This window comes from Malus domestica, chromosome 13 (genome assembly GCF_042453785.1).
Source record: "Malus domestica chromosome 13, GDT2T_hap1".
NCBI lineage: Eukaryota > Viridiplantae > Streptophyta > Magnoliopsida > Rosales > Rosaceae > Malus > Malus domestica.
The window spans coordinates 29,385,775-29,457,863 of NC_091673.1; the positions used below are offsets into that span (position 1 = coordinate 29,385,775).

At 39.9% G+C, this 72,089-nt stretch overlaps 1 protein-coding gene across 2 annotated transcripts; it reads left to right on the plus strand.

Moving 5' to 3' along the window:
- Nucleotides 1-17,064: 17,064 nt before the first annotated feature.
- Nucleotides 17,065-41,877, plus strand: LOC139190714 (uncharacterized). 2 transcript variants are annotated; one of them, XM_070811162.1, is made up of 2 exons: nucleotides 17,065-17,289; nucleotides 40,059-41,367. In XM_070811162.1, exon 2 carries the CDS (start codon nucleotides 40,069-40,071, stop codon nucleotides 41,239-41,241), a length of 1,173 nt encoding a protein of 390 aa, XP_070667263.1. In that variant the 5' UTR covers nucleotides 17,065-17,289; nucleotides 40,059-40,068; the 3' UTR covers nucleotides 41,242-41,367. The 2 variants fall into 2 exon arrangements, with proteins under 2 accessions (XP_070667263.1, XP_070667262.1); XM_070811161.1 differs by lacking the exon at nucleotides 17,065-17,289 and adding an exon at nucleotides 38,549-38,833 and having other exon boundaries at nucleotides 40,059-41,877.
- Nucleotides 41,878-72,089: the final 30,212 nt, after the last annotated feature.

Genomic DNA, 72,089 nt, shown 5'->3' on the forward strand with positions numbered 1-72,089 from the left:
GTCATCTTTACACAAGCATATACTTAATTAAAGCCACTACTCACTAGTTCACAAGTAATCAATTAAAACAATGCTTTGAATGTAGTAACATGCCTTAGAAAGTTCCCTCAATTCCTTACAAGATATACACTCTATTTTCACTCAGATTTTCTAACTCCACACCCTACACTAGTCATATGTGAGAAGATTGATGTAAATATGGAAACGAATGCTCACATATATGTATCACAAAGAACGCAATTTCTAGAGTTAAGAAGCATGTTTAGATATGATCTCATGAATGGAATGCTACTACTTAGATGCGAGAACCAGTGACACCATATGCTCATACCAAATTCAAACTCCACCAATTGAAACACCTAACACTCAAGATAGAAGTTAAGGGTTGTAATGGGGCTTGGGGTGTTGGTTAACAAGGAAAGGATAGGGAAAACAAACGTTCTTCAAGCAATAGTAAGCACAGCAATGAAATTGAGACTTAGAATTCACTTAGATTGCAGAAATTAACTTTAAAACACAAGGGGGAGACTTAAACAACTCCTTAGGGTCAAATTCATTGTTTTGGACCCTTACTTCAACAAACAATACTTTGGAACTCTTTTTCTCAACTTTTCAACTTTTTTTTCATTCTTCTCGTATTTTTTTTTTCTTCAATTTTTCTTTTCTTTGCCGTGCCTATGGCACACAATTCCTCATGAAAAACACTTCCCCCACACTTATTTTCTGCTAACATAGATCACAAGGAATTCAATTCGAATCATGCTTTACTATGCTTTAAGAACAAGGGTATGGATAGTCCTAATCTAAGCTAGGTGAGGGTAATGTGGGTTAACAAAGAAAAGGCTAAACAAGGCTCAACGGGGTTAAACTTAAACATATAATGGAGTAGGGCACACGGCTTTTTGGCTAAGGTGGTGGTCACTACACAACTTCATCTTGAATATGTGTTATGCAATTCAATGACATGCTTTGAATGAAATGGGCATGAGTTCTAGCATTTGGAACTAAATGATGAAACGCCTTCTAAGTAGTAACCAAGCAAAGAATAATGAGATCATGCAACGACTTAGAAAACAAAGAATGCACAGATTTTAACTCTCCAAATAAACGTTTAGGCTCAAGTCTCACAAGGTTGTAGCGTTAGTTTGAGTTCCTTCCTTCAAGCATGTTACAAAAACTGATTTTTTCTTTTATGATTGCATGTGAATTCATAAGTTATAACCACAACTAAGCATACACAAAGAGGAAATCAAACTTTCATCCATGTTAATCACTCTCTTTAACAGCCATGTAATTACAAACCGAATCCTCATCATTGTGTTGGAAGGTACCCTAAGACACAAACAAACACACAAAAACAACTCTTTTTGGGTTTTTAAAACAAATTTTTCAAATTTTTATGTAATTTTCGGATTTTTACTTCAAAAGACATTAAAACACATCAAAACTGCTCAAAAACACTTAAAAACAGCAAGGAACAAGTCTTCAAGTTTAGGGTGATAAAATCCCACGAATTTGCATCTAAAACACTTAGTTACCCCCCCACACTTAAATCAAACATTGTCCTCAATGTTTCAAGCATAAAATCACACTAAAAAAAAAGAAACACACAAACAGCAACTAAAACAACTAAATAGGCAGATTCGAAATAAATAACAAAGGGAAGAGTTTAGGAACGCAAATCTGGAATTGGAGTGATTCCTTGGTCTTCCTTTGTTGAATTGCATGGGTTGCCTCCCAAGTAGCGCTTTCTTTTACGTCTTGCAGCCGGACGAAAAACACAATCATGCCCTATTGGAGCCCACGGCACTCTCATACATTGCATCTTTGAACGGTAATGGATAGTGATGTTCGTTGATGGGTGCGTTGTGTTGCCTAAGGTTCACGTACATGCGCCCACCATCGGGGATTTGCTTGGGTACCTGCACCATAGAAGGGAACCACCTCTTAATTTTAATGGGAATTGGATTTGGACTAGGTGCCTTACCTTGGTGTTGTGATGAAGTGGCAGCAACATGAACTGTTTTCCTCATGGTATTCTCGGCCACATGGGGTATCTTAAGGGCAGTGGCCGTGGGGTCCTCATGCTCCACTCCAATTCCCTCATCTTGCATGGTTCTTGAAGCAACCTTTGTGTTAGGGGCTGAATGATCCGTCCCTATCTTTTCTATCGTATCAATAACACAACAAGAACGAACAACGTTAGGAGTCTCAATGGATTCAGGAATTTTAAAACAAATCATATCACCACCAAATGCCATAGTTACTTCTCCTTTGGCTACATCAATCTTGGTTTGAGCCGTTTTCATGAAAGGCCGTCCAAGGAGAATGGGCAATGAAGGAGCATGGTCCGATTCATCCATTTCGAGGACATAGAAATCCGCCGGGAAGACTAAATGATTAACCTGCACAAGAACATCTTCCAAAACTCCCTTTGGATAGGCGTTAGATCTATCAGCCAATTGTATTATTACACCATCCTGTTTAAGTGCTCCTAGATTCATAGATGCATAAACAGAATATGGCATAACATTAATAGATGCTCCTAAATCTAGCATGGCAGATTTGAAACGGGTATTACCAATGACACATGGAATTGTAAAGCTCCCCGGATCTTTGCATTTGGGGGGTAGTTTACGTTGCAAGATGGCGGAGACATTCTCGCTTACATGTACCACTTCTTTCTCCCGGGCACGTTTCTTTGTCGCACAAAGCTTCTTTAAACACTTGGCATACTTCGGGATTTGCTTTATGGCATCAAGGAGGGGAATGTTGACATGCACCTTTCTAAACGTCTCTAGAACATCTTTTTCCTCCTCTTCGTTCTTGGATTGCAAAAATCTACTAGGAAAGGGGACATTCAAAGGAAAAACATTAGTAGGACTTGAATTTAACACATTCTTACCCTTATTGGACAGATTTGCAGGTTTAGGGTCATTGGAGGCTTGCGGCAAAGGTGGAACCACCCTTGCCGTGGGTTGCTTTGATTCCTCCTCTTCCATTTGCAAAATTTCATCCTCGTTATGACCTGTTTTTGATGAAGAACCTGCCCCAACTTCTTTTCCACTCCTTAGCATGATTGCATTTGCGGTTTCAAAGCCTCCTTTTGGATTCGCAATGGTTGAACTAGGAAGCTTTCCTTGTTCTCTAAACTGCCCAACAAACTCGGCAATCTGCCCAATTTGTTTCTCAAGTTGATCCACCCTTTTGTCTTGGATTTGCATAGCCTTAGCTTGATCTTCCTGTCCATTAGACAACTTAGTTAGTATCTTAAGAAGTGCATCATTGTCAAGAGACGTACCTGAGGCACTTGGGCCGGATTGGGCTTGATTTTGGGGTGGGCCGTAGGTTTTGGGAAAGAACCCCGGGGGTTGTTGCCTAAAGCCTCCTTGGTTCTGAGGTTGCTGGGGCTCCCTCCATTTGAAGTTTGGATGGTCCCGCCACCCCGGATTATACGTGTTGGAGTATGGATCATGCCTTGACTGATTTTGGCTTTGAAACCCAATGGCATTCGCACTCTCCCATTCGCCATTCTCGATGAGTTGAGGACATTTTTCGGAGACATGTCCTTGGATAGAACATACGCCACACACCACAGGTCCTTGTATCTTCATTCCCTCGGCCATCTGTGAAACAATAGAAGTAAGATTAGCCAATTGTGAATGAAGATCGGAAGTTGAACTTACCTCATGTACTTGGTGCCGTGGGGGTCCCCTTTGGCCTACACCCTCGTATTGTTGAGCGTTCAACGCTCTATTAGCAATCAAGACCTTGGCAGCCATGGGTGTTTTGTCCACTAATGCCCCCCCCGCCGAAGCATCAAGCATTTGACGTTCTAGAGGTAATAGACCCTCGTAGAAATATTGCAAAAGCAACTCCTCCTTCATCTGATGCTGTGGACAAGAAGCAACAAGTGATTTAAATCGTTCATAATATGTAGAGAAAGACTCACCTTCTTCTTGCTGAATTCCGCTTATCTTTTTGCGTAGGAGGATGATGCGAGAAGTCGGAAAGAACTTCTCCAAGAACGCTCTCTTCATACTCTCCCAAGAAGTGACAGTGCCGGGAGCTAACTCATATAACCAATCCTTGGCTTTATCCATCAAAGAGAATGGAAAAGCCTTCATCTTCAAGATATTTCCGTCAACATTGACGGGAGTCATACTAGAGCAAACTACTTCAAATTCTTTCAAATGTTTGTTAGGATCTTCCATGGACAAGCCATGGTATTTAGGAATATGATGAAGCAAACTTGACTTTAATTCAAACTCATCCGTCTTACCTTGGGCAGCCGCGGGGTATTGGATGCACAAGGGTGTGGCATTATCCAAACCCGAGGCGGAAAGCTCCTTGAGTGTACGATTGTCCATGGCCATGCCTTGGACTTCTTCAAATATCCCTGCCGTGGCTTCCTCCTCCTCTTCTTGTATGTTTTCTTCAAGGTCAGATTCGGAATTGAGTGGAGGGTGTTCTTGCTGATTTCTAGCTCTTCTCAAATTCCTCTCAAAATCGTCGTCAAAATCCAAGATGTTCACACGAATCGGTTGAGAGCTTCTAGTCATACATTAGTACCTAAGAACAAGAAACAAAATTAGGTCAGAAACTTAAACAAAGTCAGAAACAAAGTGAAATAAAAGAAACAAAAACAATCCAAGGGATTAGCAAAATTGCTAATCCCCGGCAACGGCGCCAAAAATTTGATGTGAAAATTAACTTGACACACAAATTAAACCCTCTTTTTGTCAAATTGTAGCAAAGATGTAAGTAGGGATCGTTCTAGACCGGGGATTAGGAGGGATTGTTAAACGCTTGGAAACTGACTTAAACACTCAAAAACAAAGTTAAAAACACTAAACTAGACTCAAAGAATGCAAAACTAAAAGTTAAAACACTTAAACAAACCTAAAAACCAAAACAGCAACTAGAAGGCTCAAAACTGCCTAAAAACCACTTTCTGGGCAGTTTTGAGCACCTACACTAATTTGGACGAAATTTGATGAAAACTTGAATCAAAATACTTAGAAACACAAATCAAAACACTTTCTAACTAATCTAAGACTTCAAATTAAAGGGGGATTTTGTTTTGACGAAAATTAAACTAAAGAAAACAGATTGGAAATAGGGCAGATTGTAAAAACGATTTTGGTGAAATAGATGGTTAAAAGGCTAGTTAGGAGGTTCTTCTCCACACATGTCACACTTGCAAACAAAACGATTTTCAGTTGTTCTTCCGATAAACTATGAATACTCAACGCCCCAAGTTAACCGTGAATTACACTAATTAACCCTCAGTTTTTCCACAAGTTATTAAGTTGGATGATTGCATATGACAACCCAAAACATTCCCTACAAGTTCCCTACATGAATTGCATAATAGAGATACAAGCAAGAATCATTACGTTCTATGAAAAACATAAGCATTGACGAAGCATTTGTTACTATGAATTGCATGAAACTTATGCTAAGAATTCATTCAACGCGATCGTTTTCAAGCGATCTTCACTACTTGTGATTATAAGATTGTAACTATTAGGTGAAACTCCCTCATAATCTAGCATCATATTCATGCATGAAAACTAAGCGTGCACTCTCAATCAACATACACAAATAAGTTTATCAATCAAATAGATGAACGAATTGAATCCATAACTTATGAAATAACAACTGAATGTAATCGAATCAAATTGCAAGCATGTACATGGTTTCGAATCACCCCCCAACTAAGGGGGTTTAGTTCCTCATACTCACAACACAAAGTTTATTGAATTGAAACATCGAAGACATAAGAAAGATTACACCTAAAATGCCAAAGAATTCCACTTTGAATTCTGCACAGCAAGCTCCTCTTTCTTCTTCTCCTTGCTGCGGCAGAGAGGGTTTAGGGGATTTTTGGGTAGTTTTGGATGATTTTGGACGAGGGAGAATGGTGGAAAATGTCTAGGATGGGTGTAGGGCACGGCTAGGAAGGTTTGGGGTCAGAAAATATGGAGTTGGGTGAAGGTTGGGCTCGGCAAAGGTGAGGGACAGGTTCTGGCGTGAATGGAGTTTTCTGGATGTGTTTTTGGGTTTTGAAAGGTAGATAGGATAGTATGGTGGTGCGGCAAGGTGTGGGAATGGTTTATGGAGGTGGAGAATGGTGTATGGATGTGTGGAATGGTGCTGGAATGGATGGAAGCTGCGGCAAAAGGTGGGAAAGGTTGCTGGAATGGGTGGTGGCTGCGGCAAGGAGGGGATTTGGGTGATGGTGATTTTCTGATTTGTGTAGAGGGAATGATGATGTGCGGCTAGGGTTTAGAAATATATATATAGGCATTTAAAAACCCTAGCAAATCAGATTAGGGCCTCTAAAACACAAATCCATCAGAAATTAGGTTGAAACAATTAGACATTTAGTGGGAAAAAGGGCCTAGGGTGCGGCTGGTATGTGGGCTAAGGTTAGGGTTTCTAGAAACCCTAACAAGGCAAGGCAAAGTGATTCTAGAGGGCCCAGGTGCGGCATAGGATGAAGGTCCATAAGGAATTTGGGTTTAGGTCATCTAAAAGCCCAAAGCCAAGAATAGAAACTCACGAAAATGGAAACCTCCAAGAATAGAAACTTCCAACTTTTAGAAACTTGGGTTGCCAATTCCGGTTTAGGAAAGATCAACCCAAAATGGAAACTTTTAGGCTTAGCTTTCCTACATCAAGTAGGAAACCTCAAATCTTCAACTCTTCAATTCCATCCCAACCTTGTGTTCCAAGCATGTCCTTTTCAATCCAAGCTCACTTTCTTGCTCCAAAAGCTCCAACTTGCATCATTTCATGTAATACGTCCTTTAACCTGAAAACACATGAAAGTAGCTTAAAAGACTACTTTAACGAAGAAAACATAACAAAAATGCATAAGAACTAGCTAACTAAGGCGCATAAATATGCTCCTATCAAATGCCGTGGTCTTCTCTTTGTAAATTCGAGCATTCTCATAAGCTTCATGCCTAATCTCTTCAAGTTCACTCAATTGAAGCTTTCTATGAATTCCAGCTTGGTCCACATTCAAATTGAATGTCTTGATAACCCAATGTGCCTTGTGTTCTAATTCCACGGGAAGATGACATGGTTTGCCATAAATGAGCCGAAATGGAGACATACCAATGGGTGTTTTTAAGCCGTACGATACGCCCGTAGTGCATCATCTAAATGCAAGCTCCAATCTTTTCTATTTGGCCCAACGGTCTTCTTCAAAATCTGTTTGATTTCCCTATTTGAAACCTTGGCTTGGCCATTTGTTTGGGGGTGATAAGGCTTTGAAACTTTATGCGTCACATTATACTTCTTAAGTAGCGCCTCAATGGTGTGATTGCAAAAATGAGACCCCCCATCACTTATGAGCACCCTAGGCATCCCAAATCTGGAAAAGATGTTAGATTTCACAAACTCTGCAACAACTTTAGAATCGTTAGTTCGGGTGGCTTTTGCTTCCACCCACTTCGAAACATAATCAACCGCAAGTAAACCAAAAGATGAAGGAAAAGAACCCATAAAATCGATACCCCAAACATCAAAAATTTTAACAAGGATGGGAACCTGCGACATTTGGTCTTTTTGGCCTATATTTCCTGTCCTTTGGCAACGATCACATGTTAAGCAAAAGGTTCTAGCATTTTTAAACAAAGTAGGCCAATAAAATCCACATTCAAGAACCTTAAAAGCTGTCCTTTGGGTGCCAAAATGACCCCCACATGCATAGGTGTGGCAGAAACTTAAAATTGAATGAAATTCGGACTCATGCACACACCTACGTAGAATCTGATATGGGCAATATTTCCACAAGTATAGGTTAACCCAAACATAAAATCTGGCATCCTTTTTAAGTTTATCACGTTGGAACTTGTTAAGAGTGTTGGGAACTTGTTTAGACACCAAATAATTGACCAAATCAGCATACCAAGGCTCACTTACCTTAATGGACAGTAGTTTCTCATCTGGAAACATTTCTGGAATGGGAATGGACTTCTCTTCACCCACCAATCGACTTAAGTGATCAGCCACCACGTTGTCACTCCCTTTCTTGTCTTTAATTTCAATATCGAACTCTTCAAGAAGAAGCATCAGACGAATGAGTCTTGGTTTTGCTTCTTTATTTGTGAACAAGTACTTCAAGGCTGCATGATCAGTGAAAATAATGACTTTAGTGCCAATTAAATAAGATCGAAACTTATCTAATGCAAATACAACAGCCAATAGTTCTTTTTCAGTTGTGGAATAGTTCAATTGAGCATCATTTAAAGTACGGGAAGCATAATAAATAACATGTGGCTGCTTGTTTTTCCTTTGTCCTAAAACAGCTGATGCGAAATATATAAGCACACAAATTAAACTCTCTTTTTGTCAAATTGTAGCAAAGATGTAAGTAGGGATCGTTCTAGACCGGGGATTAGGAGGGATTGCTAAACACTTGGAAACTGACTAAAAAACTCAAAAACAAAGTTTAAAACACTAAACTAGACTCAAAGAATGCAAAACTAAAGGTTAAAACACTTAAACAAACCTAAAACACAAAACAGCAACCTAATGACTCAAAACTGCCTAAAAACCACTTGCTGGGCAGTTTTGAGAACCTAACAAGAACTTGGACGAAATTGGGTGAAAACTTGAATCGAAACACTTAGAAACACAAATCAAAACACTTTCTAACTAATCTAAGACTTCAAAATAAAGGGGGATTTGTTTTGGACGAAAATTGAAAACAAAACAGAAACTTAAAACTAAACAGATTGTAAAACGTTTTTGGATGAAAAGGATGGATAAAAGGCTAGTTAGGAGGTTCTTCTCCACACATGTCACACTTGCAAACGAAACGATTTTCAGTTGTTCTTCCAATAAATTATAAATACTCAACGCTCCAAATTAACCGTGAATTGCACTAATTAACCCTCAGTTTTTCCACAAGTTATTAGGTTGGATGATTGCATACGACAACCCAAAACATTCCCTACAAGTTCCCTACATGAATTGCATAATAGAGATACAAGCACGAATCATTACGTTCTATGAAAAACATAAGCATTGACGAAGCATTTGTTACTATGAATTGCATGAAACTTATGCTAAGAATTCATTCAACGTGATCGTTTTCAAGCGACCTTCACTACTTGTGATTATAAGATTGTAACTATTAGGTGAAACTCCCTCATAATCTAGCATCATATTCATGCATGAAAACTAAGCGTGCACTCTCAATCAACATACACAAATGAGTTATCAATCAAATAGATGAACGAATTGAATCCATAACTTATGAAATAACAACTGAATGTAATCAAATCATATTGCAAGCATGTACATGGTTTCGAATTACCCCCCAACTAAGGGGGTTTAGTTCCTCATACTCACAACACAAAGTTTATTGAATTGAAACATCGAAGACATAAGAAAGATTACACCTAAAACGCCCAACAATTCTACTTTGAATTTCTGACTTCAAGCTCCTCTTTCTTCTTCTCCTTGCTGCGGCAGAGAGGTTTTAGGGTATTTTTGGATGTGATTTTGGTTTTAGAAGGGAGTTAGGATGGTATGGTGGTGCGGCAAGGGGTATGGATGGTGTATGGAGGTGTAGAATGGTGGCTGGAGGTGTAGACTGGTTGCGGCAAGGAGTGGGGAGTGGCTGGTTTGGATGGAGGAGTGGCGGCTAAGGGTGTAAGGATGATGGTGGCTGCGGCAAGGTGGGGAAATAAGGTTGGAATAATTTCTGAAGTATGGAGAGGTGATGTGTGCGGCTAGGTGTAGAAATATATATATAGGCACTTAAAAATCCTAGCCAATCAGATTAGGGTTTCTAGAAACCCAAATCCACCAGAAAAATAGGTTAAACAATCAGAAATTTTGTGAGAAAAGGGCCTAAGGTGCGGCAATTAAGTGGGCTAGGGTTAGGGCTTCTAGAAAGCCTTGCAAGGCAAGGAAATATGTGTTCTAGAAGGGGAAAGGTGCGGCTGGTTAGTGGGAATGTGGATAGGGCTTCTAAAAAGCCCAAAACCAAGAGAAACTAAGCCCTAACCCACGGCAAGGATGACAAAATATTCTAACACCTTTCTTTGTGTCTTCCAACGCTTCGGAACCTTCTAATGTTGCTCAAACGCAAGGCCATTCCGGTTTAGGAAAGATCAACCCAAAATGGAAACTTTTAGGCTTAGCTTTCCTACTTCAAGTAGGAAACCTCAAATCTTCAACTCTTCAATTTCATCCCAACCTTGTGTTCCAAGCATGTCCTGATGTGTAAATTAACTAGCACTCAAATTAAACCCTCTTTTTATCAATTGTAGCAATGTATGTAAGTAGGGATCGTTCTAGACCGGGGATTAGGAGGGATTGCAAAATCACTTGGACATGACTCAAAAACGTAAAAACAAGTTTTAAACACTAAAATAGACTCAAAGAATACAAAACTAAACTTTAAAACACCAAAACAAACCAAAAGACTCAAAACAGCACCAAAACACTCAAAACTGCCTTAAAAACACAATCTGGGCAGTTTTGGACACTAAGCACCAAATTGGACGAATTTGGGTTTTAACTTGAATCAAAACACTTAAAAACACAAAGTAAAACACTTACTAACTAATTTGACACTTTAAAACAAAGGGGGATTGGTTTTGGCCGAATTTAAAAACAAAACAAACTTTGTAAATTAGAACAGATTGTAAAAACGAATTTGATTTAAATGGGTGAATGGAAGGCTAGCTAAGGGGTTCATCTCCCCACATGTTATACTTGCATACGAAACGATTTCCAATTGCTTTTCAATAAACCATGAATTCTCAATGCCCCAAGTTAATTAGGTCCGCTTAAATTAACCTTCCGATTTTCCTAACGGTATTGAATTGGATGATTGCATACGACAACCCAAAACATTCCCCACAAGTCCCCTACATGATTGCATAATAGAGATACAAGCAAGAATCATTAAGTTCTATGAAAACCAAAAGCATTGACGAAGCACTTGTTACTATGATTGCATGAAACTTATGCCAAGAATTTACTTAACGCGATTGAGATCATCAACCTTTACTACTTGTGAATATAATTCCAAACGATTAGGTGAAATTTCCTTATATCCTAGCATTCAATTTATGCATGATAATTAAGCGTGCACTCTCAACCAACACACACAAATCAATGTAATCCACATAGATAAGTAAATTGAATTCACAACTTATGAAACGCAATTAGAAGTAATCAAATCATAACGCAAGCATAAACATATATTTCGAATCCCCCCCTAGCCAAGGGGGGGTTTAGTTCCTCATACGCACAAAACAAAGAGAATTGAATTTAAACATTGAAATCAAAGGAAAAGAAACACCTAGAAATTCCAGCGACGCGAACTTGAATTGCATGAACTTCCGAGCTTCCTTCTCCTCCTCCTTGGTGCGGCAAGGGTCTAGGGACAGGTTTAGAGCCTTAGGGGTATGGATGCATGGTTATGGAGGGATGTAGTAGTGTTTAGGGGAAGGGAATGGTGCGGCAAAGGTGTGGAGAGGGTTTGGACGAATTTCTGGAGTGATTTGTGAATTGTGGCGAGTGGTGATCTGATTTAGGGGTTAATAGGAGTATATATAGGCACTTAAAACCCTAGGGTAATCAGATATGGACTTGGATAACCCAAATCCACAAGGAAATAGGTCTAAACAATCAAATTTTGCAAGGGAAAAGGGGTCCTAGGTGCGGCAGGGATAGGATAAGGTGATAAGGTTTCTAGAATGCCTTGCAAGGCAAGGAACTAGGCATCTAGAAGCTAGGGTGCGGCACCAATGTAGGGATTTAAGGATAGGGCTTCTAGAAAGCCCCAAAACTGATAGGAATTGCATGAAACCCACGGCAAAGATGTAAACTTTCTAGAAACTTCTCATTTGTGTCCTACAACACTTTGGAGTCCTTCTAGCACTAGGAAAACATGTCTCAATCCTCCCTTGACTTGGAATTCTTCTCCTTCTTCATCTTGGATTCCTTTTCCTTCTTCATCTTGGAAAACTTCTTTGTTGCTGAAACTTGATGCCATTTGGATTTAACTTTCCTACTTCAAGTAGGAAACCTTGTTTGAGTAGGAATCTTCATCTTCAAGGAATCCTAATTCAACTAGGAAACCCATTTTGACTAGGAATCCTAATTCAACTAGGATTCCATCTTCACTTAGGCGCTTTCCTACTTCGACTAGGAAACCTTGTTCAAGTAGGAAACATCATCTTCAAATCTTCAATTTCGTCCATCCTCTTGGCTCCAAGCATATGACATTCATTCCAAGCTCAACTTTGCTCCAAAAGGCTCCAAAATGCATCATTTTGCATACTTTGCCCTTAGAACCTGAAAACACATAAAACTACCTTAAAAGACTACTTTACTTAAGCAAAAACACTATAAATGTACAAGAACAAGCTAAACTAAGGCGCATAAATATGCTCCTATCATCTGGGAATGTCTCTATGATAGGCACGACATCCTCCTCATGCACCATACGGCTTAGGTGGTCAGCCACCACGTTTTCACTTCCCTTCTTGTCCCGGATTTCGATATCGAACTCTTGAAGAAGAAGCATCCAACGAATGGGTCGTGGTTTGGCCTCCTTCTTGGTGAACAAATACTTCAATGCTGCATGGTCCGTATAAATAATAACTTTAGTACCAAGCAAATAAGAACGGAATTTATCTAAAGCAAGTACAACAGCAAGAAGTTCTTTTTCAGTGGTAGAATAATTCAATTGTGCATCATTTAAAGTCCGAGAGGCATAATAGATAACATGCGGCCTCTTGTCCTTCCTTTGCCCCAAAACAGCTCCTGATGCATAATCGGAAGCATCGAACATAAGCTCAAAAGGAAGGCTCCAATCCGGTGGAACTATGATAGGTGCCGAAGTTAGCATGTCCTTGAGGTGATTGAACGCCTTCTCACACTCCTTGTTGAAGATGCCACATCTTTCTGGAGGAGACGGCAAAGAGGGTTTGAGATCTTGGAGAAGTCCTTGATAAATCGCCTATAAAATCCTGCATGACCAAGAAACGAACGAACCTCTCGAACCGAAGTAGGAGAGGGTAAGTAGCGTACAAGATCTATTTTCGATTTATCCACTTCAATTCCTCTTTCTGAAACAATATGCCCTAGAACTATGCCTTGTCTAACCATAAAGTGACATTTTTCCCAATTAAGCACAAGGTTAGTTTCTACACATCGTTTCAAAATTATTGTGAGATTTTCCAAACATCCATCAAATGAATCACCAAACACACTGAAATCATCCATAAATACCTCAATAATCTTTTCCACAAAATCTGAAAAGATACTTACCATACACCTTTGAAATGTGGCCAGAGCATTGCATAACCCAAAAGGCATGCGACGATAAGCAAAGGTACCAAAGGGGCATGTGAAAGTTGTCTTTTCTTGGTCATCCGGCGCTATGACAATCTGATTATATCCAGAATAACCATCAAGGAAACAATAAAAAGAATGACCGGCTAACCTTTCAAGCATTTGATCAATGAACGGCAAAGGGAAGTGGTCCTTCCTTGTGGTGGCGTTGAGCTTCCTATAATCAATGCACACTCGCCAACCTGTTTGGATGCGGGTTGGCACAAGCTCATTCTCGGCATTCTTCACCACTGTCACTCCGGACTTCTTTGGAACACATTGCACCGGTGACACCCAACGACTATCAGAGATCGGATAAATCACTCCACAATCAAGAAGTTTGATAATCTCCTTTTTCACAACTTCCATCATTGGAGGGTTGAGACGGCACTGAGCCTCTCGAGTTGGTTTAGCCCCCTCCTCTAGAAGTATGCGATGCATGCACGTAGTCGGGCTAATTCCCCTAATATCGGCCAAAGTCCACCCAATGGCCGTCTTGTGCTCTTTCAACACTCGGATCAACTTCTCCTCCTCTAGGGCCGTGAGTGATGAGGAGACAATGACGGGCAATGTCTCGTTGTCTACCAGAAAGACATACTTTAAATGATCGGGCAACGGTTTAAGCTCAAGTACGGGTGCCTGAATCACTGAGGGTAACAACTTATTAGTGGAAACTGGAATTGAAATTGGGTTAGAAGGCTTACCATGGTGTTGAGGTAGTGACTCAAGGGCAGCCACTATCTCGGCCTCCTCCTCACTTCTAGGCACGGGGATTAGGAGGGATTGCTAAACACTTGGAAACTGACTTAAAAACTCAAAAACAAAGTTTAAAACACTAAACTAGACTCAAAGAATGCAAAACTAAAGGTTAAAACACTTAAACAAACCTAAAACTCAAAACAGCAACCTAATGACTCAAAACTGCCTAAAAACCACTTTCTGGGCAGTTTTGAGAACCTAACAAGAACTTGGACGAAATTGGGTGAAAACTTGAATCAAAACACTTAGAAACACAAATCAAAACACTTTCTAACTAATCTAAGACTTCAAAATAAAGGGGGATTTGTTTTGGACGAAAATTGAAAACAAAACAGAAACTTAAAACTAAACAGATTGTAAAACGTTTTTGGATGAAAAGGATGGATAAAAGGCTAGTAAGGGTCCAAAACAATGAATTTGACCCTAAGGAGTTGTTTAAGTCTCCCCCTTGTGTTTTAAAGTTAATTTCTGCAATCTAAGTGAATTCTAAGTCTCAATTTCATTGCTTTGCTTACTATTGCTTGAAGAACGTTTGTTTTCCTTATCCTTTCCTTGTTAACCAACACCCCAAGCCCCATTACAACCCTTAACTTCTATCTTGAGTGTTATGTGTTTCAATTTGTGGAGTTTGAATTTGGTATGAGCATATGGTGTCACTGGTTCTCGCATCTAAGTAGTAGCATTCCATTCATGAGATCATATCTAAACATGCGTCTTAACTCTAGAAATTGCGTTCGTTGTGATACATATATGTGAGCATTCGTTTTCATATCTACATCAATCTTCTCACATATGACTAGTGTAGGGTGTGGAGTTAGAAAATCTGAGTGAAAATAGAGTGTATATCTTGTAAGGAATTGAGGGAATTCTCTAAGGCATGTTACTACATTCAAAGCATTGTTTTAATTGATTACTTGTGAACTAGTGAGTAGTGGCTTTAATTAAGTATATGCTTGTGTAAAGATGACTCAAATCTGTGGGGATAACAACCTTTAACATGTCATGTGCATTGGAAATCCCTGAGGCAAACGTTGGAAGGTTTAGGTTTTGTTTTGGTTAGTTTGTTTCGTTTTGTTTTCTTTCTTTTGTTTGTTTTGCTCGAGGACTAGAAAAAGCTAAGTGTGGGGGAATTTGATAGGAGCATATTTATGCGCCTTAGTTAGCTAGTTCTTATGCATTTTTGTTATGTTTTCTTTGTTAAAGTAGTCTTTTAAGCTACTTTCTTGTGTTTTCAGGTTTAGCGGACGTATTACATGAAATGATACAATTTGGAGCTTTTGGAGCAAAAAGTGAGCTTGAATTGAAAAGGACATGCTTGGAACGCAAGGTTGGGATGGAATTGAAGAGTTGAAGATTTGAGGTTTCCTACTTGAAGTAGGAAAGCTAAGCCTAAAAGTTTCCATTTTGGGTCGATCTTTCCTAAATCGGAATTGGCAACCAAAGTTTCTAAAAGTTGGAAGTTTCTATTCTTGGAGGTTTCCATTTTCGAGAGTTTCTATTCTTGGCGTTGGGCTTTTAGATGACCTAAACCCAAATTTCCTTGTGGACCTTCAACCCATGCCGAACCCTAGGGCCTAATCATCTAAAATCTGCCATGTTAAACCCTAGTCCATTTCTCCTAAACCCAAGCCGCACCTTTCCACCTAGAAGCCCTATTTTACAAACCCTAAACCCTAGTCCACTTAAGTGCCGCACCTAACCCTAGCCCATTGTTAAAAATCTGATTTCATTAGGGTTTCTAAGTGCCTATATATACCACCCTTACACCCTAGCCGCAGATATCATTCCCTCTACACAAATCAGAAAATCACCATCACCCTAATCCCCTCCTTGCCGCAGCCACCACCCATTCCAGCAACCTTTCCCACCTTTTGCCGCAGCTTCCATCCATTCCAGCACCATTCCACACATCCATACACCATTCTCCACCTCCATAAACCATTCCCACACCTTGCCGCACCACCATACTATCCTATCTACCTTTCAAAACCCAAAAACACATCCAGAAAACTCCATTCACGCCAGAACCTGTCCCTCACCTTTGCCGAGCCCAACCTTCACCCAACTCCATATTTTCTGACCCCAAACCTTCCTAGCCGTGCCCTACACCCATCCTAGACATTTTTCCACCATTCTCCCTCGTCCAAAATCATCCAAAACTACCCAAAAATCCCCTAAACCCTCTCTGCCGCAGCAAGGAGAAGAAGAAAGAGGAGCTTGCTGTGCAGAATTCAAAGTGGAATTCTTTGGCATTTTAGGTGTAATCTTTCTTATGTCTTCGATGTTTCAATTCAATAAACTTTGTGTTGTGAGTATGAGGAACTAAACCCCCTTAGTTGGGGGGTGATTCGAAACCATGTACATGCTTGCAATTTGATTCGATAACATTCAGTTGTTATTTCATAAGTTATGGATTCAATTCGTTCATCTATTTGATTGATAACTTATTTGTGTATGTTGATTGAGAGTGCACGCTTAGTTTTCATGCATGAATATGATGCTAGATTATGAGGGAGTTTCACCTAATAGTTACAATCTTATAATCACAAGTAGTGAAGATCGCTTGAAAACGATCGCGTTGAATGAATTCTTAGCATAAGTTTCATGCAATTCATAGTAACAAATGCTTCGTCAATGCTTATGTTTTTCATAGAACGTAATGATTCTTGCTTGTATCTCTATTATGCAATTCATGTAGGGAACTTGTAGGGAATGTTTTGGGTTGTCGTATGCAATCATCCAACTTAATAACTTGTGGAAAAACTGAGGGTTAATTAGTGCAATTCACGGTTAACTTGGGGCGTTGAGTATTCATAGTTTATCGGAAGAACAACTGAAAATCGTTTTGTTTGCAAGTGTGACATGTGTGGAGAAGAACCTCCTAACTAGCCTTTTAACCATCTATTTCACCAAAATCGTTTTTACAATCTGCCCTATTTCCAATCTGTTTTCTTTAGTTTAATTTTCGTCAAAACAAAATCCCCCTTTAATTTGAAGTCTTAGATTAGTTAGAAAGTGTTTTGATTTGTGTTTCTAAGTATTTTGATTCAAGTTTTCATCAAATTTCGTCCAAATTAGTGTAGGTGCTCAAAACTGCCCAGAAAGTGGTTTTTAGGCAGTTTTGAGCCTTCTAGTTGCTGTTTTGGTTTTTAGGTTTGTTTAAGTGTTTTAACTTTTAGTTTTGCATTCTTTGAGTCTAGTTTAGTGTTTTTAACTTTGATTTTGAGTGTTTAAGTCAGTTTCCAAGCGTTTAGCAATCCCTCCTAATCCCCGGTCTAGAACGATCCCTACTTACATCTTTGCTACAATTTGACAAAAAGAGGGTTTAATTTGTGTGTCAAGTTAATTTTCACATCAGTGGGGAAATAGGGTTGGATGAATTTCTGAATTGTGTAGCAATGATATCCCCGCGGCAAGGATGTAAAACACATATATATAGGCACCTAAAACCCTAAAGAAATCAGATTAGACTATGGGCTAGGGTTTAGGTGCGGCAAAGGGCTTAAAGTCCATCAGAAAATAGGGTTTCTAGAACATTAGGTGCGGCCCAAACCCTAGGGGAGATAGATTAGGGTTTAACTTGGCAGAAATTAGGTGATTAGGCCCTAGGGTGCGGCATAGGCTTAGGATCCACAAGGAATTAGGGTTTAGATCATCTCAAAGCCCAAAGCTAAGAATAGAAACTCACGAAAATGGAAACCTCCAAGAATAGGAACTTCCAACTTTAGAAACTTTGGTTGCCAATTCCGACTTCTTTGTTCTTCACTTTTATTTCTTCATTTCTTGAGCTCCTTTGACCTTCAAACTCGTCCATTCCTCGTGCTCCATTAGCATACACAACATTCCGGCTCAATTTTGCTCCAAAAAGCTCCAAATTGCATCATTTCATGTAATATGTCCTTTAAACCTGAAAACACATGAAAGTAGCTTAAAAGACTACTTTAACGAAGAAAACATAACGAAAATGCATAAAAACTAGCTAACTAAGGCGCATAAATATGCTCCTATCAAATTCCCCCACACTTAGCTTTTGCTAGTCCTCGAGCAAAACAAAGAAACAAAAGAAAAACAAAATGAAACAAAACAAACAAAACACAACCTAAACCTTCCAACATTTGCCTCAGGGATTTCCAATGCACATGACGTATTAAAGATTGTTATCCCCACAGATTTGAGTCATCTTTACACAAGCACATACTTAATTAAAGCCACTACTCACTAGTTCACAAGTAATCAATTAAAACAATGCTTTGAATGTAGTAACATGCCTTAGAGAATTCCCTCAATTCCTTACAAGATATACACTCTATTTTCACTCAGATTTTCTAACTCCACACCCTACACTAGTCATATGTGAGAAGATTGATGTAGATATGAAAACGAATGCTCACATATATGTTTCACAAAGAACGCAATTTCTAGAGTTAAGAAGCATGTTTAGATATGATCTCATGAATGGAATGCTACTACTTAGATGCGAGAACCAGTGACACCATATGCTCATACCAAATTCAAACTCCACAAATTGAAACGCATAACACTCAAGATAGAAGTTAAGGGTTGTAACGGGGCTTGGGGTGTTGGTTAACAAGGAAAGGATAGGGAAAACAAACGTTCTTCAAGCAATAATAAGCAAAGCACTGAAATTGAGACTTAGAATTCACTTAGATTGCAGAAATTAACTTTAAAACACAAGGGGAAGACTTAAACAACTCCTTAGGGCCGAATTCATTGTTTTGGACCCTTACTTCAACAAACAATAATTTGGAACTCTTTTTCTCAACTTTTCAACTCTTTTTTCAAACTTTTCATATTTTTTTCTTCAATTTTTCTTTTTCCACGAAACTTTTTTCTTTTCTTTTCTTTGCCGTGCCTATGGCACACAATTCCTCATGAAAAACACTTCCCCCACACTTATTTTCTGCTAACATAGATCAAAAGGAATTCAATTTGAATCATGATTTACTATGCTTTAAGAACAAGGGTATGGATAGTCCTAATCTAGGCTAGGTGAGGGTAATGTGGGTTAACAAAGAAAAGGCTAAACAAGGCTCAACGGGGTTAAACTTAAACATATAATGGAGTAGGGCACACGGCTTTTTGGCTAAGGTGGTGGTCACTACACAACTTCATCTTGAATATGTGTTATGCAATTCAATGACATGCTTTGAATGAAATGGGCATGAGTTCTAGCATTTGGAACTAAATGATGAAACGCCTTCTAAGTAGTAACCAAGCAAAGAATAATGAGATCAAGCAACGACTTAGAAAACAAAGAATGCACAGATTTTAACTCTCCAAATAAACGTTTAGGCTCAAGTCTCACAAGGTTGTAGCGTTAGTTTGAGTTCCTTCCTTCAAGCATGTTACAAAAACTGATTTTTTTTCTTTATGATTGCATGTGAATTCATAAGTTATAACCACAACTAAGCATAAACAAAGAGTAAATCAAACTTTCATCCATGTTAATCACTCTCTTTAACAGCCATGTAATTACAAACCGAATCCTCATCATTGTGTTGGAAGGTACCCTAAGACACAAACAAACACACAAAAACAACTCTTTTTGGGTTTTTTAAAACAAATTTTTCAAATTTTTATGTGATTTTCGGATTTTGGCATCAAAACACATTAAAACACACCAAAACTGCTCAAAAACACTTAAAAACAGCAAGGAACAAGTCTCCAAGTTAAGGGTGATAAAATCCCACGAATTTGCATCTAAAACACTTAGTTACCCCCCCCACACTTAAATCAAACATTGTCCTCAATGTTTCAAGCAGAAAACCACACTAAACAAAAAGAAACACACAAACAGCAAGTAAACAACAAAACTGGGCAGATAAGAAACAAGCAACAAAGTGAAGGGTTTTAGGAACGCAAATCTGGAATTGGAGTGACTCCTTGGTCTTCCTTTGTTGAATTGCATGGGTTGCCTCCCAAGTAGCGCTTTCTTTAACGTCGTACAGCCGGACGAAAAGCCCATTCACTCCTCAATGGAGCCCACGGCACCCAAAGAAATATCATCCACGGTTTGTTCAACAAAGTTCTCATAATATGGCTTCAAACGGTGTCCGTTCACTTGGAATTCATGACCTGTTTTGAGACTTTGAATCTGGATGGCACCATAAGAAGATACGTTAGTAATAACAAACGGTCCAATCCACTTAGAACGTAACTTACCGGGAAACAAACGTAAACGGGAATTGAACAATAGCACTTTCTGCCCAATTGAGAATGATTTCCCACGGATCATGTTGTCATGGAAAGCTTTGGTCTTTTGCTTGTAAATGCTTGCATTATCGTACGCCTCGCGCCGTATCTCATCAAGCTCATTCAATTGCAATCTCCTTTGACTTCCTGCTTCCTCGAGGTTCATGTTAAACTTCTTGATGGCCCAAAGTGCTTTGTGCTCCAATTCAACAGGAAGATGGCACGCCTTGCCGTAGACAAGTCGGAAGGGGGACATCCCAATGGGTGTTTTGTACGCAAATTAGATAAGCACACAAATTAAACCCTCTTTTTGTCAAATTGTAGTAAAGATGTAAGTAGGGATCGTTCTAGACCGGGGATTAGGAGGGATTGCTAAACACTTAAAAAAATAAAAACAAAGTTTAAAACACTAAACTAGACTCAAAGAATGCAAAACTAAAGGTTAAAACACTTAAACAAACCTAAAACTCAAAACGGCAACTAGAAGGCTCAAAACTGCCTAAAAACCACTTTCTGGGCAGTTTTGAGCACCTACACTAATTTGGACGAAATTTGATGAAAACTTGAATCAAAATACTTAGAAACACAAATCAAAACACTTTCTAACTAATCTAAGACTTCAAATTAAAGGGGGATTTGTTTTGGACGAAAATTTAACACAAAACAGAAACTTTAACTAGCACAGATTGTAAAAACGATTTTGGTGAAATAGATGGATAAAAGGCTAGTTAGGAGGTTCTTCTCCACACATGTCACACTTGCAAACAAAACGATTTTCAGTTGTTCTTCCAATAAATTATAAAGACTCAATGCCCCGAATTAAACGTGAGTTGCACTAATTAACCCTCAGTTTTTCCAGAATTTATCAAGTTGGATGATTGCATACGACAACCCAAAACATTCCCTACAAGTTCCCTACATGAATTGCATAATAGAGATACATGCACGAATCATTAAGTTTTATGAAAAACATAAGCATTGACGAAGCATTCGTTACTATGAATTGCATGAAACTTATGCTAAGAATTCATTCAACGCGATCGTTTTCAAGCGATCTTCACTACTTGTGATTATAAGATTGTAACTATTAGGTGAAACTCCCTCATAATCTAGCATCATATTCATGCATGAAAACTAAGCGTGCACTCTCAATCAACATACACAAATAAGTTATCAATCAAATAGATGAACGAATTGAATTCACAACTTATGAAATAACAACTGAATATAATCAAATCATATTGCAAGCATGTACATGGTTTCGAATTACCCCCCAACTAAGGGGGTTTAGTTCCTCATACTCACAACATAAAGTTTATTGAATTGAAACATCGAAGACATAAGAAAGATTACACCTAAAACGCTCAAGAACTCCACTTTGAATTTCTGCACGTCAAGCTCCTCTTCTCTTCTCCTTGCTGCGGCAGAGATGGTTTTGGGGGTTTTTGGATGTGGTTTTGGTTTAAGAATGGAGTTAGGATGATATGGTGGTGCGGCAAGGTGTGTGGATGGTGTAGGGAAGTGTAGAATGGTGTATGGAGGTGGATGGTGGCTGCGGCAAGGTTGGGAAATAGGCTGGAATGGATGAAGGCTGCGGCAAGGAGGTGTATGGGTGATGGTGGCTGCGGCAAGGTGTGTGGAATAGGGTTTGATAATATCTGATTTGTGGAGAGGGATGTGTTGTGCGGCAAAGGGGGTAAAACACCTATATATAGGCACCTAATACCCTAATTAAATCAGATTGAAACAATGGGCTAGGGTTAAGGTTTGTGAAATAGGGCTTCTAGGATGGACATGTGCGGCATGGGCTTAGGAGAATTGGATTAGGGTTTAACATGGCAGAAATTGAATGATTAGGCCCTAGGATGCGGCATGGACTTAGGGTTCACAAGGAATTAGGGTTTAAGTCATCTAAAAGCCCAAAGCCGAGAATAGAAACTCACGAAAATGGAAACCTCCAAGAATAGAAACTTCCAACTTTAGAAACTTTGGTTGCCAATTCCGATTTAGGAAAGATCAACCCAAAATGGAAACTTTTAGGCTTAGCTTTCCTACTTCAAGTAGGAAACCTCAAATCTCGAACTCTTCAATTTCATCCCAACCTTGTGTTCCAAGCATGTCCTTTTCATTCCAAGCTCACTTTTTGCTCCAAAAGCTCCAAATTGCATCATTTCATGTAATATGTCCTTTAAACCTGAAAACACATGAAAGTAGCTTAAAAGACTACTTTAACGAAGAAAACATAACAAAGATGCATAAGAACTAGCTAACTAAGGCGCATAAATATGCTCCTATCAAATTCCCCCACACTTAGCTTTTGCTAGTCCTCGAGCAAAACAAAGAAACAAAAGAAAAACAAAATGAAACAAAACAAACAAAACACAACCTAAACCTTCCAACATTTGCCTCAGGGATTTCCAATGCACATGACGTATTAAAGATTGTTATCCCCACAGATTTGAGTCATCTTTACACAAGCACATACTTAATTAAAGCCACTACTCACTAGTTCACAAGTAATCAATTAAAACAATGCTTTGAATGTAGTAACATGCCTTAGAGAATTCCCTCAATTCCTTACAAGATATACACTCTATTTTCACTGAGATTTTCTAACTCCACACCCTACACTAGTCATATGTGAGAAGATTGATGTAGATATGAAAACGAATGCTATGTATCACAAAGAACGCAATTTCTAGAGTTAAGAAGCATGTTTAGATATGATCTCATGAATGGAATGCTACTACTTAGATACAAGAACCAGTGACACCATATACTGATACCAAATTCAAACTCCACAAATTGAAACACATAACACTCAAGATAGAAGTTACGGGCTGTAATGGGGCTTGGGGTATTGGTTAACAAGGAAAGGATAAGGAAAACAAACGTTCTTCAAGCGATAGTAAGCAAAGCAATGAAATTGAGACTTAGAATTCACTTAGATTGCAGAAATTAACTTTAACACACAAGGGGGATACTTAAACAACTCCTTAGGGTCAAATTCATTGTTTTGGACCCTTACTTCAACCAACAATACTTTGGAACTCTTTTTTTTTTACTCTTTTTTTTTTTTTTTCTTTTCTTTGCCGTGCCTATGGCACACAATTCCTCATGAAAAATACTTCCTCCACACTTGTTTTCTGCTAACTTAGATCAAAAGGAATTCAATTTGAATCATGCTTTACTATGCTTTAAGAATCAAGGGTTTGGATGGTCCTAAACTAGGCTAGGTGAGGAAAACATGGGTTAACAAATAACGAAGGCTAACAAGGCTCAATGGGGTTAAAACCTACAAATCACAATGACATAGGGCACACGGCTTTTTGGCTAAGGTGGTGATCACTACACAACTTCATCTTGAATATGTGTTATGCAAATCAATAACATGCTTTGAATGAAATGGGCATGAGTTCTAGCATTTGGAACTAAATGATGAAACGCCTTCTAAGTAGCAACCAAGCAAAGAATAATGAGATCATGCAACGACTTAGAAAACAAAGAATGCACAGATTTTAACTCTCCAAATAAACGTTTAGGCTCAAGTCTCACAAGGTTGTAGCGTTAGTTTGAGTTCCTTCCTTCAAGCATGTTACAAAAAAAACTGATTTTTCTTTTATGATTGCATGTGAATTCATAAGTTATAACCACAACTAAGCATAAACAAAGAGTAAATCAAACTTTCATCCATGTTAATCACTCTCTTTAACAGCCATGTAATTACAAACCGAATCCTCATCATTGTGTTGGAAGGTACCCTAAGACACAAACAAACACACAAAAACAACTCTTTTTGGGTTTTTAAAACAAATTTTTCAAATTTTTATGTGATTTTCGGATTTTTACTTCAAAACATACTAAAACACACCAAAACTGCTCAAAATTACTTAAAAACAGCAAGGAACAAGTCTCCAAGTTAAGGGTGATAAAATCCCACGAATTTGCATCTAAAATACTTAGTTACCCCCCCACACTTAAATCAAACATTGTCCTCAATGTTTCAAGCATAAAATCACACTAAACAAAAAGAAACACACAAACAGCAACTAAAACAACTAAATAGGCAGATTAGTAATAAACAGCAAAGTGAAGAGTTTAGGAACGCAAATATGGAATTGGAGTGATTCCTTGGGCTTCCTTTGTTGAATTGCATGGGTTGCCTCCCAAGTAGCGCTTTCTTTTACGTCTTGCAGCCGGACGAAAAGCCCATTCACTCTCCATTTGTGCCCACGGCACCCAAAGAAATATCCTCCACGGTTTGTTCAACAAAGTTCTCAAAATATGGATTCAAACAGTGTCCGTTCACTTGGAATTCATGACCTGTTTTGAGACTTTGAATCTGGATGGCACCATAAGAAGATATGTTAGTAATAACAAACGGTCCAATCCACTTAGAACGTAACTTACCGGGAAACAAATGTAAACGGGAATTGAACAATAGCACTTTCTGCCCAATTGAGAATGATTTCCCACGGATCATGTTGTCATGGAAAGCTTTGGTCTTTTGCTTGTAAATGCTTGCATTATCGTACGCCTCGCGCTGTATCTCATCAAGCTCATTCAATTGCAATCTCCTTTGACTTCCTGCTTCCTCGAGGTTCATGTTAAACTTCTTGATGGCCCAAAGTGCTTTGTGCTCCAATTCAACAGGAAGATGGCACGCCTTGCCATAGACAAGTCGGAAGGGGGACATCCCAATGGGTGTTTTGTATGCCGTACGATACGCCCAAAGTGCATCATCTAACCGTAAACTCCAATCCTTCCTCGTTGGTCCAACGGTCTTCTCTAGGATTTGCTTGATCTCACGGTTGGAAACCTCGGCTTGCCCATTAGTTTGAGGATGGTAAGGTGTAGAAACCTTATGGGTGACACTGTATTTCCTCAATAACGCTTCAATGGTCCGATTGCAAAAATGTGACCCTCCGTCACTAACGATCACTCGTGGCATTCCGAACCTTGCAAAAATGTTAGTTCTAATAAAATCTGCAACCACCTTAGAATCATTAGTCCGGGTGGCCTTTGCTTCCACCCACTTCGACACATAATCAACCGCAAGCAAAATATATGTAAAACCATACGACGAAGGAAAAGGGCCCATAAAATCAATACCCCAAACATAAAAAATTTCAACATTTAGGATAGAAACCTGCGGCATTTGGTCCCTAGCACTAATACCACCCATTCGTTGGCATTTATCACATGTTAAGCAAAAAGTTTTAGCATCTTTAAAAATACTAGGCCAATAGAATCCACATTGTAACACTTTAAGGGCAGTGCGTTGTGTGCCAAAGTGCCCTCCACATGCATATGTGTGACAAAAACTCAAAATTGAATAACATTCAGAATCGTCCACACAACGACGTACAATCTGATCGGGGCAAAATTTCCATAAGTACGGATCATCCCACACATAAAACCGTGCATCATGCCTAAGTTTATCACGTTGGTGCCTAGTGAACTCACTTGGAATACGTTTTGACACCAAATAATTAACAATATCTGCATACCAAGGTGCACTAACCTTAATGGACAGCAATTGTTCATCGGGGAATGTCTCCAAAATCGGCAAAGGCTCCTCATTATGCACCATTCGGCTTAGGTGGTCAGCCACCACATTTTCACTTCCCTTCTTGTCCCGAATCTCTATGTCGAACTCTTGAAGTAGCAATATCCATCGAATTAGCCGTGGCTTGGCCTCCTTTTTGGTGAGCAAGTACTTCAGAGCTGCATGATCAGTGAAAACAATTTCTTTAGTTCCAATTAAATATGATCGAAATTTATCTAAAGCAAAGACAACGGCAAGGAGTTCTTTTTCCGTAGTGGAGTAGTTCAATTGTGCATCGTTCAACGTCCGTGAGGCGTAGTAAACGACATGCGGCCTCTTGTCCTTTCTTTGTCCTAAAACAGCTCCTAAAGCATAGTCGGACGCATCACACATGAGCTCGAAAGGTAGACTCCCATCCGGTGGAACAATGATGGGTGCCGTGGTCAACAACTCCTTGAGTTGGTTGAATGATGCCGTGCACTCCTTTGTGAATTCAAACGCCACTTCTTTTTGTAGGAGTCGGCAAAGAGGTTGTGCTATCTTCGAGAAATCTTTGATGAACCTACGATAGAATCCTGCATGGCCAAGAAACGAACGAACCTCTCTAACCGAAGTCGGAGAGGGTAAGTGACGTACAAGATCTATTTTCGACTTATCAACCTCAATACCTTTTTCAGAGATTATATGACCTAAAACGATGCCTTGTTTAACCATAAAATGACACTTTTCCCAATTAAGTACAAGGTTAGTTTCAACACAACGTTTTAGGATCAAACTTAGATTATGCAAGCAACTATCAAACGCATCACCAAATACACTAAAATCATCCATAAACACTTCAATTATCTTTTCTACGTAATCAGAAAATATGCTCATCATGCATCTTTGAAATGTAGCAGGTGCATTACATAAACCAAAAGGCATGCGACGATATGCAAATGTTCCAAACGGGCATGTAAAAGTGGTTTTTTCTTGGTCCTCGGGTGAAATAACAATTTGATTATAACCAGAATAACCATCAAGAAAATAATAGAAAGCATAACCCGCTAACCTCTCAAGCATTTGGTCAATGAACGGCAATGGGAAGTGGTCCTTCCTCGTGGTGGTGTTTAGCTTCCTATAGTCAATGCACACCCTCCAACCGGTTTGAATACGTTGAGGGACAAGCTCATTCTCGGCATTAGCTACCACCGTCACTCCGGACTTCTTTGGCACGCATTGAACGGGCGAAACCCACTTACTATCCGAGATTGGATAGATAACCCCACAATCTAGAAGCTTTATGATCTCCTTTTTCACTACTTCCATCATCGGAGGGTTAAGACGGCGTTGAGCCTCTCTAGTTGGTTTGGCCCCCTCCTCAAGAAATATGTGATGCATACAAGTTGTAGGGCTTATACCTTTAATATCGGCCAATGTCCAACCTAGGGCAGATTTGAACTCCTTCAAAACTCGAAGCAATTTCTCCTCCTCTTGTGCCGTGAGGGAGAAGGAAATGATGGCAGGTAGTGTTTCATTTTCTCCCAAGAAAATGTACTTCAAATGGCTTGGCAAAGGCTTGAGTTCAAGGATAGGTGCCTGAATTATGGATGGAAGCAATTTGTTAGTCGAAATGGGAATGGACTCACGGTTAGTATACTTACCATCAAGCTTAGGTGAGGACTCAAGGGCAGCCACAACTTCAAGTAATTCCTCACTAGGGGGCACGGCATGGGATGACTCATGTATGCCGTGGGTATGCATGCAATCTGCCCCCTTTGTTTTGAGTTCCATGCCTCGTGTAATGACTTTTTCAAGCGCATCGTCATTTAAATCGTCGAGATATCCCTGCGCCAAAGAGTCAATTATATCAATAGAAAAGCATGAATGGTCCTCACTAGGGTATTTAATGGAATCAGAAAGATTAAAATTAACAACTTCCCCATCGAATTCCATGGACAAAGTTCCACTATACACGTCAATCTTCGTCCGGGCCGTCTTCATGAATGGCCTTCCAAGTAGAATGGGCAGCGAAGGAGCATGGTCCGATTCATCCATCTCGAGGACATAGAAATCCGCCGGGAAAACTAAATGATTAACCTGCACAAGAACATCTTCCAAAACTCCCTTTGGATAGGCGTTAGATCTATCGGCCAATTGTATTATTACCCCATCATTTTTCAATGCTCCTAAGTTCATAGTTGCATAAATGGAATATGGCATAACATTTATAGAAGCACCTAAATCAAGCATGGCAGATTCAAATCTAGTGTTCGCAATGACACAAGGAATGCTAAAGCTACCTGGATCTTTGCATTTGGGAGGTAGTTTGCGTTGCAAGATGGCGGACACATTCTCACCTACCTTTACCACTTCCTTAGTCGACATCCTCTTCCTAGTGGTACACAACTCTTTCAAGAACTTAGCATACCTTGGAACTTGCTTGATTGCATCTAACAAAGGTATGTTAACTTGAACTTTCCGACAGGTTTCAAGGATATCCTTTTCTGCCTCTTCTTTCTTCGTTTGCATGAACCTACTAGGAAAAGGCACAATTGAAGGGAAAACATTAGTATGAACTAAATTTGACACATTTTTACCTTTGTGGGACAAATTGGGCAGATTTGGGGCCTTAGGGACTTGCGGCAAAGGTGGAACCACCTTTGCCGTGGGCAACCTTGATTCCTCCTCTTCCATTTGCAAAATTTCATCCTCGTTATGACCTGTTTTTGATGAAGAACCTGCCCCAACCTCCTTACCACTTCTTAGGGTGATTGCTTTTGCACTTTCGAAACCTCCCTTCGGATTTGGAATGGTGGAACTTGGAAGTTGTCCGGGATCTCGAAACTTACTAAAACTCGGCAATCTGCCCAATTTGTTTCTCAAGTTGATCCACCCTCTTATCTTGGTTTTGCATAGCCTTTGCTTGATCTTCCTGCCCATTAGACAACTTAGTTAGTATCTTAAGAAGTGCATCATTGTCAAGAGACGTACCTGAGGCACTTGGGCCGGATTGAGCTTGATTTTGGGGTGGGCCGTAGGTTTTGGGAAAGAACCCCGGGGGTTGTTGCCTAAAGCCTCCTTGGTTTTGAGGCTGTTGGGGATCCCTCCACTTGAAATTTGGGTGGTCTCGCCACCCCAGATTATATGTGTTGGAATATGGATCATGTCTTGACTGATTTTGGCTTTGAAACCCAATGGCATTCGCACTCTCCCATCCGCCATTCTCGATGAGTTGAGGACATTTTTCGGAGACATGTCCTTGGATAGAACATACGCCACATATCACAGGTCCTTGCATCTTCATTCCCTCGGCCATCTGCGAAACAATAGAAGTAAGATTAGCCAATTGTGAATGAAGATCGGAAGTTGCACTTACCTCATGTACTTGGTGCCGTGGGGGTCCTCTTTGGCCTACACCCTCGTACTGTTGAGCGTTCAACGCTCTATTAGCAATCAAGACCTTGGCAGCCATGGGTGTTTTATCCACCAATGCTCCCTCCGCCGAAGCATCAAGCATTTGACGTTCTAGAGGTAGGAGACCCTCGTAGAAGTATTGCAAAAGCAACTCCTCCTTCATCTGATGTTGTGGACAAGAAGCAACAAGTGATTTAAATCGTTCATAATATGTAGGAAAAGACTCACCTTCTTCTTGCTGAATTCCGCTTATCTTTTTGCGTAGGAGGATGATGCGAGAAGTTGGAAAGAACTTCTCCAAGAACGCTCTCTTCATACTCTCCCAAGAAGTGACAGTGCCGGGAGCTAACTCATATAACCAATCCTTGGCTTTATCCATCAAAGAGAATGGAAAAGCCTTCATCTTCAAGATATTTCCGTCAACATTGACGGGAGTCATACTAGAGCAAACTACTTCAAATTCTTTCAAATGTTTGTTAGGATCTTCCATGGACAAGCCATGGTATTTAGGAATATGATGAAGCAAACTTAACTTTAATTCAAACTCATCCGTCTTACCTTGGGCAGCCATGGGGTATTGAATGCACAAGGGTGCGGCATTATCCAAACCCGAGGCGGAAAGCTCCCTGAGTGTACGATTGTCCATGGCCATGCCTTGGACTTCTTCAAATATCCCTGCCGTGGCTTCCTCCTCCTCTTCTTGTACGTTTTCTTCAAGGTCAGATTCGGAACTGGGTGGATGATGCTCTTGCTGGTTTCTAGCTCTTCTCAACTTCCTCTCAAAATCGTCGTCAAAATCCAAGATGTTCGCACGAATCGGTTGAGAGCTTCGAGTCATACATTAGTACCTAATAAACAAGAAACAAAATTAGGTCAGAAACTTAAACAAAGTCAGAAACAAAGTGAAATAAAAGAAACAATAACAATCCAAGGGATTAGCAATTTTGCTAATCCCCGGCAACGGCGCCAAAAATTTGGTGCGATTTAGATAAGCACACAAATTAAACCCTCTTTTTGTCAAATTGTAGTAAAGATGTAAGTAGGGATCGTTATAGACCGGGGATTAGGAGGGATTGCTAAACACTTGAAAACTGACTTAAAAACATAAAAACAAAGTTTAAAACACTAAACTAGACTCAAAGAATGCAAAACTAAAGGTTAAAACACTTAAACAAACCTAAAACTCAAAACAGCAACTAGAAGGCTCAAAACTGCCTAAAAACCACTTTCTGGGCAGTTTTGAGCACCTACACTAATTTGGACGAAATTTGATGAAAACTTGAATCAAAATACTTAGAAACACAAATCAAAACACTTTCTAACTAATCTAAGACTTCAAATTAAAGGGGGATTTGTTTTGGACGAAAATTTAACACAAAACAGAAACTTTAACTAGCACAGATTGTAAAAACGATTTTGGTGAAATAGATGGATAAAAGGCTAGTTAGGAGGTTTTTCTCCACACATGTCACACTTGCAAACAAAACGATTTTCAGTTGTTCTTCCAATAAATTATAAAGACTCAATGCCCCGAATTAACCGTGAATTGCACTAATTAACCCTCAGTTTTTCCAGAATTTATCAAGTTGGATGATTGCATACGACAACCCAAAACATTCCCTACAAGTTCCCTACATGAATTGCATAATAGAGATACAAGCACGAATCATTAAGTTTTATGAAAAACATAAGCATTGACGAAGCATTCGTTACTATGAATTGCATGAAACTTATGCTAAGAATTCATTCAACGCGATCGTTTTCAAGTGATCTTCACTACTTGTGATTATAAGATTGTAACTATTAGGTGAAACTCCCTCATAATCTAGCATCATATTCATGCATGAAAACTAAGCGTGCACTCTCAATCAACATACACAAATAAGTTATCAATCAAATAGATGAACGAATTGAATTCACAACTTATGAAATAACAACTGAATATAATCAAATCATATTGCAAGCATGTACATGGTTTCAAATTACCCCCCAACTAAGGGGGTTTAGTTCCTCATACTCACAACATAAAGTTTATTGAATTGAAACATCGAAGACATAAGAAAGATTACACCTAAAACGCTCAAGAACTCCACTTTGAATTTCTGCACGTCAAGCTCCTCTTCTCTTCTCCTTGCTGCGGCAGAGATGGTTTTGGGGGTTTTTGGATGTGGTTTTGGTTTAAGAATGGAGTTAGGATGATATGGTGGAGCGGCAAGGTGTGTGGATGGTGTAGGGAAGTGTAGAATGGTGTATGGAGGTGGATGGTGGCTGCGGCAAGGTTGGGAAATAGGCTGGAATGGATGAAGGCTGCGGCAAGAAGGTGTATGGGTGATGGTGGCTGCGGCAAGGTGTGTGGAATAGGGTTTGATAATTTCTGATTTGTGGAGAGGGATGTGTTGTGCGGCAAAGGGGGTAAAACACCTATATATAGGCACCTAAAACCCTAATTAAATCAGATTGAAACAATGGGCTAGGGTTAAGGTTTGTGAAATAGGGCTTCTAGGATGGACATGTGCGGCATGGGCTTAGGAGAATTGGATTAGGGTTTAACATGGCAGAAATTGAATGATTAGGCCCTAGGATGCGGCATGGACTTAGGGTTCACAAGGAATTAGGGTTTAAGTCATCTAAAAGCCCAAAGCCGAGAATAGAAACTCACGAAAATGGAAACCTCCAAGAATAGAAACTTCCAACTTTAGAAACTTTGGTTGCCAATTCCGATTTAGGAAAGATCAACCCAAAATGGAAACTTTTAGGCTTAGCTTTCCTACTTCAAGTAGGAAACCTCAAATCTCGAACTCTTCAATTTCATCCCAACCTTGTGTTCCAAGCATGTCCTTTTCATTCCAAGTTCAGTTTTTGCTCCAAAAGCTCCAAATTGCATCATTTCAAGTAATATGTCCTTTAAACCTGAAAACACATGAAAGTAGCTTAAAAGACTACTTTAACGAAGAAAACATAACAAAGATGCATAAGAACTAGCTAACTATGGCGCATAAATATGCTCCTATCAGTGCTCCAATTCAACAGGAAGATGGCACGCCTTGCCGTAGACAAGTCGGAAGGGGGACATCCCAATGGGTGTTTTGTACGCCGTACGACACGCCCAAAGTGCATCATCTAACCGTAAGCTCCAATCCTTCCTCGCTGGCCCAACGGTCTTCTCTAGGATTTGCTTGATCTCACGGTTGGAAACCTCGGCTTGCCCATTAGTTTGAGGATGGTAAGGTGTAGAGACTTTATGGGTGACACTATATTTCCTCAGTAACGCTTCAATGGTCCGATTGTAAAAGTGTGACCCTCCGTCACTAATGACCACTCGTGGCATTCCGAACCTTGCAAAAATGTTAGTTCTAATAAAATCTGCAACCACCTTAGAATCATTAGTCCGGGTGGCCTTTGCTTCCACCCACTTCGACACATAATCAACCGCAAGCAAAATATATGTAAAACCATACGACGAAGGAAAAGGACCCATAAAATCAATACCCCAAACATAAAAAATTTCAACATTTAGGATAGAAACCTGCGGCATTTGGTCCTTTGCACTAATACCACCCATTCGTTGGCATTTATCACATGTTAAGCAAAAAGTTTTAGCATCTTTAAAAATACTAGGCCAATAGAATCCACATTGTAACACCTTAAGGGCAGTGCGTTATGTGCCAAAGTGCCCTCCACATGCATATGTATGACAAAAACTCAAAATTGAATGACATTCAGAATCGTGCACACAACGACGTATAATCTGATCGGGGCAAAATTTCCATAAGTACGGATCCTCCCACACATAAAACCGTGCATCATGCCTAAGTTTATCACGTTGGTGCCTAGTGAACTCACTTGGAATACGTTTTGACACCAAAAAATTAACAATATCGGCATACCAAGGTGCACTAACCTTAATGGACAGCAATTGTTCATCAGGGAATGTCTCCAAAATCGACAAAGACTCCTCATTATGCACCATTCGGCTTAGGTGGTCAGCCACCACGTTTTCACTTCCCTTCTTTTCCCGAATCTCTATGTTGAACTCTTGAAGTAGCAATATCCATCGAATTAGCCGTGGCTTGGCCTCCTTTTTGGTGAGCAAATACTTCAGAGCTGCATGATCAGTGAAAACAATTACTTTAGTTCCAATTAAATATGATCGAAATTTATCTAAAGCAAAGACAACGGCAAGGAGTTCTTTTTCCGTAGTGGAGTAGTTCAATTGTGCATCGTTCAACGTCCGTGAGGCGTAGTAAATGACATGCGGCCTCCTGTCCTTTCTTTGTCCTAAAACAGCTCCTAACGCATAGTCGGACGCATCACACATGAGCTCGAAAGGTAGACTCCAATCCGGTGGAACAATGATGGGTGCCGTGGTCAACAACTCCTTGAGTTGGTTGAATGATGCCGTGCACTCCTTGGTGAATTCAAACGCCACTTCTTTTTGTAGGAGTTGGCAAAGAGGTTGTGCTATCTTCGAGAAATCTTTGATGAACCTACGATAAAATCCTGCATGGCCAAGAAACGAACGAACCTCTCTAACCGAAGTCGGAGAGGGTATAGAACGGCCTACAAGACACCCATAGGTATGTCCCCATTTCGGCTAGTGTATGGCAAGCCATGCCATCTCCCCGTGGAGCTTGAGCACAAGGCACATTGGGCGGTCAAAACTTTCAATATGGACGTGGACATGGCTGGAAATCATAGGAAGCTCCAATTGAATGAGCTTGAGGAGATTAGGCATGATGCTTATGAGAATGCCCAGATTTACAAGGAGAAGACCAAGGCGTTCCATGACAAGATGATTAGAGGCAAAACATTCTCCATAGGGCAGAAAGTGTTGCTATTTAACTCCCATCTTCGTCTATTTCCCGGTAAGTTACGTTCTAAGTGGGTTGGCCCATTTGTTATCACTAATGTTTTTGTGCATGGTGCAGTCCAAATACAAAGTTTGAAAACCGGCCAAGAATTCAAGGTGAATGGACATAGATTGAAACCCTACTACGAGAACTTTGTTGAGCATGTTGTGGAAGAAATCCCACTAGATGCCGTGGGCTCCAATGGGGCATGATTGTGTTCTTCGTCCGGCTTCAAGACGTAAAAGAAAGCGCTACGTGGGAGGCAACCCATGCATTCAACAAAGGAAGCCCTAGGAATCACTCCAATTCCAGATTTGCGTTCCTAAAACCCTTCTCTTTGTTGTTGTTTCTAATCTGCCATGTTAGTTGTTTAAGTTGTTGTTTGTTTATTTACTTGTGTTTTGTGTGATTTTATGCTTGAAACATTGAGGACAATGTTTGATTTAAGTGTGGGGGGGGGGGGTAACTAAGTGTTTTAGATGCAAATTCGTGGGATTTTATCACCCTTAACTTGGAGACTTGTTCCTTGCTGTTTTAAAGTGTTTTTGAGCAGTTTTGGTATGTTTTAGTGTGTTTTGATGCAAAAATCCGAAAATCACATAAAAATTTGAAAAATTTGTTTTAAAAACCCAAAAAGAGTTGTTTTTGTGTGTTTGTTTGTGTCTTAGGGTACCTTCCAACACAATGATGAGGATTCGGTTTGTAATTACATGGCTGTTAAAGAAGAGTGATTAACATGGACGAAAGTTTGATTTACTCTTTGTTTATGCTTGGTTGTGGTTATAACTTATGAATTCACATGCAATCATAAAATAAAAAAACCAGTTTTTGTAACATGCTTGAAGGAAGGAACTCAAACTAACGCTACAACCTTGTGAGACTTGAGCCTAAACGTTTATTTGGAGAGTTAAAATCTGTGCATTCTTTGTTTTCTAAGTCGTTGCATGATCTCATTATTCTTTGCTTGGTTACTACTTAGAAGGCGTTTCATCATTTAGTTCCAAATGCTAGAACTCATGCCCATTTCATTCAAAGCATGTTATTGATTTGCATAACACATATTCAAGATGAAGTTGTGTAGTGACCACCACCTTAGCCAAATGCCGTGTGCCCTATGTCATTATGTGTTGTAGGTTTTAACCCCATTGAGCCTTGTTAGCCTTCATTATTTGTTAACCCATGTTTTCCTCACCTGGCCTAGTTAGGACCATCCATACCCTTGTTCTTAAAAGCATAGTAAAGCATGATTCAAATTGAATTCCTTTTGATTTATGTTGGCAGAAAATAAGTGTGGGGGAAGTGTTTTTCATGAGGAATTGTGTGCCATAGGCACGGCAAAGAAAAGGAAAAAAAAAATTCGTGGAAAAAGAAAAAAATGAAAAAAGAGTTGAAAAGTTGAGAAAAAGAGTTCCAAAGTATTGTTTGTTGAAGTAAGGGTCCAAAACAATGAATTTGACCCTAAGGAGTTGTTTAAGACTCAAGGGCAGCCACAACTTCAATTATTTCCTCATTAGGGGGCACGGCATGGCCTAGTCCATGTATGCCATGGGTTACACTATAATCTGCCCCCTTGGTTGTAATTTCCATGCCTCGTGTAATGACTTTTTCAAGCGCATCGTCATTCAAATCGTCGAGATATCCCTGCGCCAAAGAGTCAATTATATCAATAGAGAAACATGAATGGTCCTCACTAGGGTATTTAATGGAATCAGAAAGATTAAAATTAACAACTTCCCCATCGAATTCCATGGACAAAGTTCCACTATACACGTCAATCTTCGTCCGGGCCGTCTTCATGAATGGCCTTCCAAGTAGAATGGGCAGCGAAGGAGCATGGTCCGATTCATCCATTTCGAGGACATAGAAATCCGCCGGGAAAACTAAATGATTAACCTGCACAAGAACATCTTCCAAAACTCCCTTTGGATAGGCGTTAGATCTATCGGCCAATTGTATTATTACCCCATCATTTTTCAATGCTCCTAAGTTCATAGATGCATAAATGGAATATGGCATAACATTTATAGAAGCACCTAAATCAAGCATGGCAGATTCAAATCTAGTGTTCCCAATGACACAAGGAATGGTAAAACTACCTGGATCTTTGCATTTGGGAGGTAGTTTGCGTTGCAAGATGGCGGACACATTCTCACCTACCTTTACCACTTCCTTAGTCGACATCCTCTTCCTAGTGGTACACAACTCTTTCAAGAACTTAGCATACCTCGGAACTTGCTTGATTGCATCTAACAAAGGTATGTTAACTTGAACTTTCCGACAGGTTTCAAGGATATCCTTTTCTGCCTCTTCTTTCTTCGTTTGCATGAACCTACTAGGAAAAGGCACATTTGAAGGGAAAACATTAGTATGAACTGAATTGGACACATTCTTACCTTTGTGGGACGAATTGGGCCGATTTGGGATACTAGGAGCTTGCGGCAAAGGTGGAACCACCTTTGCCGTGGGCAACCTTGATTCCTCCTCTTCCATTTGCAAAATTTCATCCTCGTTATGGCCGTGGGCTTTGCTCCCTGTGCTTCCTCTTTCAGCAACTTGTCCTCCTCATCTTGACTTGATTTGGATGTATTTGAGTCCGTTCCAACCTGTTTACCACTTCTCAACATGATGGCCTTAGCGGTTTCAAATCCTCCCTTCGGGTTTACAACTGTTGAACTAGGCAATCTGCCTTGTTCTCTAATTTGCCCCATGAATTCGGCAATTTGACCCATTTGCTTCTCCAAATTATCCACCCGTTTGTCTTGGATTTGTCTCTCCTTATTTTGAGTTTGTACTTCCTGCGTCAAAGTAGTAAGTAACTTAACAACTTGATCATTATCCAAAGACGTACCTGAGGTTGGTGGGGCAGATTGCACTTGGTTTTGATTGGGGACGAATGGCTTTGTATAAAATCCCGGTGGTTGCTGCCTAAATCCTCCTTGTTGTTGGGTTTGTTGAGGATCCCGCCATTTGAAATTTGGATGGTCTCTCCACCCCGGATTGTAGGAATTAGAGTATGGATCATGGCGGGGTTGATTTTGGTTCCCAAAACCCACGGCATTGGCAGATTCCCAACCCCCATTCTCAATCAATTTAGGGCATTGATCGTTGGCATGTCCTTGCATAGAGCACACGCCACACACACTTGGTCCATGAATCTTCATTCCCTCGGCCAACTGAGAAACAATAGAGGTAAGGTTAGCTAATTGGGATTGAATTTCGGGCATAGAACTTACCTCATTCACTTGTGGCCGTGGGGGTTCTCTTTGTCCAACACCTTCGTATTGTTGTGCATTATGTGCTCGGTTGGCAATTAGAACTTTTGCAGCCCCCGGAGTTTTATCCACCAACGCACCTCCCGCCGAGGCATCAAGCATTTGGCGTTCCATGGGAAGGAGTCCTTCGTAGAAGTATTGAATGAGTAGCTCCTCCTTCATTTGATGCTGTGGACAAGAAGCAACAAGTGATTTAAAACGTTCATAATAAGAAGGAAACGATTCACCTTGATTTTGTTGGATGCCACTAATCCGTTTCCTCAAGAGAATGACTCTTGAAGTTGGGAAAAACTTCTCCAAGAAAGCTCTTTTCATACTATCCCAAGATGTAACCGTTCCGGGTGCTAACTCGTAAAGCCAATCCTTCGCCTTTTCCACAAGTGAGAATGGAAAAGCCATCATCATCAGAATGTTCCCATCGACATTTATGGGTGTCATGCTCGAACAAACAACCTCGAACTCCTTGAGATGCTTGTTGGGATCTTCCATGGAAAGCCCATGGTATTTCGGAATGTGGTGCAACAAGCTTGACTTCAACTCGAATTCATCGGTCTTGCCTTGGGCAGCCGCGGGGTATTGAATGCATAATGGTATGATAGGAGCATATTTATGCTACTTAATTGGCTTGTTCTCGTGCATTTAGGTTGTGTTTACTTAGCTATTTTAGTGTTTAAAGTCACTTTTGTGTGTTTTCAGGTTCTAAGGTCAAAGTGTGCAAAAAGAAGCAAAATGGAGCTTTTTGGAGCAAAATGGAGTTTGGAATGCATGTCACATATTTGGAGCCAAGGTTTGGACGAATTTGAAGGCTTGAAGATGATGATTCCTACTTGAACAAGGTTTTAGTGTCAAAGTATGCAAAAAGAAGCAATTTGGAGCATTCTAGAGCATTTTTGGGCCAAGATTGGATAGTGCAAGCATGGAGGCTCATGGATGGACGAATTTGAAAGGCTTGAATTCAGTTAGGGAGCTGCAAGGGGGCCTAAAAACCTGATTTCTAGAAGGCTACATTAGTGCCACATGGTGCCTAATTTCTGCCTAATTTCTGCCTAATTTCTGGTACAAAACCTTTTGGTTTCAACTAAGTTCTAAACCTTTCCTAGCCCTATAAATAAGGATTTGCAGCAAGGCACTAAGGGGGATCACTCATTCACCCAATTTTCGACCATTGATCCAGAAAATAATCCTTCACGCCAGAAACCATTCTCCATCTTCAACAGCACCTATCCTTCATCATTCACCATATTTTCTGATCCAAAACCACCCTAGCCGTCCCATACACCTATCCTACACACTTTTCCACCATTCCACACCATCCATAACCCCCAAAAACCATCACAAACCCCTGGGCCGCAACCAAGGAAGAGGAGGAAGGTTCTTAGACGTTCCTGCTGTGCAATTTAGATTGCTGGAATTTTTAGGTGTGATCTTTCTTATGTTTTCAATGTTTCAATTCAATAAACTTTGTGTTGTGAGTATGAGGAACTAAACCCCCTTAGTTGGGGGGTGATTCGAAACCATGTACATGCTTGCAATATGATTTGATTACATTCAGTTGTTATTTCATAAGTTGTGGATTCAATTCGTTCATCTACTTGATTGATAACTTATTTGTGTATGTTGATTGAGAGTGCACGCTTAGTTTTCATGCATGAATATGATGCTAGATTATGAGGGAGTTTCACCTAATAGTTACAATCTTATAATCACAAGTAGTGAAGGTCGCTTGAAAACGATCGCGTTGAATGAATTCTTGGCACTAGTTTCATGCTCATCATAGTAACGAATGCCTCGTCAACACTTATAGTTCTCATTGCGCTTCATGATTCTTGATTGTATCTTTATTGTGCTCATCACGTAAGGAACCTTTAAGGAATGCTTGAATTGTTGTATGCGCTTTCCCATCCAATTCATTAACTTTAGGAGAACTTGAAGGTTAATTTAAGCGTATCTAATTAACTTGGGGTGTTGAGTTTCATAATTTATTGGGAGAACAACTGAAAATCGTTTTGTTTGCAAGTGTGTCATGTGTGGAGAAGAACCTCCTAACTAGCCTTCTACCCATCTATTTCACCAAAATCGTTTTTACAATCTGCCCTATTTCCAATCTGTTTTCTTTATTTTAATTTTCGTCAAAACAAAATCCCCCTTTATTTTAGAGTCCTAGATTAGTTAGAAAGTGTGTTAGTTTATGTTTTCTAGTGTTTTGAGTCAAGTTATAACATAAATTCGTCCAAATTTGTGTTAGTACTCAAAACTGCCCAGATTGTGCTTTTAAGGCAGTTTTGAGTGTTTATTTGCTGTTTTGGTTCCTTTGCTTTGTTTTGGTGTTTTAACTTTTAATTTTACATTCTTTGAGTCTAGTTTAGTGTTTTAAACTTTGTTTTTACATTATTGAGTCAGTTTTCAAGAGATTAGCAATCCCTCCTAATCCCCGGTTTAGAACGATCCCTACTTACATATTTACTACAATTTGACAAAAGAGGGTTTAATTTGTGTGCTTAATATATTTCGCATCAAATTTTTGGCGCCGTTGCCGGGGATTAGCAATTTTGCTAATCCCTTGGATTGTTTTTGTTTCTTTTATTTCACTTTGTTTCTGACTTTGTGTAAGTTTCTGACCTAATTTTGTTTCTTGTTTCTTAGGTACTAATGTATGACTAGAAGCTCTCAAACGATTCGTGCGAACATCTTGGATTTTGACGACGATTTTGAGAGGAAGTTGAGAAGAGTTAGAAACCAGCAAGAACACCATCCACCAAATTCCGAATCTGACCTTGAAGAAAACGTACAAGAAGAGGAGGAGGAAGCCACGGCAGGGATATTTGAAGAAGTCCAAGGCATGGCCATGGACAATCGTACACTCAAGGAGCTTTCCGCCTCGGGTTTGGATAATGCCGCACCCTTGTGCATCCAATACCCCGTGGCTGCCCAAGGTAAGACAGACGAGTTTGAATTAAAGTCAAGTTTGCTCCATCATATTCCTAAATACCATGGCTTGTCCATGGAAGATCCTAACAAACATTTGAAAGAATTTGAAGTAGTTTGCTCTAGTATGACTCCCATCAATGTTGACGGAAGTATCTTGAAGATGAAGGCTTTTCCATTCTCTTTGATGGATAAAGCCAAGGATTGGTTATACGAGTTAGCTCCCGGCACTGTCACTTCTTGGGAGAGTATGAAGAGAGCGTTCTTGGAGAAGTTCTTTCCAACTTCTCGCATCATCCTCCTACGCAAAAAGATAGGCGGAATTCAGCAAGAAGAAGGTGAGTCTTTCCCTACATATTATGAACGATTTAAATCACTTGTTGCTTCTTGTCCACAGCATCAGATGAAGGAGGAGTTGCTTTTGCAATACTTCTACGAGGGTCTCCTACCTCTAGAACGTCAAATGCTTGATGCTTCGGCGGGGGGAGCATTGGTGGACAAAACACCCATGGCTGCCAAGGTCTTGATTGCTAATAAAGCGTTGAACGCTCAACAGTACGAGGGTGTAGGCCAAAGAGGACCCCCACGGCACCAAGTACATGAGGTAAGTGCAACTTCCGATCTTCATTCACAATTGGCTAATCTTACTTCTATTGTTTCACAGATGGCCGAGGGAATGAAGATGCAAGGACCTGTGATATGTGGCGTATGTTCTATCCAAGGACATGTCTCCGAAAAATGTCCTCAACTCATCGAGAATGGCGGATGGGAGAGTGCGAATGCCATTGGGTTTCAAAGCCAAAATCAGTCAAGACATGATCCATACTCCAACACATATAATCCGGGGTGGCGAGACCACCCAAATTTCATGTGGAGGGATCCCCAACAACCTCAAAACTAAGGAGGCTTTAGGCAACAACCCCCGGGATTCTTTCCCAAAACCTACGGCCCACCCCAAAATCAAGCCCAATCCGGCCCAAGTGCCTCAGGTACGTCTCTTGACAATGGTGCACTTCTTAAGATACTAACTAAGTTGTCTAATGGGCAGGAAGATCAAGCTAAGGCTATGCAAAACCAAGATAAAAGGGTGGATCAACTTGAGAAACAAATTGGGCAGATTGCCGAGTTTGTAGGTAAGTTTCGAGATCCCGGACAACTCCCTAGTTCCACCATTCCAAATCCGAAGGGAGGTTTCGAAAGTGCAAAGGCAATACTTTTGAGAAGTGGAAAAGAGATTGGGGCAGGTTCTACACCATCACAAACAGGTCCCAAAAGTGATGTAAATGTGCAAATTGAAAAGGAAGAATCAAGCATGCCCACGGCAAAGGTGGTCCCACCTTTGCCGCAAGCTCCTAGTTCCCCAAATCTGTCCAAATCAGCCAATAAGAAACTCCACAAATTGAAACACATAACACTCAAGATAGAAGTTACGGGCTGTAATGGGGCTTGGGGTATTGGTTAACAAGGAAAGGATAAGGAAAACAAACGTTCTTCAAGCGATAGTAAGCAAAGCAATGAAATTGAGACTTAGAATTCACTTAGATTGCAGAAATTAACTTTAACACACAAGGGGGATACTTAAACAACTCCTTAGGGTCAAATTCATTGTTTTGGACCCTTACTTCAACCAACAATACTTTGGAACTCTTTTTTTTTTACTCTTTTTTTTTTTTTTTCTTTTCTTTGCCGTGCCTATGGCACACAATTCCTCATGAAAAATACTTCCTCCACACTTGTTTTCTGCTAACTTAGATCAAAAGGAATTCAATTTGAATCATGCTTTACTATGCTTTAAGAATCAAGGGTTTGGATGGTCCTAAACTAGGCTAGGTGAGGAAAACATGGGTTAACAAATAACGAAGGCTAACAAGGCTCAATGGGGTTAAAACCTACAAATCACAATGACATAGGGCACACGGCTTTTTGGCTAAGGTGGTGATCACTACACAACTTCATCTTGAATATGTGTTATGCAAATCAATAACATGCTTTGAATGAAATGGGCATGAGTTCTAGCATTTGGAACTAAATGATGAAACGCCTTCTAAGTAGCAACCAAGCAAAGAATAATGAGATCATGCAACGACTTAGAAAACAAAGAATGCACAGATTTTAACTCTCCAAATAAACGTTTAGGCTCAAGTCTCACAAGGTTGTAGCGTTAGTTTGAGTTCCTTCCTTCAAGCATGTTACAAAAAAAAACTGATTTTTCTTTTATGATTGCATGTGAATTCATAAGTTATAACCACAACTAAGCATAAACAAAGAGTAAATCAAACTTTCATCCATGTTAATCACTCTCTTGAACAGCCATGTAATTACAAACCGAATCCTCATCATTGTGTTGGAAGGTACCCTAAGACACAAACAAACACACAAAAACAACTCTTTTTGGGTTTTTAAAACAAATTTTTCAAATTTTTATGTGATTTTCGGATTTTTACTTCAAAACATACTAAAACACACCAAAACTGCTCAAAATTACTTAAAAACAGCAAGGAACAAGTCTCCAAGTTAAGGGTGATAAAATCCCACGAATTTGCATCTAAAATACTTAGTTACCCCCCACACTTAAATCAAACATTGTCCTCAATGTTTCAAGCATAAAATCACACTAAACAAAAAGAAACACACAAACAGCAACTAAAACAACTAAATAGGCAGATTAGTAATAAACAGCAAAGTGAAGAGTTTAGGAACGCAAATATGGAATTGGAGTGATTCCTTGGGCTTCCTTTGTTGAATTGCATGGGTTGCCTCCCAAGTAGCGCTTTCTTTTACGTCTTGCAGCCGGACGAAAAGCCCATTCACTCTCCATTTGTGCCCACGGCACCCAAAGAAATATCCTCCACGGTTTGTTCAACAAAGTTCTCAAAATATGGATTCAAACAGTGTCCGTTCACTTGGAATTCATGACCTGTTTTGAGACTTTGAATCTGGATGGCACCATAAGAAGATATGTTAGTAATAACAAACGGTCCAATCCACTTAGAACGTAACTTACCGGGAAACAAATGTAAACGGGAATTGAACAATAGCACTTTCTGCCCAATTGAGAATGATTTCCCACGGATCATGTTGTCATGGAAAGCTTTGGTCTTTTGCTTGTAAATGCTTGCATTATCGTACGCCTCGCGCTGTATCTCATCAAGCTCATTCAATTGCAATCTCCTTTGACTTCCTGCTTCCTCGAGGTTCATGTTAAACTTCTTGATGGCCCAAAGTGCTTTGTGCTCCAATTCAACAGGAAGATGGCACGCCTTGCCATAGACAAGTCGGAAGGGGGACATCCCAATGGGTGTTTTGTATGCCGTACGATACGCCCAAAGTGCATCATCTAACCGTAAACTCCAATCCTTCCTCGTTGGTCCAACGGTCTTCTCTAGGATTTGCTTGATCTCACGGTTGGAAACCTCGGCTTGCCCATTAGTTTGAGGATGGTAAGGTGTAGAAACCTTATGGGTGACACTGTATTTCCTCAATAACGCTTCAATGGTCCGATTGCAAAAATGTGACCCTCCGTCACTAACGATCACTCGTGGCATTCCGAACCTTGCAAAAATGTTAGTTCTAATAAAATCTGCAACCACCTTAGAATCATTAGTCCGGGTGGCCTTTGCTTCCACCCACTTCGACACATAATCAACCGCAAGCAAAATATATGTAAAACCATACGACGAAGGAAAAGGGCCCATAAAATCAATACCCCAAACATAAAAAATTTCAACATTTAGGATAGAAACCTGCGGCATTTGGTCCCTAGCACTAATACCACCCATTCGTTGGCATTTATCACATGTTAAGCAAAAAGTTTTAGCATCTTTAAAAATACTAGGCCAATAGAATCCACATTGTAACACTTTAAGGGCAGTGCGTTGTGTGCCAAAGTGCCCTCCACATGCATATGTGTGACAAAAACTCAAAATTGAATAACATTTAGAATCGTCCACACAACGACGTACAATCTGATCGGGACAAAATTTCCATAAGTACGGATCATCCCACACATAAAACCGTGCATCATGCCTAAGTTTATCACGTTGGTGCCTAGTGAACTCACTTGGAATACGTTTTGACACCAAATAATTAACAATATCTGCATACCAAGGTGCACTAACCTTAATGGACAGCAATTGTTCATCGGGGAATGTCTCCAAAATCGGCAAAGGCTCCTCATTATGCACCATTCGGCTTAGGTGGTCAGCCACCACGTTTTCACTTCCCTTCTTGTCCCGAATCTCTATGTCGAACTCTTGAAGTAGCAATATCCATCGAATTAGCCGTGGCTTGGCCTCCTTTTTGGTGAGCAAGTACTTCAGAGCTGCATGATCAGTGAAAACAATTTCTTTAGTTCCAATTAAATATGATCGAAATTTATCTAAAGCAAAGACAACGGCAAGGAGTTCTTTTTCCGTAGTGGAGTAGTTCAATTGTGCATCGTTCAACGTCCGTGAGGCGTAGTAAACGACATGCGGCCTCTTGTCCTTTCTTTGTCCTAAAACAGCTCCTAAAGCATAGTCGGACGCATCACACATGAGCTCGAAAGGTAGACTCCCATCCGGTGGAACAATGATGGGTGCCGTGGTCAACAACTCCTTGAGTTGGTTGAATGATGCCGTGCACTCCTTTGTGAATTCAAACGCCACTTCTTTTTGTAGGAGTCGGCAAAGAGGTTGTGCTATCTTCGAGAAATCTTTGATGAACCTACGATAGAATCCTGCATGGCCAAGAAACGAACGAACCTCTCTAACCGAAGTCGGAGAGGGTAAGTGACGTACAAGATCTATTTTCGACTTATCAACCTCAATACCTTTTTCAGAGATTATATGACCTAAAACGATGCCTTGTTTAACCATAAAATGACACTTTTCCCAATTAAGTACAAGGTTAGTTTCAACACAACGTTTTAGGATCAAACTTAGATTATGCAAGCAACTATCAAACGCATCACCAAATACACTAAAATCATCCATAAACACTTCAATTATCTTTTCTACGTAATCAGAAAATATGCTCATCATGCATCTTTGAAATGTAGCAGGTGCATTACATAAACCAAAAGGCATGCGACGATATGCAAATGTTCCAAACGGGCATGTAAAAGTGGTTTTTTCTTGGTCCTCGGGTGAAATAACAATTTGATTATAACCAGAATAACCATCAAGAAAATAATAGAAAGCATAACCCGCTAACCTCTCAAGCATTTGGTCAATGAACGGCAATGGGAAGTGGTCCTTCCTCGTGGTGGTGTTTAGCTTCCTATAGTCAATGCACACCCTCCAACCGGTTTGAATACGTTGAGGGACAAGCTCATTCTCGGCATTAGCTACCACCGTCACTCCGGACTTCTTTGGCACGCATTGAACGGGCGAAACCCACTTACTATCCGAGATTGGATAGATAACCCCACAATCTAGAAGCTTTATGATCTCCTTTTTCACTACTTCCATCATCGGAGGGTTAAGACGGCGTTGAGCCTCTCTAGTTGGTTTGGCCCCCTCCTCAAGAAATATCTGATGCATACAAGTTGTAGGGCTTATACCTTTAATATCGGCCAATGTCCAACCTGGGGCAGATTTGAACTCCTTCAAAACTCGAAGCAATTTCTCCTCCTCTTGTGCCGTGAGGGAGAAGGAAATGATGGCAGGTAGTGTTTCATTTTCTCCCAAGAAAATGTACTTCAAATGGCTTGGCAAAGGCTTGAGTTCAAGGATAGGTGCCTGAATTATGGATGGAAGCAATTTGTTAGTCGAAATGGGAATGGACTCACGGTTAGTATACTTACCATCAAGCTTAGGTGAGGACTCAAGGGCAGCCACAACTTCAAGTAATTCCTCACTAGGGGGCACGGCATGGGATGACTCATGTATGCCGTGGGTATGCATGCAATCTGCCCCCTTTGTTTTGAGTTCCATGCCTCGTGTAATGACTTTTTCAAGCGCATCGTCATTTAAATCGTCGAGATATCCCTGCGCCAAAGAGTCAATTATATCAATAGAAAAGCATGAATGGTCCTCACTAGGGTATTTAATGGAATCAGAAAGATTAAAATTAACAACTTCCCCATCGAATTCCATGGACAAAGTTCCACTATACACGTCAATCTTCGTCCGGGCCGTCTTCATGAATGGCCTTCCAAGTAGAATGGGCAGCGAAGGAGCATGGTCCGATTCATCCATCTCGAGGACATAGAAATCCGCCGGGAAAACTAAATGATTAACCTGCACAAGAACATCTTCCAAAACTCCCTTTGGATAGGCGTTAGATCTATCGGCCAATTGTATTATTACCCCATCATTTTTCAATGCTCCTAAGTTCATAGTTGCATAAATGGAATATGGCATAACATTTATAGAAGCACCTAAATCAAGCATGGCAGATTCAAATCTAGTGTTCCCAATGACACAAGGAATGCTAAAGCTACCTGGATCTTTGCATTTGGGAGGTAGTTTGCGTTGCAAGATGGCGGACACATTCTCACCTACCTTTACCACTTCCTTAGTCGACATCCTCTTCCTAGTGGTACACAACTCTTTCAAGAACTTAGCATACCTTGGAACTTGCTTGATTGCATCTAACAAAGGTATGTTAACTTGAACTTTCCGACAGGTTTCAAGGATATCCTTTTCTGCCTCTTCTTTCTTCGTTTGCATGAACCTACTAGGAAAAGGCACAATTGAAGGGAAAACATTAGTATGAACTAAATTTGACACATTTTTACCTTTGTGGGACAAATTGGGCAGATTTGGGGCCTTAGGGACTTGCGGCAAAGGTGGAACCACCTTTGCCGTGGGCAACCTTGATTCCTCCTCTTCCATTTGCAAAATTTCATCCTCGTTATGACCTGTTTTTGATGAAGAACCTGCCCCAACCTCCTTACCACTTCTTAGGGTGATTGCTTTTGCACTTTCGAAACCTCCCTTCGGATTTGGAATGGTGGAACTTGGAAGTTGTCCGGGATCTCGAAACTTACTAAAACTCGGCAATCTGCCCAATTTGTTTCTCAAGTTGATCCACCCTCTTATCTTGGTATTTAGGAATATGATGAAGCAAACTTAACTTTAATTCAAACTCATCCGTCTTACCTTGGGCAGCCATGGGGTATTGAATGCACAAGGGTGCGGCATTATCCAAACCCGAGGCGGAAAGCTCCTTGAGTGTACGATTGTCCATGGCCATGCCTTGGACTTCTTCAAATATCCCTGCCGTCGCTTCCTCCTCCTCTTCTTGTACGTTTTCTTCAAGGTCAGATTCGGAACTGGGTGGATGATGCTCTTGCTGGTTTCTAGCTCTTCTCAACTTCCTCTCAAAATCGTCGTCAAAATCCAAGATGTTCGCACGAATCGGTTGAGAGCTTCGAGTCATACATTAGTACCTAATAAACAAGAAACAAAATTAGGTCAGAAACTTAAACAAAGTCAGAAACAAAGTGAAATAAAAGAAACAATAACAATCCAAGGGATTAGCAATTTTGCTAATCCCCGGCAACGGCGCCAAAAATTTGGTGCGATTTAGATAAGCACACAAATTAAACCCTCTTTTTGTCAAATTGTAGTAAAGATGTAAGTAGGGATCGTTATAGACCGGGGATTAGGAGGGATTGCTAAACACTTGAAAACTGACTTAAAAACATAAAAACAAAGTTTAAAACACTAAACTAGACTCAAAGAATGCAAAACTAAAGGTTAAAACACTTAAACAAACCTAAAACTCAAAACAGCAACTAGAAGGCTCAAAACTGCCTAAAAACCACTTTCTGGGCAGTTTTGAGCACCTACACTAATTTGGACGAAATTTGATGAAAACTTGAATCAAAATACTTAGAAACACAAATCAAAACACTTTCTAACTAATCTAAGACTTCAAATTAAAGGGGGATTTGTTTTGGACGAAAATTTAACACAAAACAGAAACTTTAACTAGCACAGATTGTAAAAACGATTTTGGTGAAATAGATGGATAAAAGGCTAGTTAGGAGGTTTTTCTCCACACATGTCACACTTGCAAACAAAACGATTTTCAGTTGTTCTTCCAATAAATTATAAAGACTCAATGCCCCGAATTAACCGTGAATTGCACTAATTAACCCTCAGTTTTTCCAGAATTTATCAAGTTGGATGATTGCATACGACAACCCAAAACATTCCCTACAAGTTCCCTACATGAATTGCATAATAGAGATACAAGCACGAATCATTAAGTTTTATGAAAAACATAAGCATTGACGAAGCATTCGTTACTATGAATTGCATGAAACTTATGCTAAGAATTCATTCAACGCGATCGTTTTCAAGCGATCTTCACTACTTGTGATTATAAGATTGTAACTATTAGGTGAAACTCCCTCATAATCTAGCATCATATTCATGCATGAAAACTAAGCGTGCACTCTCAATCAACATACACAAATAAGTTATCAATCAAATAGATGAACGAATTGAATTCACAACTTATGAAATAACAACTGAATATAATCAAATCATATTGCAAGCATGTACATGGTTTCAAATTACCCCCCAACTAAGGGGGTTTAGTTCCTCATACTCACAACATAAAGTTTATTGAATTGAAACATCGAAGACATAAGAAAGATTACACCTAAAACGCTCAAGAACTCCACTTTGAATTTCTGCACGTCAAGCTCCTCTTCTCTTCTCCTTGCTGCGGCAGAGATGGTTTTGGGGGTTTTTGGATGTGGTTTTGGTTTAAGAATGGAGTTAGGATGATATGGTGGTGCGGCAAGGTGTGTGGGTGGTGTAGGGAAGTGTAGAATGGTGTATGGAGGTGGATGGTGGCTGCGGCAAGGTTGGGAAATAGGCTGGAATGGATGAAGGCTGCGGCAAGAAGGTGTATGGGTGATGGTGGCTGCGGCAAGGTGTGTGGAATAGGGTTTGATAATTTCTGATTTGTGGAGAGGGATGTGTTGTGCGGCAAAGGGGGTAAAACACCTATATATAGGCACCTAAAACCCTAATTAAATCAGATTGAAACAATGGGCTAGGGTTAAGGTTTGTGAAATAGGGCTTCTAGGATGGACATGTGCGGCATGGGCTTAGGAGAATTGGATTAGGGTTTAACATGGCAGAAATTGAATGATTAGGCCCTAGGATGCGGCATGGACTTAGGGTTCACAAGGAATTAGGGTTTAAGTCATCTAAAAGCCCAAAGCCGAGAATAGAAACTCACGAAAATGGAAACCTCCAAGAATAGAAACTTCCAACTTTAGAAACTTTGGTTGCCAATTCCGATTTAGGAAAGATCAACCCAAAATGGAAACTTTTAGGCTTAGCTTTCCTACTTCAAGTAGGAAACCTCAAATCTCGAACTCTTCAATTTCATCCCAACCTTGTGTTCCAAGCATGTCCTTTTCATTCCAAGTTCAGTTTTTGCTCCAAAAGCTCCAAATTGCATCATTTCAAGTAATATGTCCTTTAAACCTGAAAACACATGAAAGTAGCTTAAAAGACTACTTTAACGAAGAAAACATAACAAAGATGCATAAGAACTAGCTAACTATGGCGCATAAATATGCTCCTATCAGTGCTCCAATTCAACAGGAAGATGGCACGCCTTGCCGTAGACAAGTCGGAAGGGGGACATCCCAATGGGTGTTTTGTACGCCGTACGACACGCCCAAAGTGCATCATCTAACCGTAAGCTCCAATCCTTCCTCGCTGGCCCAACGGTCTTCTCTAGGATTTGCTTGATCTCACGGTTGGAAACCTCGGCTTGCCCATTAGTTTGAGGATGGTAAGGTGTAGAGACTTTATGGGTGACACTATATTTCCTCAGTAACGCTTCAATGGTCCGATTGTAAAAGTGTGACCCTCCGTCACTAATGACCACTCGTGGCATTCCGAACCTTGCAAAAATGTTAGTTCTAATAAAATCTGCAACCACCTTAGAATCATTAGTCCGGGTGGCCTTTGCTTCCACCCACTTCGACACATAATCAACCGCAAGCAAAATATATGTAAAACCATACGACGAAGGAAAATGACCCATAAAATCAATACCCCAAACATCAAAAATTTCAACATTTAGGATAGAAACCTGCGGCATTTGGTCCTTTGCACTAATACCACCCATTCGTTGGCATTTATCACATGTTAAGCAAAAAGTTTTAGCATCTTTAAAAATACTAGGCCAATAGAATCCACATTGTAACACCTTAAGGGCAGTGCGTTATGTGCCAAAGTGCCCTCCACATGCATATGTATGACAAAAACTCAAAATTGAATGACATTCAGAATCGTGCACACAACGACGTATAATCTGATCGGGGCAAAATTTCCATAAGTACGGATCCTCCCACACATAAAACCGTGCATCATGCCTAAGTTTATCACGTTGGTGCCTAGTGAACTCACTTGGAATACGTTTTGACACCAAAAAATTAACAATATCGGCATACCAAGGTGCACTAACCTTAATGGACAGCAATTGTTCATCAGGGAATGTCTCCAAAATCGACAAAGACTCCTCATTATGCACCATTCGGCTTAGGTGGTCAGCCACCACGTTTTCACTTCCCTTCTTTTCCCGAATCTCTATGTTGAACTCTTGAAGTAGCAATATCCATCGAATTAGCCGTGGCTTGGCCTCCTTTTTGGTGAGCAAATACTTCAGAGCTGCATGATCAGTGAAAACAATTACTTTAGTTCCAATTAAATATGATCGAAATTTATCTAAAGCAAAGACAACGGCAAGGAGTTCTTTTTCCGTAGTGGAGTAGTTCAATTGTGCATCGTTCAACGTCCGTGAGGCGTAGTAAATGACATGCGGCCTCCTGTCCTTTCTTTGTCCTAAAACAGCTCCTAACGCATAGTCGGACGCATCACACATGAGCTCGAAAGGTAGACTCCAATCCGGTGGAACAATGATGGGTGCCGTGGTCAACAACTCCTTGAGTTGGTTGAATGATGCCGTGCACTCCTTGGTGAATTCAAACGCCACTTCTTTTTGTAGGAGTTGGCAAAGAGGTTGTGCTATCTTCGAGAAATCTTTGATGAACCTACGATAAAATCCTGCATGGCCAAGAAACGAACGAACCTCTCTAACCGAAGTCGGAGAGGGTATAGAACGGCCTACAAGACACCCATAGGTATGTCCCCATTTCGGCTAGTGTATGGCAAGCCATGCCATCTCCCCGTGGAGCTTGAGCACAAGGCACATTGGGCGGTCAAAACTTTCAATATGGACGTGGACATGGCTGGAAATCATAGGAAGCTCCAATTGAATGAGCTTGAGGAGATTAGGCATGATGCTTATGAGAATGCCCAGATTTACAAGGAGAAGACCAAGGCGTTCCATGACAAGATGATTAGAGGCAAAACATTCTCCATAGGGCAGAAAGTGTTGCTATTTAACTCCCATCTTCGTCTATTTCCCGGTAAGTTACGTTCTAAGTGGGTTGGCCCATTTGTTATCACTAATGTTTTTGTGCATGGTGCAGTCCAAATACAAAGTTTGAAAACCGGCCAAGAATTCAAGGTGAATGGACATAGATTGAAACCCTACTACGAGAACTTTGTTGAGCATGTTGTGGAAGTAATCCCACTAGATGCCGTGGGCTCCAATGGGGCATGATTGTGTTCTTCGTCCGGCTTCAAGACGTAAAAGAAAGCGCTACGTGGGAGGCAACCCATGCATTCAACAAAGGAAGCCCTAGGAATCACTCCAATTCCAGATTTGCGTTCCTAAAACCCTTCTCTTTGTTGTTGTTTCTAATCTGCCATGTTAGTTGTTTAAGTTGTTGTTTGTTTATTTACTTGTGTTTTGTGTGATTTTATGCTTGAAACATTGAGGACAATGTTTGATTTAAGTGTGGGGGGGGGGGGGGTAACTAAGTGTTTTAGATGCAAATTCGTGGGATTTTATCACCCTTAACTTGGAGACTTGTTCCTTGCTGTTTTTAAGTGTTTTTGAGCAGTTTTGGTATGTTTTAGTGTGTTTTGATGCAAAAATCCGAAAATCACATAAAAATTTGAAAAATTTGTTTTAAAAACCCAAAAAGAGTTGTTTTTGTGTGTTTGTTTGTGTCTTAGGGTACCTTCCAACACAATGATGAGGATTCGGTTTGTAATTACATGGCTGTTAAAGAAGAGTGATTAACATGGACGAAAGTTTGATTTACTCTTTGTTTATGCTTGGTTGTGGTTATAACTTATGAATTCACATGCAATCATAAAATAAAAAAACCAGTTTTTGTAACATGCTTGAAGGAAGGAACTCAAACTAACGCTACAACCTTGTGAGACTTGAGCCTAAACGTTTATTTGGAGAGTTAAAATCTGTGCATTCTTTGTTTTCTAAGTCGTTGCATGATCTCATTATTCTTTGCTTGGTTACTACTTAGAAGGCGTTTCATCATTTAGTTCCAAATGCTAGAACTCATGCCCATTTCATTCAAAGCATGTTATTGATTTGCATAACACATATTCAAGATGAAGTTGTGTAGTGACCACCACCTTAGCCAAATGCCGTGTGCCCTATGTCATTATGTGTTGTAGGTTTTAACCCCATTGAGCCTTGTTAGCCTTCATTATTTGTTAACCCATGTTTTCCTCACCTGGCCTAGTTAGGACCATCCATACCCTTGTTCTTAAAAGCATAGTAAAGCATGATTCAAATTGAATTCCTTTTGATTTATGTTGGCAGAAAATAAGTGTGGGGGAAGTGTTTTTCATGAGGAATTGTGTGCCATAGGCACGGCAAAGAAAAGGAAAAAAAAAATTCGTGGAAAAAGAAAAAAATGAAAAAAGAGTTGAAAAGTTGAGAAAAAGAGTTCCAAAGTATTGTTTGTTGAAGTAAGGGTCCAAAACAATGAATTTGACCCTAAGGAGTTGTTTAAGACTCAAGGGCAGCCACAACTTCAATTATTTCCTCATTAGGGGGCACGGCATGGCCTAGTCCATGTATGCCATGGGTTACACTATAATCTGCCCCCTTGGTTGTAATTTCCATGCCTCGTGTAATGACTTTTTCAAGCGCATCGTCATTCAAATCGTCGAGATATCCCTGCGCCAAAGAGTCAATTATATCAATAGAGAAACATGAATGGTCCTCACTAGGGTATTTAATGGAATCAGAAAGATTAAAATTAACAACTTCCCCATCGAATTCCATGGACAAAGTTCCACTATACACGTCAATCTTCGTCCGGGCCGTCTTCATGAATGGCCTTCCAAGTAGAATGGGCAGCGAAGGAGCATGGTCCGATTCATCCATTTCGAGGACATAGAAATCCGCCGGGAAAACTAAATGATTAACCTGCACAAGAACATCTTCCAAAACTCCCTTTGGATAGGCGTTAGATCTATCGGCCAATTGTATTATTACCCCATCATTTTTCAATGCTCCTAAGTTCATAGATGCATAAATGGAATATGGCATAACATTTATAGAAGCACCTAAATCAAGCATGGCAGATTCAAATCTAGTGTTCCCAATGACACAAGGAATGGTAAAACTACCTGGATCTTTGCATTTGGGAGGTAGTTTGCGTTGCAAGATGGCGGACACATTCTCACCTACCTTTACCACTTCCTTAGTCGACATCCTCTTCCTAGTGGTACACAACTCTTTCAAGAACTTAGCATACCTCGGAACTTGCTTGATTGCATCTAACAAAGGTATGTTAACTTGAACTTTCCGACAGGTTTCAAGGATATCCTTTTCTGCCTCTTCTTTCTTCGTTTGCATGAACCTACTAGGAAAAGGCACATTTGAAGGGAAAACATTAGTATGAACTGAATTGGACACATTCTTACCTTTGTGGGACGAATTGGGCCGATTTGGGATACTAGGAGCTTGCGGCAAAGGTGGAACCACCTTTGCCGTGGGCAACCTTGATTCCTCCTCTTCCATTTGCAAAATTTCATCCTCGTTATGGCCGTGGGCTTTGCTCCCTGTGCTTCCTCTTTCAGCAACTTGTCCTCCTCATCTTGACTTGATTTGGATGTATTTGAGTCCGTTCCAACCTGTTTACCACTTCTCAACATGATGGCCTTAGCGGTTTCAAATCCTCCCTTCGGGTTTACAACTGTTGAACTAGGCAATCTGCCTTGTTCTCTAATTTGCCCCATGAATTCGGCAATTTGACCCATTTGCTTCTCCAAATTATCCACCCGTTTGTCTTGGATTTGTCTCTCCTTATTTTGAGTTTGTACTTCCTGCGTCAAAGTAGTAAGTAACTTAACAACTTGATCATTATCCAAAGACGTACCTGAGGTTGGTGGGGCAGATTGCACTTGGTTTTGATTGGGGACGAATGGCTTTGTATAAAATCCCGGTGGTTGCTGCCTAAATCCTCCTTGTTGTTGGGTTTGTTGAGGATCCCGCCATTTGAAATTTGGATGGTCTCTCCACCCCGGATTGTAGGAATTAGAGTATGGATCATGGCGGGGTTGATTTTGGTTCCCAAAACCCACGGCATTGGCAGATTCCCAACCCCCATTCTCAATCAATTTAGGGCATTGATCGTTGGCATGTCCTTGCATAGAGCACACGCCACACACACTTGGTCCATGAATCTTCATTCCCTCGATGACGTGGAAGATGTATCCCTCGATGACGTGGGCCCTATTCAAGCTTGATTGGAGGCATCGTCCGGCTGGAAGACGTTAAAGCAAGCGCTTCTTGGGAGGCAACCCATGCAAATAAAGACAACCTAGGAAGCTCCGGCATCATAATCAGATTTGCGTTTCTAAACCCTACTCTTTATTGCGTTTACTTTGCCATATTTGTCATGTTTGCTAGTTGTGTTATTTGCTTGTTTTTGTGTGAGTCTATGTTTGAAACATTGAGGACAATGTTTGGTTTAAGTGTGGGGGGGTAAACAAAGTGTTTTTGTTGCTAAATTCGTAGGATTTTACCACCTAACATTTCAAAGGTTGTTTTTCATTATTTTTAAGTGTTTTTAGAATGTTTTGATGTGTTTTGATGTGGCTTTACCAAAAAATCCGAAAATTCAAGAAAAAAAACTAGAAAAAGTTTTGAAAAAACCCAAAAAGAGTCGGTTTAAAGTTGTTTTTGTGTGTTTGTTTGTGTCTTAGGGTACCTTCCAACACAATGATGAGGATTCGGTTTGTAATTGCATGATTGTTAAAGAGAGTTATAAACATGGATGAAAGTTTGATTTACTCTTTGGTTTATGCTTGGTTGTGGTTATAACTTATGACTTCACATGTAATCATAAAGAAAAAAATCAGTTTTTGTAACATGCTTGAAGGAAGGAACTCAAACAAACGCTACAACCTTGTGAGACTTGAGCCTAAATGTTTATTTGGAGAGTTAAAATCTGTGCATTCTTGTTTTCTAAAGTCGTTGCATGATCTCATTATTCTTTGCTTGGTTACTACTTAGAAGGCGTTTCATCATTTAGTTCCAAACACTAGAACTCATGCCAATGTCATTCAAAACATGTTATTGAATTGCATAACACATATTCAAGATGAAGTTGTTTAGTAGTACCACCATAGCCAAAAAGCCTTCATTCCATGCATTTGTTTTTGTAGGTTTAACCCCGTTGAGCCTTGTTTAGCCTATGTTGTTTGTTAACCCACATTATCCTTACCTAGCCTAGATTAGGACCATCCATACCTTTGTTCTTGAAGCATAGTAATAAATGACTCAAAATGAATTCCTTTTGGTCATTATTGGCAGAAAATAAGTGTGGGGGAAGTGAGTTTTGTTGTGGGTGTGCCAAAGTCTTGAATGAGGCATGAAAAAGAAAAAGAAAATGAAATTCGTGGAAAAAGAAAAAGAAAAAGAAAAAATGTGAAAAGTATGAAAAAAGAGTTGAAAAGATGTGAAAAAGAGTTCTAAAAGTGTTGATTGTTGAAGAAAGGGTCCAAAAAGTTGCATTTGACCCTAAATATGCATGCGCATTCCCCTTTGTGTTTAAAGTTGTTTTCTACACTCTAAAGTGAATTCTAAGTGTCAATTTCATTGCTTTGCTTACTATTGTTTTAAGAACATTTGTTTATCCTTTACCCTTCTTTGTTAGCCAATACCCCAAGCCCCGTTACAACCCTTTACTTTAATCTTGAGTGTTATGTGTTTCAATTTGTGGAGTTTAACATTGGTATGAGCATATGGTGTCGCTGGTTCTCGCATCTAAGTAGTAGCATTCCATTCATGAGATCATATTTAAACATGTTGTTAACTCCGGAAAGTGCTTCCTTTGTCATACATATATGTGAGCATTCGTTTTCATATTTACATCAATCTTCTCACATATAACTAGTATAGGGTGTGTAGTCAGAAATTCTGTGTGAAAATTGAGTGCATATCTAGTAAGGAATTGAGCAAATTCTCTAAGGCATGTTACTACATTCAAAACATCGTTTTTGGTTATTTGTGAACTAATAAGTAGTGACTATGATTAAGTATGTGCTTAAGCGTAAAGATGGCTAAAATCTGTGGGAATGATGATTTTTAACATGTCATGTGCATTGGAAATCCCTGAGGCGATTGTTGGAAGGTTTAGGTTGTGTTTTACTCGTTTTGTTTCGTTTATTTACTTTGTTTCGTTTTGTTTTGCTCGAGGACTAGCAAAAGCTAAGTGTGGGGGAATTTGATAGGAGCATATTTATGCGCCTTAGTTAGTTAGTTCTTATGCATTTATGTTGTGTTTTCTTGGTTAAATTAGTCTTTTAAGCTATTTTCATGTGTTTTCAGGTTTTAGAGACAAAGTGAGCAAAAGGATGCAATTTGGAGCATTTTGGAGCAAAATTGGGCTAGAATGGAGTTCATGCACATGAAGCACAAGGGATGGACGAATTTGAGGAATTGATGAAGCTAGGAAGGTGTTTCAAACTTGAAGAATTGAATATACAAAGTTTCCTAGTTGAAGTAGGAAAGGGCTTAAACGAAGGATTCCTAAATGAAGAAGGATTCCTAATCAATGTAGGAGTCCTAATTGAAGATGGATTCCTAGACGAATGAAGTTTCCTACTCAAGCAAGTATTCCTACATGAAGAAGAAGAATTAAAGCCAAAGAATCAACTCAAGAGAAGGATCTTATCCAAAACCTCATCCATAACCTTATCTTAGCTTATCTTATCCAAACAAACCTTATCCTATCTTATCTTATCCTAATCCTAAATTATCCACATTCCAGCCACTTAGGAGGGTTTCTAACTAGATTAGGATGCTTAAAATGGGATTTCTAGAAGACCTAATCCTTTCCTACAAAGGTGCCACACCTTATCCCTTGTTTTTCTAGAAATCAGCCACAAAATAACCTTTCTAGAAGGCCTTATCCCTTCTCCTACAAAAGTGACGCCCCAAACCTTTCTAGGACTCCTAGAAACCTGATTATTCCTTTCCCCCTTGGTTTCTAAAAGCCTTAGCCTTTTCCTTCAAGGATTGTGTGTTATTATCCTATACAAATTAGGCTTTTAAATCCTTTTCCTTTGCTACATAGGGGCTGCGAATTTCAGCCTATAAATACCACCCTTTGCTGCACCATTTAGTCACCATCCTCTACCATATTTTCACTACACCATTCACCCAAACATACCTTGTGTGCCGTGAGTTTGCAAAGGAGAAGAAGGAAGAACTCTTGGAGCCGTGCATGCCATTCAAGGAGCTTGGATTGTGGAGCGTTTCTAGGTGTTTTCTATCTTTGTTTTAATGTTTAAATTTATTTATCTTTGTTTATTTGCGAGTATGAGGAACTAAACCCCCTTGGCTAGGGGGGGATTCGAAACCATGTTTATGCTTGCTATATGATTTGATTACTTCTAATTGCGTTTCATAAGTTGTGAGTTCAATTTGCTTATCTATGTGAATTAAAACTTATTCTTGTATGTTGATTGAGGGTCGACACTTAGTTTGCATGCATGAATTTGATGCTAGGATATAAGGGAATTTCACCTAATCGTTATGAACTTATATTCACAAGTAGTAAAGGTTGTTGATCACAATCGTGTTAAGTAAATTCTTGGCATAAGTTTCATGCAATCATAGTAACAAGTGCTTCGTCAATGCTTATGGTTTTCATAGAACTTAATGATTCTTGCTTGTATCTCTATTATGCAATCATGTAGGGGACTTGTGGGGAATGCTTTGGGTTGTCGTATGCAATTCATCCAATTCAATAACTTAAGGAAAATCTGAGGGTTAATTTAAGCGGACCTAATTAACTTGGGGCGTTGAGAATTCATGGTTTATTGAAAAGCAATTGGAAATCGTTTTATATGCAAGTGTGACATGTGTGGAGATGAACCCCTTAGCTAGCCTTCCATCCATTCAAATCATCCAAATTCGTTTTAAAATCTGTTTTAGTTTACAAAGTTTTGTTTTGTTTTTAAATTCGTCCAAAATCAATCCCCCTTTTCTTTGTTGAGTCATACTAGTTAGAAATCAATTTAGTTTGTGTTTTTAAGTGTCTTGAGTCAAGTTATAATCAATTTTCGTCCAAATTCTTCCTGAGTGTCAGAAACTGCCCAGAAAGTGTTTTAAGGCAGTTTTGAGTGTTTGTTTGCTGTTTTGAGTCTTTTTGTTTGTTTTGGTGTTTTAAAGTTTAGTTTTGCATTCTTTGAGTCTAGTTTAGTGTTTTAAACTTGTTTTTACGTATTTGAGTCAGTTTTCAAGTGATTTAGCAATCCCTCCTAATCCCCGGCCTAGAACGATCCCTACTTACATACTTACTACAATCGATAAAAAGAGGGTTAATTTGTGTGTCAACATAATTTTCACATCAAATTTTGGCGCCGTTGCCGGGGATTAGCAAAGTTGCTAATCCCTTGGATTGTTTTATTTCAATTTGTTTTATTTGTGTCCAGATTCTTACTTTGTTTTTGTTTCTTGTTTTTAGGTACTAGTTTATGACTCGGAGCTCTCATCCGGTTCGTGAACACATCTTGGACTTTGACGACGATTTTGAACGAGAGTTGAGACGAAAGAGGAAGAATCCAGAACCTAGTGAATCAAGTTCAAATTCGGAAGCCGAAGTTGAGATTGAGGAAGAGGAACCCACGGCACAAGTGGGTGAAGTTGAGACAGTCATGGCACAAGACAATCGTACAATCAAGGAGCTCTCGGCTTCGGGATTAGACAATGCCGCACCTCTATGTATTCAATATCCGGCGGCTGCCCAAGGAAAGACCAAGGAATTCGAGTTAAAGTCAAGTTTGCTACACCATATTCCGAAGTACCATGGGTTGTCCATGGAGGATCCTAACAAGCACTTGAAAGAGTTCGATGTGGTGTGTTCAAGCATGACTCCAATCAATGTCGACGGGAGTATATTGAAGATGAAGGCCTTTCCCTTTTCTCTCATGGAAAAGGCGAAAGATTGGTTGTATGAATTAGCTCCCGGAACGGTCACATCTTGGGAGAGCATGAAACGAGCTTTCTTGGAGAAGTTTTTCCCAACTTCTCGAGTCATCCTCCTACGAAAAAGGATAAGTGGAATTCAACAAGAAGAAGGTGAGTCTTTTCCCACATATTATGAACGTTTTAAATCTCTTGTTGCTTCTTGTCCACAGCATCAAATGAAGGAGGAGCTTCTTCTACAATACTTCTACGAGGGACTTCTACCAATCGAAAGACAAATGCTAGATGCCTCGGCGGGAGGAGCTTTGGTGGACAAGACTCCCACGGCAGCAAAGACTTTGATTGCTAATCGAGCGTTGAACGCTCAACAATACGAAGGTGTTGGCCAAAGAGGCACCCCACGGCAACACCAAGTGAATGAGGTAAGTGCCATAACCGAACTTCAAAACCAAATGGCTAACCTTACTACTTTGCTTTCTCAGGTTGTGGAAGGGCCAAAAGTTCAAAATGTAAGTGCGTGTGGTGTATGTTCCATGCAAGGACACCCTACGGACACATGCCCACAATTGATCGAGAACGGAGGGTGGGAGACCCTCAATGCCGTGGGTTTTGGGCAGCAATACCAACAAAGGAATGATCCCTTTTCTAACACCTACAATCCCGGTTGGCGTGATCATCCGAATTTCAAATGGCGGGAACCCCAACAAGGCCAACAACAAAACACATTTCGGCAACAACCCCCGGGTTTCTATCAAAAGCCATTCGCACTAAATCAAACTCAAATACATTCTGCCCCAACAAATTCAGGTACGTCCTTGGATAATGATGCAATTCTTAAATTACTTAACACTTTGTCTCAGGGGCAAGAGAATCAAGCCGCAGCATTGCAAAGCCAAGCTAAAAGGGTGGATCACTTGGAAAAGCAAATTGGGCAAATTGCGGAGTTTGTAGGACAGTTTCGAGACCAAGGAAGACTCCCTAGTTCAACCGTTGCAAATCCAAAAGGGGGATTCGAAACCGCCAAAGCAATTACATTAAGGAGTGGCAAACAAGTTGGAACCGAACCCCAAACATCCAATTTAAGTCAAAAAGAGGATGAAAAGCTACTGTTTGAGGAAGAACCCCAAACCTCAACCACGGCAAGGAAGGAGAAAACAATGCCGCAGCCTCCTATTGCACCTAAGGTAAGTCATAATTCGACTCAATCAAGTTCTATTCCACTAAACGTGCCCTTTCCTTGCAGGTTGATGCAAGCCAAGAACGACGAGGAGGAAAAAGACATTCTGGAGACGTTTAGGAAGGTGCATGTCAACATCCCACTCCTCGATGCAATAAAGCAAATCCCGAAATATGCTAAGTTCTTGAAGAAGCTTTGCACAACAAGGAATCGGATTCGGGAGAAAGAGGTGGTACACGTAAGTGAGAATGTATCTGCGTTGTTGCAAAGAAAGTTACCACTTAAATGCAAAGATCCAGGTAGTTTCACTATCCCTTGTGTTATTGGTAATACGAGGTTTGATCATGCTATGCTAGATTTAGGTGCATCAATCAATGTCATGCCATATTCTGTTTATGCATCGATGAATCTAGGCGAGCTTAAACATGATGGTGTTATTATTCAATTAGCCGATCGATCTAATGCATATCCGAAAGGAGTTTTGGAGGATGTTTTGGTGCAGGTAGACCATTTGATTTTTCCTGCAGATTTCTATGTGATTGACATGGAAGATTCGGTACACTCTCCATCATCACCACTCTTACTTGGACGTCCTTTCATGAAAACAGCTCAAACCAAGATTGACGTGGCCAAGGGAGCAGTCACTATGGCGTTTGGTGGTGATATGATTAATTTCAAAGTTTCCGAATCTACTGAGAATACTAATGATGTTCGTTCTTGTTGTGCCATTGATGTAATTAAAAGTAAAAGGCAGGAACGTTCAACACCAATCAAGAAGATTGCATTTCCAACGATCAATAAAGAGGCAATTGGAGTAAAATACAAGGATTACACGGCCACAACCCTCAAACCCCCAAATCTGGTCGAGAGCACCCCACATGCATTTGTTGATTGTGCTGCCGCTTCCTTGCCGAACATTGGTAAGCCACCTATTCCGATTTCAATTCCCATTTCAACTAATAGGTTGTTACCTCCGTTGGTGCAGGTACCTAATCGAATGCAAAGTGGTGGGGAAGTTTACATTGATTTGTGGAAGCACAAGGACCCAATCAGGAGGGATTACTATCCCCTTCCATTCATAGAGCCAATGTATGAGTATTTTGAGGAGCATAACGTGGAAGATGTATCCCTCGATGACGTGGGCCCTATTCAAGCTTGATTGGAGGCATCGTCCGGCTGGAAGACGTTAAAGCAAGCGCTTCTTGGGAGGCAACCCATGCAAATAAAGACAACCTAGGAAGCTCCGGCATCATAATCAGATTTGCGTTTCTAAACCCTACTCTTTATTGCGTTTACTTTGCCATATTTGTCATGTTTGCTAGTTGTGTTATTTGCTTGTTTTTGTGTGAGTCTATGTTTGAAACATTGAGGACAATGTTTGGTTTAAGTGTGGGGGGGTAAACAAAGTGTTTTTGTTGCTAAATTCGTAGGATTTTACCACCTAACATTTCAAAGGTTGTTTTTCATTATTTTTAAGTGTTTTTAGAATGTTTTGATGTGTTTTGATGTGGCTTTACCAAAAAATCCGAAAATTCAAGAAAAAAAACTAGAAAAAGTTTTGAAAAAACCCAAAAAGAGTCGGTTTAAAGTTGTTTTTGTGTGTTTGTTTGTGTCTTAGGGTACCTTCCAACACAATGATGAGGATTCGGTTTGTAATTGCATGATTGTTAAAGAGAGTTATAAACATGGATGAAAGTTTGATTTACTCTTTGGTTTATGCTTGGTTGTGGTTATAACTTATGACTTCACATGTAATCATAAAGAAAAAAATCAGTTTTTGTAACATGCTTGAAGGAAGGAACTCAAACAAACGCTACAACCTTGTGAGACTTGAGCCTAAATGTTTATTTGGAGAGTTAAAATCTGTGCATTCTTGTTTTCTAAAGTCGTTGCATGATCTCATTATTCTTTGCTTGGTTACTACTTAGAAGGCGTTTCATCATTTAGTTCCAAACACTAGAACTCATGCCAATGTCATTCAAAACATGTTATTGAATTGCATAACACATATTCAAGATGAAGTTGTTTAGTAGTACCACCATAGCCAAAAAGCCTTCATTCCATGCATTTGTTTTTGTAGGTTTAACCCCGTTGAGCCTTGTTTAGCCTATGTTGTTTGTTAACCCACATTATCCTTACCTAGCCTAGATTAGGACCATCCATACCTTTGTTCTTGAAGCATAGTAATAAATGACTCAAAATGAATTCCTTTTGGTCATTATTGGCAGAAAATAAGTGTGGGGGAAGTGAGTTTTGTTGTGGGTGTGCCAAAGTCTTGAATGAGGCATGAAAAAGAAAAAGAAAATGAAATTCGTGGAAAAAGAAAAAGAAAAAGAAAAAATGTGAAAAGTATGAAAAAAGAGTTGAAAAGATGTGAAAAAGAGTTCTAAAAGTGTTGATTGTTGAAGAAAGGGTCCAAAAAGTTGCATTTGACCCTAAATATGCATGCGCATTCCCCTTTGTGTTTAAAGTTGTTTTCTACACTCTAAAGTGAATTCTAAGTGTCAATTTCATTGCTTTGCTTACTATTGTTTTAAGAACATTTGTTTATCCTTTACCCTTCTTTGTTAGCCAATACCCCAAGCCCCGTTACAACCCTTTACTTTAATCTTGAGTGTTATGTGTTTCAATTTGTGGAGTTTAACATTGGTATGAGCATATGGTGTCGCTGGTTCTCGCATCTAAGTAGTAGCATTCCATTCATGAGATCATATTTAAACATGTTGTTAACTCCGGAAAGTGCTTCCTTTGTCATACATATATGTGAGCATTCGTTTTCATATTTACATCAATCTTCTCACATATAACTAGTATAGGGTGTGTAGTCAGAAATTCTGTGTGAAAATTGAGTGCATATCTAGTAAGGAATTGAGCAAATTCTCTAAGGCATGTTACTACATTCAAAACATCGTTTTTGGTTATTTGTGAACTAATAAGTAGTGACTATGATTAAGTATGTGCTTAAGCGTAAAGATGGCTAAAATCTGTGGGAATGATGATTTTTAACATGTCATGTGCATTGGAAATCCCTGAGGCGATTGTTGGAAGGTTTAGGTTGTGTTTTACTCGTTTTGTTTCGTTTATTTACTTTGTTTCGTTTTGTTTTGCTCGAGGACTAGCAAAAGCTAAGTGTGGGGGAATTTGATAGGAGCATATTTATGCGCCTTAGTTAGTTAGTTCTTATGCATTTATGTTGTGTTTTCTTGGTTAAATTAGTCTTTTAAGCTATTTTCATGTGTTTTCAGGTTTTAGAGACAAAGTGAGCAAAAGGATGCAATTTGGAGCATTTTGGAGCAAAATTGGGCTAGAATGGAGTTCATGCACATGAAGCACAAGGGATGGACGAATTTGAGGAATTGATGAAGCTAGGAAGGTGTTTCAAACTTGAAGAATTGAATATACAAAGTTTCCTAGTTGAAGTAGGAAAGGGCTTAAACGAAGGATTCCTAAATGAAGAAGGATTCCTAATCAATGTAGGAGTCCTAATTGAAGATGGATTCCTAGACGAATGAAGTTTCCTACTCAAGCAAGTATTCCTACATGAAGAAGAAGAATTAAAGCCAAAGAATCAACTCAAGAGAAGGATCTTATCCAAAACCTCATCCATAACCTTATCTTAGCTTATCTTATCCAAACAAACCTTATCCTATCTTATCTTATCCTAATCCTAAATTATCCACATTCCAGCCACTTAGGAGGGTTTCTAACTAGATTAGGATGCTTAAAATGGGATTTCTAGAAGACCTAATCCTTTCCTACAAAGGTGCCACACCTTATCCCTTGTTTTTCTAGAAATCAGCCACAAAATAACCTTTCTAGAAGGCCTTATCCCTTCTCCTACAAAAGTGACGCCCCAAACCTTTCTAGGACTCCTAGAAACCTGATTATTCCTTTCCCCCTTGGTTTCTAAAAGCCTTAGCCTTTTCCTTCAAGGATTGTGTGTTATTATCCTATACAAATTAGGCTTTTAAATCCTTTTCCTTTGCTACATAGGGGCTGCGAATTTCAGCCTATAAATACCACCCTTTGCTGCACCATTTAGTCACCATCCTCTACCATATTTTCACTACACCATTCACCCAAACATACCTTGTGTGCCGTGAGTTTGCAAAGGAGAAGAAGGAAGAACTCTTGGAGCCGTGCATGCCATTCAAGGAGCTTGGATTGTGGAGCGTTTCTAGGTGTTTTCTATCTTTGTTTTAATGTTTAAATTTATTTATCTTTGTTTATTTGCGAGTATGAGGAACTAAACCCCCTTGGCTAGGGGGGGATTCGAAACCATGTTTATGCTTGCTATATGATTTGATTACTTCTAATTGCGTTTCATAAGTTGTGAGTTCAATTTGCTTATCTATGTGAATTAAAACTTATTCTTGTATGTTGATTGAGGGTCGACACTTAGTTTGCATGCATGAATTTGATGCTAGGATATAAGGGAATTTCACCTAATCGTTATGAACTTATATTCACAAGTAGTAAAGGTTGTTGATCACAATCGTGTTAAGTAAATTCTTGGCATAAGTTTCATGCAATCATAGTAACAAGTGCTTCGTCAATGCTTATGGTTTTCATAGAACTTAATGATTCTTGCTTGTATCTCTATTATGCAATCATGTAGGGGACTTGTGGGGAATGCTTTGGGTTGTCGTATGCAATTCATCCAATTCAATAACTTAAGGAAAATCTGAGGGTTAATTTAAGCGGACCTAATTAACTTGGGGCGTTGAGAATTCATGGTTTATTGAAAAGCAATTGGAAATCGTTTTATATGCAAGTGTGACATGTGTGGAGATGAACCCCTTAGCTAGCCTTCCATCCATTCAAATCATCCAAATTCGTTTTAAAATCTGTTTTAGTTTACAAAGTTTTGTTTTGTTTTTAAATTCGTCCAAAATCAATCCCCCTTTTCTTTGTTGAGTCATACTAGTTAGAAATCAATTTAGTTTGTGTTTTTAAGTGTCTTGAGTCAAGTTATAATCAATTTTCGTCCAAATTCTTCCTGAGTGTCAGAAACTGCCCAGAAAGTGTTTTAAGGCAGTTTTGAGTGTTTGTTTGCTGTTTTGAGTCTTTTTGTTTGTTTTGGTGTTTTAAAGTTTAGTTTTGCATTCTTTGAGTCTAGTTTAGTGTTTTAAACTTGTTTTTACGTATTTGAGTCAGTTTTCAAGTGATTTAGCAATCCCTCCTAATCCCCGGCCTAGAACGATCCCTACTTACATACTTACTACAATCGATAAAAAGAGGGTTAATTTGTGTGTCAACATAATTTTCACATCATGTTTTCAATGTTTCAATTCAATAAACTTTGTGTTGTGAGTATGAGGAACTAAACCCCCTTAGTTGGGGGGTGATTCGAAACCATGTACATGCTTGCAATATGATTTGATTACATTCAGTTGTTATTTCATAAGTTGTGGATTCAATTCGTTCATCTACTTGATTGATAACTTATTTGTGTATGTTGATTGAGAGTGCACGCTTAGTTTTCATGCATGAATATGATGCTAGATTATGAGGGAGTTTCACCTAATAGTTACAATCTTATAATCACAAGTAGTGAAGGTCGCTTGAAAACGATCGCGTTGAATGAATTCTTGGCACTAGTTTCATGCTCATCATAGTAACGAATGCCTCGTCAACACTTATAGTTCTCATTGCGCTTCATGATTCTTGATTGTATCTTTATTGTGCTCATCACGTAAGGAACCTTTAAGGAATGCTTGAATTGTTGTATGCGCTTTCCCATCCAATTCATTAACTTTAGGAGAACTTGAAGGTTAATTTAAGCGTATCTAATTAACTTGGGGTGTTGAGTTTCATAATTTATTGGGAGAACAACTGAAAATCGTTTTGTTTGCAAGTGTGTCATGTGTGGAGAAGAACCTCCTAACTAGCCTTCTACCCATCTATTTCACCAAAATCGTTTTTACAATCTGCCCTATTTCCAATCTGTTTTCTTTATTTTAATTTTCGTCAAAACAAAATCCCCCTTTATTTTAGAGTCCTAGATTAGTTAGAAAGTGTGTTAGTTTATGTTTTCTAGTGTTTTGAGTCAAGTTATAACATAAATTCGTCCAAATTTGTGTTAGTACTCAAAACTGCCCAGATTGTGCTTTTAAGGCAGTTTTGAGTGTTTATTTGCTGTTTTGGTTCCTTTGCTTTGTTTTGGTGTTTTAACTTTTAATTTTACATTCTTTGAGTCTAGTTTAGTGTTTTAAACTTTGTTTTTACATTATTGAGTCAGTTTTCAAGAGATTAGCAATCCCTCCTAATCCCCCGTTTAGAACGATCCCTACTTACATATTTACTACAATTTGACAAAAGAGGGTTTAATTTGTGTGCTTAATATATTTCGCATCAAATTTTTGGCGCCGTTGCCGGGGATTAGCAATTTTGCTAATCCCTTGGATTGTTTTTGTTTCTTTTATTTCACTTTGTTTCTGACTTTGTGTAAGTTTCTGACCTAATTTTGTTTCTTGTTTCTTAGGTACTAATGTATGACTAGAAGCTCTCAAACGATTCGTGCGAACATCTTGGATTTTGACGACGATTTTGAGAGGAAGTTGAGAAGAGTTAGAAACCAGCAAGAACACCATCCACCAAATTCCGAATCTGACCTTGAAGAAAACGTACAAGAAGAGGAGGAGGAAGCCACGGCAGGGATATTTGAAGAAGTCCAAGGCATGGCCATGGACAATCGTACACTCAAGGAGCTTTCCGCCTCGGGTTTGGATAATGCCGCACCCTTGTGCATCCAATACCCCGTGGCTGCCCAAGGTAAGACAGACGAGTTTGAATTAAAGTCAAGTTTGCTTCATCATATTCCTAAATACCATGGCTTGTCCATGGAAGATCCTAACAAACATTTGAAAGAATTTGAAGTAGTTTGCTCTAGTATGACTCCCATCAATGTTGACGGAAGTATCTTGAAGATGAAGGCTTTTCCATTCTCTTTGATGGATAAAGCCAAGGATTGGTTATACGAGTTAGCTCCCGGCACTGTCACTTCTTGGGAGAGTATGAAGAGAGCGTTCTTGGAGAAGTTCTTTCCAACTTCTCGCATCATCCTCCTACGCAAAAAGATAGGCGGAATTCAGCAAGAAGAAGGTGAGTCTTTCCCTACATATTATGAACGATTTAAATCACTTGTTGCTTCTTGTCCACAGCATCAGATGAAGGAGGAGTTGCTTTTGCAATACTTCTACGAGGGTCTCCTACCTCTAGAACGTCAAATGCTTGATGCTTCGGCGGGGGGAGCATTGGTGGACAAAACACCCATGGCTGCCAAGGTCTTGATTGCTAATAAAGCGTTGAACGCTCAACAGTACGAGGGTGTAGGCCAAAGAGGACCCCCACGGCACCAAGTACATGAGGTAAGTGCAACTTCCGATCTTCATTCACAATTGGCTAATCTTAATTCTATTGTTTCACAGATGGCCGAGGGAATGAAGATGCAAGGACCTGTGATATGTGGCGTATGTTCTATCCAAGGACATGTCTCCGAAAAATGTCCTCAACTCATCGAGAATGGCGGATGGGAGAGTGCGAATGCCATTGGGTTTCAAAGCCAAAATCAGTCAAGACATGATCCATACTCCAACACATATAATCCGGGGTGGCGAGACCACCCAAATTTCATGTGGAGGGATCCCCAACAACCTCAAAACCAAGGAGGCTTTAGGCAACAACCCCCGGGATTCTTTCCCAAAACCTACGGCCCACCCCAAAATCAAGCCCAATCCGGCCCAAGTGCCTCAGGTACGTCTCTTGACAATGGTGCACTTCTTAAGATACTAACTAAGTTGTCTAATGGGCAGGAAGATTAAGCTAAGGCTATGCAAAACCAAGATAAAAGGGTGGATCAACTTGAGAAACAAATTGGGCAGATTGCCGAGTTTGTAGGTAAGTTTCGAGATCCCGGACAACTCCCTAGTTCCACCATTCCAAATCCGAACGGAGGTTTCGAAAGTGCAAAGGCAATACTTTTGAGAAGTGGAAAAGAGATTGGGGCAGGTTCTACACCATCACAAACAGGTCCCAAAAGTGATGTAAATGTGCAAATTGAAAAGGAAGAATCAAGCATGCCCACGGCAAAGGTCCTTTGCCGCAAGCTCCTAGTTCCCCAAATCTGTCCAAATCAGCCAATAAGGGTAAGAATGTGTCCAATTCAGTTCGTACTAACGTTTTCCCTTCAAATGTGCCTTTTCCTAGTAGGTTCATGCAAACAAAGAAAGAAGAGGCAGAAAAGGATATCCTTGAAACTTTTAGGAAGGTTCAAGTTAACATACCTTTGTTAGATGCAATCAAGCAAGTCCCGAGGTATGCTAAGTTCTTGAAAGAATTATGCACCACTAGGAAGAGGATGTCGACTAAGGAAGTGGTAAAGGTAGGTGAGAATGTGTCCGCCATCTTGCAACGCAAATTACCTTCCAAATGTAAAGATCCGGGTAGCTTTACAATTCCTTGTGTCATTGGTAACACTAGATTTGAATCTGCCATGCTTGATTTAGGTGCTTCTATAAATGTTATGCCATATTCCATTTATGAATCTATGAACCTAGGAGTATTGAAAAATGATGGTGTTATCATACAATTGGCCGATAGATCTAATGCCTATCCAAAGGGATTTTTGGAAGATGTTTTTGTGCAGGTTAATCATTTAGTCTTCCCGGCGGATTTCTATGTCCTCGAAATGGATGAATCGGACCATGCTCCTTCGCTGCCCATTCTACTTGGAAGGCCATTCATGAAGACGGCCCGGACAAAGATTGATGTGTATAGTGGAACTTTATCCATGGAGTTTGATGGGGAAGTTGTTAACTTTAATCTTTCTGATTCTATTAAATATCCTTGTGAAGATCATTCATGTTTCTCTATTGATATTGTTGACTCTTTGGCGCAGGGATATCTTGAAGATTTGAACGAGGATGTGCTTGAAAAAGTCATTACACAAGGCGTGGAAGGCAAAAACAAAGGGGCAGATTTCATGCAAACCCACGGCATGAATGACAACATTCTTGCCGTGCCCCATAGTGAGGAACTAATTGAAGTTGTGGCTGCCCTTGAGTCCTTACCTAAGCTTGATGGTAAGTATACTAACCGTGAGTCCATTCCCATTTCGACTAACAAATTGCTTCCATCCATAATTCAGGCACCTATCCTTGAACTCAAGCCCTTGCCAAGCCATTTGAAGTACATTTTCTTGGGAGAAAATGAAACATTACCTGCCATCATTTCCTCCTCCCTCACGGCACAAGAGGAAGAGAAGTTGCTTCGAGTTTTGAAGGAGTTCAAATCTGCCATAAGTTGGACATTGGCCGATATCAAAGGTATAAGCCCTACGACTTGTATGCATCACATATTTCTTGAGGAGGGGGCCAAACCAACTAGAGAGGCTCAACGCCGTCTTAACCCTCCGATGATGGAAGTAGTGAAAAAGGAGATAATCAAACTTCTAGATTGTGGGGTAATTTATCCCATCTCCGACAGTCGTTGGGTTTCACCTATCCAATGTGTGCCTAAGAAATCCGGAGTGACAGTTGTGGAAAATGCCGAGAATGAGCTTGTACCCATGAGGATTCAAACCAGTTGGCGTGTGTGCATTGATTATAGGAAGATAAACGCCACCACAAGGAAGGATCACTTCCCTTTGCCGTTTCTAGACCAAATGTTGGAAAGGTTAGCCGGTCATTCCTTTTATTGTTTTCTTGATGGATATTCAGGTTATAACCAAATTGTCATTGCCCCGGATGATCAAGAAAAGACCACTATTACTTGTCCCTTTGGAACGTTTGCATATCGACGCATGCCATTTGGCTTGTGCAATGTGATAGGAGCATATTTATGCGCCTTAGTTTAGCTTGTTCTTGTACATTTATAGTGTTTTTGCTTAGTAAAGAAGTCTTTTAAGCTAGTTTTATGTGTTTTCAGGTTCTAAGGGCAAAGTATGCAAAAGGATGCATTTTGGAGCAAAGTTGAGCTTGGAATGAATGTCATATGCTTGGAGCCAAGAGGATGGACGAAATTGAAGATTTGAAGATGATGTTTCCTACTTGAACAAGGTTTCCTAGTCGAAGTAGGAAAGCGCCTAAGTGAAGATGGAATCCTAGTTGAATTAGGATTCCTAGTCAAAATGGGTTTCCTAGTTGAATTAAGGTGCGGCTAGGGTTAGGGTCCACAAGGAATTAGGGTTTAGGTCATCTAAAAGCCCAAAGCCAAGAATAGAAACTCTCGAAAATGGAAACCTCCAAGAATAGAAACTTCCAACTTTAGAAACTTTGGTTTCCAAATCTGAATTCTTTGTTCTTCACTTTCATTTCTTCATTTCTTAAGATCCTTTGACCTTCAAACTCGTCCATTCCTTGTGCTCCATTAGCATACACTCCATTCCAGCTCAATTTTGCTCTAAAATGCTCCATTTTGCACTTCTTTGCATACTTCGTCTCTAAACCTGAAATTGCACGGAAATGACTTTAAACATTAAAATAACTAAAGAAAAACAACATAAATGCTTAAGAACAAGCCAACTAAGTCGCATAAATATGCTCCTATCAGTCGACCCTCAACCCACATACATAGACAAGTTCTTAATCAAAACAGAAAAGTAAACCACATCTAAAGTTCATGAATTCATAACTGGAGTAAATCAAATCATAACCAACATATGTCCACGGCTTCAAATTCGCCTCTAACTAAAAAGAAATTAGTTCCACATGTTTAACATAATTGAAAAGCAAGTTAAATTAAACATGAAAACAGTAACAAGGGAAGAAAGAACTCCAAACACTCCACTAATGGCAGATTGCATGTGCAAGGTGTCTTCCTCCTTTGGGTTGCACGGCACTAGTCCTTTCTCTCCTTCAATGGTGGCTGCACAAGGTGGATGAATGGTGGTGGAAGGATGTAGTAATGGGTTGGGGAAGGGGATGGTGCGGCAAAGGTTGTAGAGGTCAGAAATATGGGAGTTTGGGGATGGAAGGTTGCGGCAAGGGTGATTGAATGAATTCTGGCGTGAGTTATGTGAATGGGAGGTGGTAGGTTCGGCCAAAAGGTTTTAAGGAGTATATATAGGCACCTAAAAACCCTAGCAATCAGATTAGGGTTTCTAGAAACCCAAATCCACCAGAAAATAGGTTAAAACAATCAGAAATTGCATGGGAAAAGGCCTAGGGTGCGGCAGGTTTGGTGGGCTAGGGTTAAGGCTTCTAGAAGGCCTTGCAAGGCAAGGAAATCAGATATTTTAGAGGCCTAGGTGCGGCAAAGGGTTAGGGTTTGTAGATAGGGCTTCT

Coding starts and splice junctions, on each gene's coding strand:
- LOC139190714 (XM_070811162.1), top strand. CDS start 40,069: ATGACTAGAAGCTCTCAAACGATTCGTGCGAACATCTTGGATTTTGAC.